At 41.1% G+C, this 72,089-nt stretch overlaps 2 protein-coding genes across 2 annotated transcripts in view; both read left to right on the top strand.

Moving 5' to 3' along the window:
- The first annotated feature begins 13,329 nt into the window (after positions 1-13,329).
- On the top strand, positions 13,330-50,526 carry TDRD1 (tudor domain containing 1). The gene is made up of 22 exons (XM_007469614.1): positions 13,330-13,591; positions 15,716-15,774; positions 21,215-21,359; positions 24,013-24,118; positions 24,599-24,659; positions 25,806-25,910; positions 26,135-26,317; positions 26,831-26,974; positions 27,528-27,699; positions 29,180-29,266; positions 30,032-30,199; positions 30,319-30,426; positions 34,536-34,778; positions 35,138-35,275; positions 38,010-38,120; positions 41,593-41,868; positions 42,590-42,709; positions 45,450-45,566; positions 48,062-48,229; positions 49,432-49,659; positions 50,307-50,353; positions 50,434-50,526. The coding sequence occupies exons 1-22, from the start codon at positions 13,330-13,332 to the stop codon at positions 50,524-50,526; spliced, it is 3,141 nt and encodes a 1,046-aa protein (XP_007469676.1).
- Positions 50,527-69,445: 18,919 nt separating this feature from the next.
- The window catches only part of VWA2 (von Willebrand factor A domain containing 2), a 47,155-nt gene continuing 44,511 nt past the window's right edge, over positions 69,446-72,089 (top strand). The window contains 1 exon segment of the mRNA XM_007469643.1: positions 69,446-69,497. Coding sequence (XP_007469705.1) covers positions 69,446-69,497 — 52 coding nt within the window.

Below are 72,089 nucleotides of genomic sequence, written 5' to 3'. Positions count from 1 at the left end.
CCAATCATCACTGTTTTCTATTTGTGTAATGATGGATAAAGAATTGGAAAGTAGCTGCACAGAGACGAGCAGACTTTATACACAAGCAGATAGTTCAGTTTTACTATCAATATCTCTTGAACCTTAACCTTTCCCACACACTGCAAATATGACAGTGTAGTTAGTAGTTGGGAAGGCTGCACCCACAACTACCATACCTAAACACTTAATAGATTTTTCTTTTTGAGTGACTACCAACACACCTCTTGAAACACTTCCACTAATTTGCCGCACAATTTCCTTAGAAAAACTCCCAACCTATCATTTCGGAAAAAATAACAAAGCTAGGCATCAAAGGTACGTTACACGAGCATACACGGAGAAAACTGCCAAACGCCTGGGGCTGCATGGCCTTCTAAACAACGCTCCTAGGTAACAAGATTATCATGTCAAAGGTAATCCAAATGTTCCAAATCCAGGCCTCTTTCCTCTAAACAATATCAAAATGTAAATATTAGCTCAAGTTATTAAACTGTTAACAGCCAAGCAATAATTACACCTGTTCCCCCAAGACTGCTACTAGGGAACATGTAGAAGGGGTTTTACCATTTTACAAGTTTGATAGAGGCTTAAATTTGAAACATGATCCTTACCAACCAAGGTTTATCAAATGCCTTGATGTCCTTGGGAAAAAGGCAACATAAACACCAAGAACGATTTCTCTCATACCCACAATCCCAAAGAATCGTCTCTAAATTACTTAAAATCACAGTAATGGAAGTGTTTGGAAGAGAGTTTAAAAAGTCGCTAACAGTCAACATAAAACACATACACAGTGAACCTGGAGAGGAAAGGAGAAATAGGCGACTGAGTCTATGAGGGATGGCCGAGCAGGTAGGGCTTAGCTACAGTTCGCATTAGGAGACGGGGCAAGCGGCCCAAGTTCCGGCGCTCTCTAGGCACCGCTCTGGAGGCGCGGCCCACACGGCCCCCGGAGACCCCTCGGCCGCCTCCTGCCCCGGCGCCCGGGCCTGAGGGAGGGAGGCAGGGAGAGGAGGGGATTCCGAACTTCTTCCCCCAGCGCTCGCCTCGCCCCCTCGAGAAGCCAGGCAGGGAGCCGCCCCGGGACCTGCAGGACGGCGCGGAAGGTGGGCAGGACGGCGGGGAAGGTGAGCAGCCCGCCGCGCCGCCACCGCGACTCCCCGGCCCGCCCCTGGCATCCCTCAGGCACTTACCCCACTTCTTCTAGCCTTAGGCCACACCCCTAAAGAGGCCATTGGAATTCCCGCGTAGGGGCCAACTTCTCCATAACGGGGTCCAGAAGAACAGGAAGTGCGGGGGGGTGGCAGCGGTGAGGAACAGGGCCGACACCAAGCTCCCGCCGCCGCGGCTTCCCCAAGCCCCCGCGGAGCTGACACATCAACAAAGATGGCGGCGACGCTGAAGCCGGCCCCACTACAGCTGAGGGGGCGGGGCTCCCTGGAGGAGCCAATCAGCGATGCGCGGGCGGCGTGACGCGACGGCCCTTGGTGCCTGGGTAACCTGTCTGCAGCGGGAGGGGCCGGCGCAGCGCTGTCTCCTACACCGGGAGGGCCTGGCACGAGAGTTAGACTTGCTTGGCACCCCCCCCCGCGCCTCGCATCCCCGGTCGACCCGGCGAACCGGTTCTCCCGCCTCTAGTTCCGTCCTATCTCTCACGCCCCTCCCCGGCCCAAGCAGGTTATTGCTTCCTGTAGAACGCGCTCCTTGGAGATAATCCCTCTGAACCCTTTGGCCCTTACTCATCATAGTCAGGGACTTAAAGTTATAAAAATGAGAATTCAAAATTGTGACTTACAAGCTTTGATGCGTAAGTCTTGCACCTGACGTGGGCGGCGTCAGCAGGAGCAGCCTACCTGCCCGTCAGACAGTTCATCTCTGGGAGAGGTTCTGGGGGTTTCCAGAACACGGCGTTCGAGTCCACCACGCGGCCCCTACTGCCATTGTTTAATAATAAACTGTTGGTGCGTTCGTCTCCTGTACTGCACTGCGAGCCTTGAGCGCTGGAAGTGTCCTCATCCCCGCACGCAGCGTGGGGGTGGACATGCTGGAGCAGCTCAATAATTAGAAAAAAACTTTAAAAAGTGTAACTGGGGGCGGGGGTGGGTGGGTGGGTGGAGGATGCGTATTCAACATAGTTGCCTAATCGCGTCCTGAGAAGTAAGGTGAGAGCAGTTTCAGTCTGGAGGGTTTGCAAACCTACTCTGTCCAGTTAAGTGCTGTTCTTTAAGATATCTTACATACAACTCCTGAGTGAATATACTTGATTCTGACAAGTCAATTCAAGAGTTTATAAAGCAAAACTTCTTTTTCGGTTAAACTTCTTTGATACTAACTGCCGGCAAAACACACACACACACACACACACACACACACACACACACACACACACCAAAACCAAAAAGAAAAACCTAAAAAACAAAACCAAAAAACAAACCCCACTTTAAAAAATTCAACCTTTTGTAACTCTGTTCCTCTTTCCTTTCAACAGGAAATGGCACCTCCCTCCTTAAATGAAGATACTGATTAAAGCACATTATGCAGTGAGTGTGTGACAGTAAAATTATTTGGCTTTTTTTGTTGTTGTTGGCTGTGTTGGGTCTTCGCTGCTGTGCGTGGGCTTTCTCTAGTTGCTGAGAGCGGGGGCTACTCTTCCTTGCCATGCGTGGACTTCTCATTACGGTGGCTTCTCGTTGTGGAGAACAGTCTCTAGGCGTGCAGGCTTCAGTAGTTGTGGCTCGCGGGCTCTAGAGCACAGGCTCAGTGGTTGCAGCACACGGGCTATGTGGGATCTTCCTGGAGCAGGGCTCGAACCCGTGTCCCCTGCATTGGCAGGGGAATTCGTAACCACTGAGCCGCCAGGGAAGTCCCAAGAAATGATTTGACTTTTAAACAATAAATTGACCAAATATTCCTACTGAGATGTTATTCCAAGGGGAAAAATTTAAAAAGAAACTTTAAGCTTTTTCAGTGTGCACATTGTCAGTAATAACATTCATACTGTTATTTCTGAAATATATTGGTATAAAGCGTATATGTAATCCTTGGGAACCAAGATTTTCAGTATTGGAGAAAGGAAATACACATATAAAAATCAAAGAAATTAAGTAAAAACACTACAACCCTAAATTTGAATTTAGAAATATCAGTATGAACTCATGGCACATTTCATTTCCATTAAAAAAAAGGCTGTCCACTGGAAAGGCCTAGAACAATGATCAACCCAATGCACACCCCTATTCTCCTATCATCTCTAAATATAATTTACCACTAAAAGTCACCTGGGATCTTCGGAGCTCAAGGGCTAAATCTACATCTGGGGCAAGAGATGTACAAGAAAGCCTAGGACATTTTGGTTGTATCAGAAAGCAAAGAAGAAAGCAAAGATCATAGGAGTTGTGTCAAAAAGATTCAGGAGTCAATTCAAAGGTGTTCCCACTGGTCAAAGATAGGACAATTTTAGCATTCAAAAATAACAGCAATACAGATACATCTACCAGGTTAAAAATCGATGAGGATTGATTTTTTTTAAATGTCATTGGTCACCTTTGGAGGATGCCAAAGAATCATCACATTCTGAAAACTGATAAAAGAATAAAGCATCCTACCTTTTCTGTTACAAACTGAATCTCAGTCAAGTAGTTGATGTGAGAAAGTTCTTTATAGAATTTCAGGTAATAAATGCAGAGGAAAAGATAGACTATCACCATTTTGGAAACCCTAGTGAAATAATGTATCCAGGTAATGATCATCAGTGAATCCAGAATCATTAGATGAAAAGCTGACTGGAAACTTTACAGTGCATGGATAGGTCTGACAACATTAGAACCTGCTAAGTTAATTTTAATATCCCCCAAAGAGAAAGGACTAGATATTAAGTGTCTTCTGATGTGGAGCAATAGAGGAACACACCACCTGTGAAGTATTCTTGCTAGAGAGGATGTAATCAACAAAATTGTGAGAAAAACTGCAGTTACTTCAATACATAAGCTGCAAGAAATCTCTTTTTAAAACACATCACTGAATGCAAATGTAGGATCTGATTTGACCATACCAACTGTTAAAAATCATTTGAGACTATCTGGAAATTTTCAATACTAATTTGATGACATTAGGAAATTATTTTTAAAGGTGGGATAAATTTTGGTGATGTTTTTTAACAGTCATAATCTTTTAAAAATACATCCTTAAATATATATGGATGTAAAGATACAATATCCCAGAAAGTAAGAACGTGCTCAAAAAAATAAAAACAACCCCATATTGATGGGAGTATGTCAAAGGAGAACAAAAAAGAACTGAAGGGACTTCCCTGCTGGCGCCGTGGTTAAGAATCCACCTGCCAACACAGGGGACAAGGGTTCGATCCCTGGTCTAGGAAGATCCCACATGCCACGGAGTAACTAAGCCCATGGGCCACAACTCCTGAGCCTGCTCTCTAGAGCCTACGAGCCACAACTACTGAGCCCGTGTACCACAACTACTGAAGCCCGAGCGCCTAGAGCCCGTGCTCCGCAACAAGAGAAGCCACCACCACAATGAGAAGCCCGCGCACCACAACAAAGTTGCCCCTGCTCGCCGCAACTAGAGAAAGCCCGCGCGCAGCAACACAGACCCAATGCAGCCAAAAATAAATTTATATTAAAAAAATTCTAAATAATTTCTGTAAGTACTCTGCCCTTAAGGAAGTGAAGCATAACCCCCTTTCCTTAGGGGTAGACTGCACATAATGACTTCTTCCAAAGTGTATAGTATGTAAAGGGAGGGGAAAAAAGTAACTTCATAGTAGGGAAACCTGACAAGTACTAGCCAGGTGATCATGGAAAATATCAACTGTCATAAATCATGCTCATAGAATGTACCCTTCATATGATGCAATAGGAATGCCACTACCTCTGTAGTCTTCCTTCTAATAACCCATAACTACTCTCTTAACATGAGAAAAACATCAGACAAATTCCATCAATGGGGCATCGTACAAAAATGCCTCACCATTACTCCTGGAAGCCGGGAAGGCCATCAAAACACGGATAGTCTGAAAAAGTGCCACAGCCAAGAGCCTAAGGAGACATGACAACTAAATAAGTGTGTTATCCTGAATGGGATTCTGGCTCAGAAGAAGGATAATAGGTAAACACTACGAAAATCTAAATAAAATATGGACTTCAGTAATAATGTATCAATATTGGTTCCTTAATTGTAAGAAACATATCCTACTAATATAATGTTACTAATAAGGGAAACTGGGTGTGGCTTACGTGGGAATTCTCCATATTGTCTTCTCAATCTATTTGTATTTCTAAAACTGTTCTAAAAATAAAATCTATTAAAAAGAAAACAATATACAAGTCGGAATTTGCCTCAAAACAATGGATGGAAAGTATGTGGGGTACAGATGCACACAAGATTGACCATAAATTGATAATATTGAACTGGGTGATGGTTACATAAGGGTACCCTTTTTCTTCTGAATTTTTTTAAAGGTTATAGTTCAAAATATAGTTAAAAATATTTTTTCTTTGAGCAACATCAACCTATAATTACGTGTTCTCAGGGCAAACTGTGATCACGTGTAGCTGGTTTCCGCGTGCAGGCAGAAGCAGTGGATTGATTTGCGAAAACTTTTTAAGACTTTAAGTGATTAATATAACTCATGTGACCCTTGCGGAGACAAGGTCTGCATTTTTGCCCTTGGAGCTTCCAGGGACTCCTTTCTAGAAGAAACAAAAACGACTATCTTAAGTTCCCGCAGTGGACCTCCCTCCGACCCTGCAGCTTTTGTACCGACGCTAGAGCACAAAAATGGCGCCCCCAGGCCCAGGGCGTAGCTCTCAACGCAGAGAGAGCTCACGTGGGCGCAGCGGCGGCACGTCGGCGCAGCGGCAGCACGTGGATCCGGACTGCGCAGGCGCGCGCTGCCACGGGAGAGCGGGGTGGGCGTCAGGAGCGAGGTAAGCGCGGGGAATGCGTCCGGCGGCCGGGCTCCGGGATACGGGCAGGTGACACCACCGCCAGGCTTCAGAGACTGGTCGGGGTCAGCGGCCCTTTTTCCTCTTTCCAGGTCAGGATTCACAGGCGCATGGGGAAGCGAAAGGGACTGCGTGAGGGTTACAGAGCTTCAGTCGTTGGGGGCCGGACGTTGGGCGCTGGACGTTGAGGTCGTACGTTGAGCAGGTACCAGGGGCCTGGAAGTGGAGAGAGTATGGAAGGTTGGAGAAGCCCCGGGAGCTTTGGCTGGGAAGGCAGGTCTGGGGTGGGAGGTTTTGGTGGGGAGGATCCTGTATTGGGAGGAGGGGCGAGAGACGTGGGAGTTGAGCTTTGGGCAAATGGGGGCCTTGCAGCAGATTTGGAAAATAGTTAATACTTCCAGGCATGACTCTCCTAAGTGTGAACATCCACTTGCATCCCATTGGAGGGCCTCTTTCCCCTTCACTCTAAAACAATTTGGTTCGTGGATTCAATGTCTTCATTTAACTCAAAGCTACGGTGCAGACAATACTTTTTAGACTTTCTCCCCCTACTTATCTACTGTAGAAAGGAAGATACGTCGCAGCATTCGCTTACATATAGGTGAGGCAACACTGGTTCATTTAACACGTATTTATAGCATGTCTGCTGTGTACGAGTCGCTTTTCTTGGCACTCAGGCCCTGCTATAAATATGCTTGCCTGTTGGCCTCTGGTTCCCTTCTTGAGCCGTCCGGTAATTGAATGTGCAATTGCACGGCCTAGGAATGGGACCTGAGTTTTCATCTTAGCTGTGTAAGGGCGCTGGTCCTCGTGGTTTTGGCGAGTTACTAAACCTTCTCAGGTCTCCCTTCCTTGTCTGTAGGAATAAAAAAATAGGAATACTGTAATCCTCAAATTATTTTCGTCTTCAGTGTGCAAACTAATTCCACCTGAGTGGAAGAAATTCTTTGTGTGTGGGAGTGGTATAGAAGTAAAATAAAAATAACGGCTGCCTTTTAAGGATTTAGTAAGGACCTGCCACTGTGTTGGGTAGTTTACATGCAGTGTCACATTTAATCCTCATGATTAGGTGTTGTGAGGAAGTCACTACTGCCGGCCACACTTCACAGCCACTGAATCCTAGAAAGATGAAGTGATTTGCCTGAGGTAGCATAGCTAAACGAGGAAGATGAGACTGCTCAGACTTGGGTCTGACCGACTTTAAAGCTCATGTTCTGTGGAACCATTGAGTTTCATAGCTTTAAAACTGATTGTTTCCTTTGAATAGCCATTCTCTCTGAATGCAGGGGGTTACCAGGAGGACAAAAGCAAACAGAGAAGAAAAAGTATTAAGTATCTGCTGCATGCACTTTTGGTATTAAAGGAATTAACTCACTGTGGGTTTACTCTAGCCTCTAGATTGTGGTCTCTTGGAAAGACAGGAGAGGCCTTATGTCACTGTTTACAGTGTATCCTGGGATGCTCTGGGCTTCATAGGGGAAGGGTAGCTGGATTTCAGGGGAGTAAAAGAAAGGTTTTGCCCCTTGGGGAGCGTCAAGTCTTACTGGGATCAATTCATGAAGTACAGAACAAAAGGACAACACAAAACCAAGGCCTTATTTTTGCCTGTAGAACTGCAGAAGTTAGTTACTTTCATTCCACTGCTCTTTTATTACATCAGTGATTCCTTAAAGAAATTTGGGAACCCTTCTAATTAATCTCTAGTGTTGGCTAAGGAAACACAAAGCTAATTACTGTAGATTTGAGGATGATCATAAATATATTTTATTCGTCACTAGTAGCATGTTAAAAATAGTGGATTGTATATGGGGGAACTGCTTATTTTAAAACTGTGTGAGGTAAGCCTGTCCTTAAGGTATGACCTCCAAAGCAATATCTGTCACACCTCTGTATCTGTATATTCCAGAAGTTTGCAACCCAAGGTTGGGAAACACAGAACTATGGTATAAGGCCTGCCCTCTCCAGATTCAAATATGCCCCAGTGATTGACACACGATGAAGCCAAGTAAGGATAAATGCACATTCTTAGTTTTTTTTAATGTTCAAATTTAGCTTTAAAAGTGTATTTTGTATTCCAGTTGTGGTGGTTACATAAGTCTATATATGTGTTAAAATTCACAGAACTGTAAATCAAAAGAAAAAAGACAATTGCATGGTATGATAATTACACATTTAAAAAAAATCAAATTCCAAAAGATTTTAGATGAGTGCAAGTTTTATGGGTACTCCCAATAGTCCAGGCTTCCCTCCAAAAGCTAGTGCATAGGCAGAAGTAACTTTCAGAGTCAGGGATAGTGTGATTCTCCTGTTGACCCTTTGTCGGCCCACATCTAGAATCCTGTGCTGTTAGGAGAGTCCTGTCTATATGAGGGTTTCGGATGAACTAGAGAAAGTGCTGAATTATGAGAAGTCTAGAAGATTAAGGATCTGGAGGAAAGTGGACATGGTGCTCATTTCAGATGTTTGAACGGTTGGGGTCACGGGGCAGCAACAGGAGTCACTTGGGAAGAGAACCATTTTATAAAGAAGCATGCAGTACAGTTGGCTGTCCAAAATGAAAGGAAGTTAGAAGCTTCTAGTTACAGGACAGGCCTAGATGTCTATTTGCCCTGGGTGTTGGTTGTAATGAAAATTCATAAATTGGGTGAGGCAAGTGAGATAGCCTAAATTCTAACCTAAATATTCCACCATAGGTGGAGCTTCTTTTAAGCTTAAATCCTTTTCGTTTGCTGCTTACACTTTACATTGGGTCTAAAACTGATTTTTATCCTTCCTAAAGTTTAAATAACTTTATTAATTTTTGGACTTTGGAAGAGTTGAGATAAGACATGAAGTATTGCTATTAAATTTCAGTAACCCTCATAGCATGGTGTAATTCTCCCTTTAAGATGGCTAGATGAAATTTCAGACCGTGAATTTAACTTTCCCTGTCCAGGTTGTCAGGAAAATAGTGCAATAGTGCATTTTAGATAGTTTTATCATATGAGTATCTTTTTTTTTTTTTTTTTTTTGTGGTAAGTGGGCCTCACTGTTGTGGCCTCTCCCGTTGCGGAGCACAGGCTCCGGACGCGCAGGCTCAGCGGCCATGGCTCACGGGCCCAGCCGCTCTGTGACATGTGGGATCTTCCCGGACGGGGGCACAAACCCATGTCCCCTGCATCGGCAGGCAGACTCTTCAACTACTGCGCCACCAGGGAAGCCCCTACGAGTATGTTTTTAATGCCACATTGTACCAGACGCGGTGGTAGGCACTGTGGGAAATCAGAGGGTTTTTTGTAAATTGTTTTAGTAAGACATGGTTCCTGCACTCAAGCAACTTAAAATAATTGTCTATAGGTAACTCTACAGGGTCGTAAGGAGTTGAGGATTGACTGTCAGCCTTGTTAATAAGGACAAAGTTAGAAAAGCTATTTCAGGAGTTAAAGGCTGTGTATTGAGGGTCCCAATGGTGTCTTGTGGCAGTGTCTGTACCCTGGTTTTGTGGTTTAAATATTACTGTGATCTTTTACTTGGTTTAAAATTAACCACAGTTTATGAAAAAAAGTTTGAACATGCAATGATATTTTAATCTTTAACATGCTTTTTTATATAAAAGTAATTCATCCTAAAATATAATTTGGAAAATGAAAAAGACAGTGAAAAAGATTTCCTCAACTTACCTACCCCAGAACACTGTTATTTAAAATTTAATGTATCTCAGTCATCTCTTTTTACTTGGAGTTTTGTCCTTTTTTATTTTGCAGTTATTATACTGAATATACAGTGTTTTTCTGATTTTTCATTTGCCATTCTAACAGACAGTTTACAATGTTTTTGAAAACTGTGATTTTAAATGGTAGTGTAATCTCTGTAGTAGAAGCATCACTGTTAACTTTTTTCCTTTTTTTTCTATTTTAAATGGATATTTATACATGCCGTATTTTTTTATATTTAAGATTATTTCAGTGGGATGATTTCTAGAATAGACTTGTCAGGTGAGTGGCTATGGATATTTTTAAGAATATATATTATATGTTATATATGTATAATATGCACATATATATTATATAACTATATTATGTATAATACACATGTACATATATAAATCTCCAACTTATTTCTCAGGCAGAACATATTAATTTATATTCCCTTCAGTAATTAGTGTTTTACTTGCACCTATGCTGTATAGAAAATAATACATAGTTATTTCAATTTGAATTTTTTTGTTACAAATGAGGTTGAATGTTTTCCCCCTTATGTTTATCAATGAATCTTCATCCTCTATGTATCCTTTCATGCCTTTTGCTCATTTTTTTTTATTGGTATCTATGTCCATTGGGCTTCAAATAGCAGAAAACCCAAAGGTGTATTTTTCTGATGCCACAGCAAGTCTGTGCCTAGGCAGATCAGGGCTGGAGTCAGGGCTTCTGCCAGGGACACCAGACTCTGCCTTCTCCTCTCCGCTGTCCTGAGGGTGTGCTGCTTTCTCATGCTTATTGCTTTCTCATTGCATTGTGGGTGATATATCTTCAGGCCTCAAGTCCGTGTTGCCGGAAGAAAGAAGTGAAAGACCCTGCTAGCCAAATCTGTCCCTGTCCATCAGGAAAGGAGAGAGCTTTCTGAGAAGCTCCAGTCAGAACTCTGATTATGGCCAGTATTGTCTTTAACTCAAGCTGGCAAATCAGAAGTAGAAGGTGATGTTTGGGTTGGTTACCCACAGTGTCTGCTACAGTGTCTGGATGTTTTTACTATTTATCCCACTTTTTAAAAGGTATCAAATTTGTCATCTTTGTGTTAGTACTTATTTTCCTACCTCTTTGCTGTTTTTTGTAAGTTTTTAATTCATTTAATCATGTTTGCTGTCATTTCGTTTATGGTATTTTGCCACTTTAATAAAACAGGGACTTCCCTGGTGGTCCAGTGGTTAAGGCTCAGAGCTCCCAATGCAAGGGGCACGGGTTTGATCCCTGGTCGGGGAACTAAGATCCCAAAAATAAATAAATAAATAAAACCCAAACTCCTCATCCTCCAGTGTGGGTGTTGCACACTGATTCTCTGGGAAGCAAAATCTGAGATGGAGGTTTGTGTAGTGTGATGAGTGAACATGGCCCGTTTGGTACTAGTTTCTTTTGGAGTTAGTTGAAGTGGACTTTGTAGTCCATTATGTCTCAGTGTTCGAAAAATGAATGTTCTTGGTTGTATTGGTCTCTATTAGATCAAGTTTATTGTGTTAGTAAAATATATATCACTGCTTGTTTTCTATCTGTCGACTATTATGTGTCTAAAGCAGGTGTGTCCTTATTGTGACTGCATTTCTCTTCTAATCAGTTTTTACTTTATACATCTCAAGGCAATGTCATTGTGAGTCAGAGATTTCTGGCCGCTCTCTCTCCTGGGAGGGTTTCTTTTACCAATGTAAAATATCTCTCTTTATCTCAATATTTTCTACCTTGAGTTCTTTTTTTTTTTTTTGTGGTACGCGGGCCTCTCACTCTTGTGGCCTCTCCCCTTGCGGAGCACAGGCTCCGGATGCGCAAGCTCAGCGGCCATGGCTCACGGGCCCAGCCGCTCCGCGGCATGTGGGATCTTCCCGGACCGGGGCACGAACCCGTGTCCCCTGCATCGGCAGGCGGACTCGCAACCACTGCGCCACCAGGGAAGCACGGGGGCCACTCTTCATTGTGCGTGGATCTCTCACTGCGGTGGCCTCTCGTTGCAGAGCACGGGCTCTAGGCTTGCGGGCTTCAGCAGTTGGGGCACGTGGGCTGTAGAGCACAGGCTCAGTAGGTGTGGCACACGGGCTTAGTTGCTCCATGGCATGTGGGATCCTCCCGGACCAGGGATCGAACCCGTGTCTCCTGCATTGGCAGGTGGATTCTCAACCACTGTGCCACCAGGGAAGCCTGCCCTAATACTTTAAATGCATGTTCTTTATATTTCTTGTACAGAGTCTAGCATTACTCAATATTCACATCGCCACCCAGCATCCCCTGGAAGTTATTTTCCTTTTGTAATTTCACAGTATTTCTGTCTTACTGCATCCTTCATAGTAGTTCTCAATCTGATCCTTCAGTTTAGGTATACCTGAACATACCTGCTACAGGTATGCTTTCCCTGACAGCTACAGTATCTCCCGCCACAGCTGCCCATCTGCTGGCCTTCTATTAGGGATCTTCCCACCTGTAAGTCTGCTTGCGTATTTCTTTTCTTTCTTTTTGTAAATTTCATTATCTTTTCTGTACTGTCATTGAATTAGGCTGGGCCTGATTTAGAGCAGAGATAGAAGTTTTAGGACACCACGAGGGAGGATTTTTCTGCTCTTTCTTTATCTTCTATTTAAAATAAGTTCAAATAATATTTAGCTATTACTCAAACCAGTTTCAGCTATCTGTTGCCTTTTTTTTTCCTGAGCAGTTTGGGGAAGATAGGCAGAAGTTTTGTCTTCAGGCTAAAGACAAAGCGATAGGTCACTACTGAAAAATAAGAGTTGTTTGTCTACTTATATTACTTCCCCTGCGCAAGCACTTAGTATTTTGAAGGAGTAATAGGAAAACAACAAGCCCACATAATGTCTGATTAGAGGTTTCTCAGAGGCGCTTTACAACAGTATGTGTACCTTATTTTCAGTGAAGGGCACACACAGATAAGTCCTTAAAAGCAGTAGATCCAAGTTACAATTTATGGAAGCCCAGCTGGAGATTATGAAACAGAGCACTTGGGAAAAACAGACCAAACCGGAATCAGCTGAGGCAAATTGTGAAGGATGACTAGGAAGGAAAGGGTTGACCAGGTAGATGAGAGAGTGAGGGCATTCTGAGGACCTGGTTCAGCATAGTCAAAGACATAGCAGAGAAAAAAGTAGGGGAGGATAGAGGGACTCTGAGAGGCTAGACAGGTAGGGTATGACCTGATCTAAACACTACCCTCTATTGTATTTCACCATTAAGTTGTAGGCTTTAGGTCAGAAATACTTTGTTTAAAACTTGATGGTCCTTTTCTATTCATGTTGTTTCCAGAAGCTTTTTAAAGTAAGGAATGGTGTCGAATCCAGAGATAACTCTTTTGATGTCTCTTGATTTGCCCGTTGTCGAATTCTGTTAAGCTTGGAGTTTGTACTTAAAGAATCGTTCTTTTCATGTGCCTGTAGAGCAGGCTTTGATATCATGGTTACAGTTACATCTGCTTTGGAATCATTGATGAGAAAGAGCTGTTACATAAAGAGAAATCACCTGGCCCTGCAGTGCTTCTACTTTTGGAATTAAAAGTTGCCTTTTAAATACATTTCTTCCCTTAGACTTCTGTGAATGTTAAACTGCCGCTTAATATGACGTCAAGAAATAATTTGGAGGCATCTAGCTGTAAAATGACAGAGCCATTTAATTTTGAGGAAAATGAAAGCAAGCTTCCACCGCATGAGTCTTTAAGAAGTCCCGGAGGACCTCCTAACCATCCTAATTTCCGGTTGAAAAGCCCAGAGAATGGAAATAAAAAGAAACATTTTTTGCTTTGTGAGCAAACCAAACAGTATCTGGCTAGTCAGGAAGACAATTCAGTATCTTCAAACTCTAATGGCATCAGTGGAGAAGAGGCTGGATCCAAAGGAGACAGGACAATGCTGCCAACAGGTGAGTAAAACCTGTAGGCTTAATACTACTTGATTCTGATGGTTTCTTCGACTTACCGAAAGTGTGTGTAACTATACACCAGTGTGCTATTAACAGAACAGCCAAATGGCTAACTCACAGGATTTGCATATACATATTAATTTAGAAGGAAAAACCAGATGCCAAGTAGCTACCTTTGGCTACATTAATCACAGAAGGATTCCTGAGGAGAAAGTGTCTACAGACAAGCCTCCCTCCTCCCCACCTGCCCCAATCCAGAGACATACTGGGAATGTAGAAAGGAAACACTCTGGCTTTTTATGGATGTTCTAAAGATTGGCCATATTCTAAAACTACTATGCAGATTTTATGCATGTAATAGCTCACAAAGGTATGTCTAAGACATGTTTCATTTGATTTTTTAAATCATTCCTTTAGTCTTAATTCTAAAAATCTGCTTTTTAAGGAGCCTGGGGCCTGGTGGAATTAGCCTCTGAATGTGTATGAGATGTGATCCTTTAATATTATGGTGATGTAGTTCTCAGAGTATGGCCCTTGGGCCTCTGGAGTCACAAATAATTTCCTAATAATATTAAAACATTATTTGCTCTTTTTCACTGTGCTGACTTTATGCTGGTGGTGCAAAAGCAAGGGTGAGTAGACTCTGGCACCTTGTTAACTTGCCTTTAGCAGGGGTACCAGCCTGGGCTAGTGGTCATTGTTTTTCATTTTCATGCCCTTGCAGTTAAGACAAAACAACCCAGAAGTGTCAGTTTTACTTAAGAATGCCCTTGATAAAGCAGTACAAATTTATTCATAAGTCTTGAGCCTTGTGTACAGGTATTTTTAGCGTTTTGTTTAACAAAATGGGAATTACTCCTAACTTTTGCTGCTTACTGAAGTATGAAAAGCATGTGTGTGATTGAGTGGTGAGCTGAATAGAAACTTTTTTTCTTGGAACATCATTTTTAATTGAAATGAATGACACACTGTGGTCATTCGGGCTTAGATATCTGGCAGTCATTTTCTCAAAAATGGACAAAGTGAGCCTGTCATGTCAAAGAAAACAAGCTGACAGTATTTTGTTGCTAATGATAAAGTGCAAGCTTTCAAGCAAAAATGAGAATTTCAGGAAATGTGTATCTGCCACTCTGAGCTTGACAGCTTCCCAATTCTTAAAAGACTTTTCTGGTGAGATGCATGGTGATATTAACACATAAAGATTTTTCGGTACTGTCTTATGAAATGTGTCAACATTTGGAAGATATGCATAACTCAGGAGTTTCTCAATCTTTTCCTGAAGACCAATGCATGATGCTCTGTAGTCCTGCATGGGTAAAAATCCATTTAAAGTGCAAAATAAATCAATGGATTCTAATATAACAGTATGAAAAGTTTATTGATAACGGTTTTAGATTCCACATTGCAGCTAACCCTTAAACTACCACTTGAGTTTTGGTGTGAATTAAAGGAGAATATCCAGTTACCTGAGAAGGCCATAAAATACTACTCCTATTTGCAACCACGTATGTATGTGAGGCCAGATTTACTTCACAGTTAAAGCAACATATCATAACAAATTGGATTCAAAAGCAGATATGAGAATCCAACTATCATTGGTTAAGCCAAACATTAAAGAGATGTGCAAAATGTAAAACAGTGCCATTCTTCACACATTTTTTTTTTTTTTGCTTTGGAAAACAGTTTTTAAAAAACCATGTCAACATGTAATGCATTTATTTAAGTAAATATATTTAAATGTTTAGTTTTAATTTCAAATACTAGTATTTGAAATTTCTAATACTTAGTTTTAATTTCTAATAATGCTAAATAAATATTGATAGTTACAAGCCATGTAAACAAAAGCTCTTTGAGGTCCTCAGTAATTTCTAAGGGTGTAGAGTCTGGAGTTCAAAAAGCTTGGTAACTGTTGCCTTCGTGAATGGAGGTATGTAGTAGTCAAGGAAATTTCAAACAAATCCCTTTTTTTCATTAGGAAAAGTAGGATGTTACTTATTTATAGTGTAGCTTTAAGGTTATTATGGTATAGCTTTATTATCTGAATGTTACCTAATTGTGTTACTGTACATTTTCAGGAATAAAGTAATATTTGACTTTTATTAGGCATTATGTTTTACATCCCAGGTAACTCTGTGTCACCATTAAATGTTGGAAATAATTCACCACCCAAAGAAGTAAATAGTGTAAGTTATTTATTTTTTCTCTATTTTGTGTTTTTGGATAAAAAATTCTAAACATGTTTTTATATTATGTTAATGTTATGTTATATTATGTTAATGAATTACTCAATTTGCAGGTATTGTTCAAGGTCAGACTGTCTTATCTCTAGCCTAGTATCTTTTTAAAAATAAAATTCAACTTTTTCTATTTAGGTAATTATGGATTGACATACAGTTGGAAGAAATAATAGAGATTCTTTGTAGCTTTTACCCAGTTGTTTCCTGTGGTAATAAGCTGAAGAGCTATAGTGTAATATTACAGTCAGGCTATTGACATAATACAGGCAAGATACAGAACATTTCCATCACTCGAAGGATCCCTTCTGCACCTTTTTATGGTCGCATCCACTTCCCTCCTGCCCCTACCCCCTTCTTAACCCCTGGCAACCATTAATCTAATCCATATTTCCAAAATGGAAATAGGCCCAGCCTATTTCCAAAATGTTGTCATTTCAAGGATGTTATATAAATGAAATCATAGAGTATGTGCCTTTGGGGATTGGATTTTTTTCATTCAGTGTAATTCTCTGGAGATTCACCTAGATTGCTGTATGTATCAATAGTTCAATGCTTTTTATTGCTGAGTAGTATTCTGTGGCTTATTTAAACATTCTCCTATTGAAATACATCTGGATTGTTCCCAGTTTCTGGCTATTATAACTAAAACTGCTGTAAACATTCATGTGTAAGGTTTTATGTGAACATGAGTTTTTTATTTTTGTTTTTGCTCTAGGATAAATGCCCAGGAGTGCATTTTTGGGTCATATAGTAGTTGCATATTTAGTTTTTTAAGAAGCTGCCAAAGTGTTTTCCAGAGTGGCTATACCATTTTACATTCCCATCGAGAATGTTTGAGTGATCCAGATTCTCTGCACCCAGCATCCTCACCAGCATTTGGTGGTGTTAGTATTTTTATTTTTTTCAGTTATTAATGGAATTTATTTATTAAAGAAAATTTGTATTTTATTTTCTCTAACAAGAAATAGTTGTAAACACCCAAGAATTCTCTTTTCCAATTACCAATAGTTTTTTTGTTTTTAACATCTTTATTGGGGTATAATTGCTTTAGAATGGTGTGTTAGTTTCTGCTTTATAACAAAGTGAATCAGTTATACATATGTTCCCATATCTCTTCCCTCTTGCGTCTCCCACCCTCCCTATCCCACCCCTCCAGGCGGTCACAAAGCACCAAGCAGATATCCCTGTGCCATGCGGCTGCTTCCCACTAGCTACTACCTTACGTTTGTTAGTGTATATATGTCCATGCCTCTCTCTCGCCCTGTCACAGCTCACCCTTCCCCCTCCCCATATCCTCAAGTCCGTTCTCCAGTAGGTCTGTGTCTTTATTCCTGTCTTACCCCTAGGTTCTTCATGACATTTTTTTTTCTTAAATTCCATATATATGTGTTAGCATACGGTATTTGTCTTTCTCTTTCTGACTTACTTCACTCTGTATGACAGACTCTAGGTCTATCCACCTCATTACAAATAGCTCAATTTTGTTTCTTTTTATGGCTGAGTAATATTCCATTGTATATATGTGCCACATCTTCTTTATCCATTCATCCGATGATGGGCACTTAGGTTGTTTCCATCTCTGGGCTATTGTAGATAGAGCTGCAATGAACATTTTGGTACATGACTCTTTTTTGAATTTTGGTTTTCTCAGGGTATATGCCCAGTAGTGGGATTGCTGGGTTATATGGTAGTTCTATTTGTAGTTTTATAAGGAACCTCCATACTGTTCTCCATAGTGGCTGAACCAATTCACATTCCCACCAGCAGTGCAAGAGTGTTCCCTTTTGTCCACATCCTCTCCAGCATTTATTGTTTCTAGATATTTTGATGATGGCCATTCTGAATGGTGTGAGATGATATCTCATTGTAGTTTTGATTTGCATTTCTCTAATGATTAATGATGTTGAGCAGTCACATTTGTGTAGTGATAGCTCATTGTGGTTTTGTTTGACTAATGGCTAATGATAAACATCTTTTCATGTGCTTATTTGCCATCTGTGTATCCTTTTTGGTGAAATGTTCTCCATGTCTTTGTCCATTTTCTAATTTGGATTGTTTATTTTTTTACTGCCAAGTTTTGAAAGTTCTTTATATATTACAGATTCTAGTGCTTTGTCAAATATGTGATTTACAAATATTTTCTCCCAGTTTCTGGCTTGTCTTTTTATTCTCTTAACAAGATGTTTAGCAGAGCAAAAGTTTTTAGCTAGGTCCTGGTCAATTTTTCCTTTTGTGGATTATACTTTTGGTGTCAAGTCTAAGAACTTTTTGCTGCTATAGATGCAGAACGTTCTGGGGTTTTTTCCCCCAAAAGTTTATAGTTTTATATTTAAATTTGTGGTTCATTTTGAGTTAATTATAAGTTCTGAGACTTAGGTTGAGGTTAATTTTTTTTTGGCTAGGGATGTCCAATTGCTGCAGCACCATTTGTTGAAAATGTTATCTTTTCTCCACTGAATTGCTTTTGCACTTTTGTCAGAAATTAGGTGGGCTAATTTGTGTGGGTCTATTCTGGATTCTCTTTTCTTTTCCACTGACCTATGGGGTCTTTCCCTCCACCAATACCACACAGTACTGGAGCTATGATGGTCAGTCTTGAAGTTGGGTACAGTGATTCCTCCCACTTTCTGTTTCTTTTTTCAAAATCATTTAATCTAGTTTCCTTCCTTTCCAGTATATATTTTAGAACAATCTTGTTTGTATCTACAAAAAAATCTTGCTGGAATTTTGATAGGAATTGTATTAAGCCTGTATATCAATTTGAAAATTGTTGACATCTTTGCTGTGATGAATCTTCCAATTAACACAATCTGTCTCCCAATTTATTTAGATATTCTTTTATTTCTTTCACTTTGTGGTTTGCAGCTTACCAGCTGTGTACGTTTTGTTAGATTTACACCTAAGTATTGTTTTTTGAGTGATTGTAAATGCTGTCATATATTTTATTTCCATGTGTCCTCAATGTTCATTGCTAATATATAAAAATATGGTTGATTTCACATGTTTATCTTGTATCCTGTGACCTTCCAGGAGTCACTTATTCTAGGAATTTTTTTGTAGACTGCTTGCAATTTTCTACATAGACAATTATATCATCTGCCAGTAAAAGACAGTTTTATTTCTTCCTTTTTAAAATATATGGTTTTAATTTCCCTTTCTTGCTTTATTGCACTGACTAGAACTTCTAGCATTATGTTAAGAGTGGTGACAGTGGATATATTTGTTTCCAAACCTAGGGGGAAAGCACTGAGTCTTTTCACTGTTGAGTATAATGTCAGCTATAGAATTTTTGCAGATGATCTTTATCAAGTTGATGAAGTTTTCTCTATTCCTACTTTTCTGAGAGTTTATATCATGAATAGGTATTGAAATTTTTAAGATGCTTTTTCTTCATCCATTGATATTGTTGTGATTTCTTTCCTCCTTTAGCCTGTTAGTTTGGTGGATTGCATTGATATATATTTTTTTAATTTAACCAGTCCTGCATCCTTGGAATAAGCCCCACTTGGTCATGGTGTATAATTATTTTTTATATGTTGCTGAATTATATCTGATATTGTTTCAATGAGGATTTTTTACATCCATTTTCACAACAGAGCTTGGTCTGTGATTTTCTCTTTTTTATTGTCTTTGTATAGTTTGGGTATCAAGGTAATATTAGTTTTCTGGAATAGAGATTGTATAGAGTTGGTGTTAAATAATTCTTCTTTAAACATTTGGTAGTATTCTCTGGTGGTAAAAACCATATGGGCTTGGGGATTTATTTTTTGGGAGTTTTAAAATTATGATTCAGTTTCCTTAATATTTATAAGGCTATTCAAATTATCTATTTCATATTGTGATAATTTGTGATTTTTCAGGAATTGGTCCATTTTGCTTACATTGTGAAGTCTACATAGAGTTGTTCGAAGTATTCCATTATCATTTTTATATCTTCATGGTCTGTAATAATATATCCCTTATTTCATTCCTGATATTGGTAATTTCTGCCTCTGATTTCTTCATTGTTACTCTTGCTAGAGATTTATCAATTTTGTTCATCTTTTCAAAGGACCAGGTCTTGTTTCACTGATTTTTTTCCTCCAAGTTTTTTTTTTTTAATTTCGTTGATGTCTGCTTTTATCTTTATGGTTTCCTTCCTCTGCTTGCTTTGGGCATGTTTTGTTCTTATTGTTTAGGTTCTTGAGATGAGAACTTACATTATTAATTTGAGACTTTATCTCTTTTCTAGTATGTGACTTTAGAGCTATAAATTTCTGTCTTGGCGATACTTTGTGTCCCACAAATTTGATATGTTTTATTTTTATTTTCTTTTAGTTCAGCGTATTTTTAAAACATTTCCCTGAGACATCCTCTTTGACTCATGCGTTATTTAGAAGTGTATTGTCTAGTTTCCAAATGTTTAGAGATTATCTGTTCTCATTCTGTTACTGATTTCTAGTGTAAGTCCATTGTGGTTGAATAACACCGTCTGTATGATTTAAATTCTTTTAAATTGGTTGAAGTTTGTTCTGTGGCCCAGGATGTTCTTGGCTGGACAAGGGTGGGAGTTCAGCTTCCCAGCATCCTTACTGCTCCCCCCCATATCCTCTGTACTTAACACGAGGTGGAGGGAGGATTGGAGGTGGAAGGGTTTGGAGACACTCCACTCATTACTATTGAATGGTGGTGGAAAATCCTGACTGTCCACTAGGTTTCCTCTTAACACCACCCCAGTGGTGCTGGTAGTTGGGGGGCATGGGGGACACTCTTTACTGCCAGGCAGAAGTCCGTGCTCCCCATGCAGTCTCCACAGGGAGACCCCACGAGGATGAAGTGCTGGCTCCCTACTCTGTTGGCCTTCTCTGATACCACCCAAGTGGGAGAGAGGGGCACCTCACTGTAGCCTGGTGAAGGTGGAGGTGTAGGCTCCCCAGTCTACCTTTGCCCGTGGGATGGGGCCACAGGTTGTTCTGAGGCAACTGTCTGGAGTAGAGCAGTTACTGATAAAGTTTTTATCTCTGGCTGGGCCATCCCTTTCCTGGTCTTTTGGCTAGAGAGAGCAAGCGAGCAGGCTTTTTGTTGGGGCTTTTATCGTCTGTGCCTTTGGGTGTTTCTGACTTCTCCAGCACCGCATCTGGGAAATATGAGGCAGAATAAAAACTCTGGGGACTCACTGCCATGTCCTTCTCTGGGTGCCAAGTTTCTAGCCTGTCTGCTGCCGTCCTTCAGTGTCCCTGTATGTTTATTTTATATATAAGTCCAAGGTTTTTAGTTGTACTTAATCGTAGGAGTAAGGGAAAGTACATCTATCTTATCTCCTCGGCAGAGGAAATCCCAAATCTAATATTTAACAAACAAAACATTATTACCAAGTTTTAATACTGCTATTCTCTTTTCTTAATAGAAGACTAGCAATAATGTGTCTCCTGCAAAATCAAAAAAAGTACACAAGTTGGTTGAGAGTTCCTTGTCCATAAATGATCCAGCACTCTTCAGCTCATTAGGACCTCCTCTTCGATCGACAACTTGCCATCGCTGTGGTCTGTTTGGTAAGCATGTTGCTCTCAGATGCCTGTTAGATTATTCCTTTACACATTTGAAAAATATTTTTATTATGTAAAACATAAAATATAAACAGAAGAGTATATATAAATAATATACCCATTTCCCAGCTTCAACAGCTGCCAACATCCTACCATTCTTGTTCATCCATGCTTTTTTTTTTTTTTTTTTTTTTTTTGTTGGTCCGCGGGCCTCTCACTGTTGTGGCCTCTCCCGTTGCGGAGCACAGGCTCTGGACGCGCAGGCTCACTGGCCATGGTTCATGGGCCTAGCCGCTCCACGGCATGTGGGATCTTCCCGGACCAGGGCACGAACCCGTGTCCCCTGCATCAGCAGGCGGACTCTCAACCACTGAGCCACCAGGGAAGCCCCATGCTTCTTTACTTGATTATTTTTTATACTTTTTTTGAGATAAAACATACTTGCACTGAAAGGCACAAACTCATAGCCCAATCAAGATGAAGAATACTTCCATCTTCTCAGAAGGTTCTCTCATGTCCCTTCCCAGTCACTATACCCCCCAGAGGCAACCACTATTGTTGTTTCACCGTAAATTAATTTTACCAGTTACAGAATTTCTTGTAAATGGAATCATACAATATAGACTCGGTGCGAAGCTTTTCCTGTTCAGAAAATATTTCTGAGTTTAATCCATGTTTTTGCATGTACATTAATTTTTTTGTTCGTTGCTGAGTAGCATTTCATTGCACGATATCACAATGTGTATATCTGTTCTGTTGAACATTTCGCTTGTGTCCAGCTTTTGGCTATTATGAATAGAGCTCTCTACACATTTTTGCATAAGTCTTTGTGTGTACATATGTTCCCGTTTCTTTTGGGTACAAACCTAGGGGTAGGATTGCTGAGTCAAAAGGTAAGTGTATGCTTAACTTTATAAGAAAAAGCCAAACCGTTTTCCAAAGTAGTTGTCCCATTTTGTATTCCCACTGGGAGTGAGTTCTGGTTGCTCTACATCTTTGTCAACATTTGGTGTTTTCAGTCCTTTTAATTTTAGCCCTTCTCATGGATGTGTAGTGGTATCTCCCTGTGGTTTTTTTGTTTTGTTTTGTTTTGTTTTTTGTGATACGCGGGCCTCTCACTGTTGTGGCCTCTCCCGTTGCAGAGCACAGGCTCCAGATGCACAGGCTCAGCGGCCATGGCTCACGGGCCCAGCTGCGCCGCGGCATGTGGGATCTTCCTGGACCAGGGCACGAACGCGTGTCCCCTGCATCGGCAGGCAGACTCTCAACCACTGCGCCACCAGGGAAGCCCCTCCCTGTGGTTTTAATTTGCATGTCCCTCATGATCAGTGATCTTGAGCAGTTTTCCTGTGCTCAGTGGCTATTTGGATACTTCGGTTCTTTTTTCCAATTTCTTTTAGAGTGGAGGCATTTGAGGCCAGCCGGACTTCATTGTTTCTTTATGTATTTTTTGTTTTGTTTTTCAGATAACTTGTTTTCCTCTGCCTGGAAACTGATAGGTTTTTTTTTTAAACTTCATTTCAAAAACTTCCTGGGTTTTTCTAGGTGTGATTCTCCTTGTTGGTTTTTGTCTTGTTATTTTTAAATGGCATGAGGTGAACCTCATCAGACTGTGCTTGCACATGCCTCTTTTCACCACTGTGGATTTTCTGTTCCCTTTGATTGTTCCTTTTATATCATGTGTTCTGGGTTCTGCTTTAGGAAAGTCAGTTGTGTTTCCAGTCTGTCTGATAACAACCAGGGTTCTTGGCCTTCCCCAGTCAATAGAAATTGATCAGAGGACAGGCAAGAAATTCAGGCAAGGCTTTATTGGGGCAGCAGGGGGAGTGAGAACAAACAGCAGGTTCTCTTGCTTGCTCACTCCCTGAGTGGGGGGTGAGCTTGTTGCTTATATGGGGTGAGGGTAGGAGTGTGTCCAGGGGTCAGGCCGGCGGGGTGACTTTAGGCGGTTTGCCCACCTAAGATGATATCGTGTGCAGGGGGCATGTGCAGTACGCTGCTTTTCCTCCCGACCTCCTGGTTTTGCTCCTGGCTCGTTAAAAGTGGCAGTTGGGTTTTTCTGGCCTCTTGGTATCTTCTGTCCAGAATTTGCCCCAACTGCACATGCACGCAGTTATCTTTAGTCCCGTACGGTTTCTTTGTATTTTGTGGCTCGAGGAGAGGTGTGTCCAGGTGCAAGCACTGGGGCAAAGGGGCCCAGGTCCCAGCCTGTCTCATGTCCTCCTTCTCTTTTTCATCTTGGCACTCCCCTTTCTCTACAGTTCAAGGGAGCTTTATAAATTCAGTTTTTTTGTTTGTTTGTTTATTTTTGCGGTACGCAGGCCTCTCACTGTTGCGGCCTCTCCCGTTGCGGAGCACAGGCTCTGGTCGCACAGGCTCAGCGGCCATGGCTCACGGGCCCAGCCGCTCCACGGCATGTGGGATCCTCCCGGACCGGGGCATGAACCCGTGTCCCCTGCGTTGGCAGGCAGACTCTCAACCACTGTGCCACCAGGGAAGCCTTATAAATTCAGTTTTAACACCTAATCATAAACAGCATAATCCTCTTCACATATTCTCCTTGATATGATTAATAGAATGACGTCTTTGAAACGGTCTTGTTCCTGCCAACAAATATTTGCAATAAGACACTGGTGGTGTCATGGGCTGTGTTCTGTAGGGCCGCTGAGGTGCTCACAGTGCAAGCAGACGTACTACTGCTCTGTCGCATGCCAGAGAAGGGACTGGGCAGCCCACAGCATCGTGTGCAAACCCGTTCAGCAGAAGTAAGTGTGATTTTTTTTTTTTACATTCATTAGAGAATATTTTAAAATACGGGTTTTTTTTTTGGTAGTATAAGGATCAAATCAGGTAAGCAGGCCATAACTATGTAAAAGTTGCTGCTTTTTACTTTTTTATTTAAGTATAACATAAAATCTGAAGTGAACAGGTCTACAATTTTTGATCCCCAGAACTCTGTTTTAAGTAATGTAGGTAGTATCTCCATTTTGCAGATAGGGAAACTGAGGCTTGGAGATTGTGGCTATCTCCCTTTCATTAGGTGACTTTTGGAAGAAGCACACCTGCGCACAGGGCAGACCCTTGCATAGCCAGCATGGGGTTGTTTTACTTTGTTACTACTGTGATTCTTTCTGGAAGAAGCTGTTTTGCTCTTTCTGGATTTTGTTGAGAATTTAACATTATTGTGGCCCTTACTCTTAATTGGTTCTGTGCTGTAAGCATTATAATTGGTTGCTTTATTACAGTTTCCACAAACTTGAAGATAATAAATCACCTTTTGAAACAAAGAACGAAGTGAAAAAAGAGGTATGATATACTTCTCTTTGCCTTTAGAGTGAATTTTTAATGACTCCCTTTATTTTGAAATGAGGACTTAAGCTAAATAAAATATTTATGACTTATTTCTCCATTTCACCAGTGTTTGTTTATTCCTGTTGAATAAATCTGTACACCCTAATGATAGATTTGGGGAGCATTGGGGGTCTATGAGAACTGTTTATGCCCAGCTTTTTTCCAAAAAGGACTTGAGATGGCCGTGTCTCGCTGTAGGTGGACTACTGAGAAAGTCCTCTCTTTGTAGTCCCTGCATGCACATGCTCTCTAGCTTTATGTATTGGATTCTAATAGGGTCCTGTTATCTAAGGAGCACTTTTTCCTGTTAATACTTTTCTTCCATGTAGGTAACTGTATGGGGTAAATCATTTGCAATCTGGAAAATATCAGTGATGTCCAACTCATATTTTATAGGTAAATTTTAGCTTTCTCTAGCTGGTCCTAGCTTCTACTTAAAAAAAAAAAAATCCATTCCTATAAAAATGTTAACAAGTGAAAACTTAAAATACTACCCTCCCCACCCCGTTTTAAAAAATAACCTCAGCATTGCCATCACCATCATGGCCTGATTCTCGGGTGATCCCAGTGCTATGCACACTGCCTATGGACGGTGTTTTAGTGACTCTAGAAGACGTATGTTATTTCTCTACACCCTCATTCAAACCTGGGAGTCAGGCTGTTTTGACCTCGGTTCTAGCAAATAGTGGCCATGGTATCATTTATTTTATTTTACGTTATTTTTTTATTTTTTATTTATTTATTTTTGACTGCATTGGCTTTTCGTTGCTACACGTGGGCTTTCTCTAGTTGCGGTGATTGTGGGCTACTCTTGGTTGTGGTGCACGGGCTTCTCATTGCAGTGGCTTCTCTTGTTGTAGAGCATGGGCTCTAGATGCACGGGCTCAGTAATTGTGGCTCACAACTGTGTAGCAGTCTCAGTAGTTGTGGCCCACGGGCTTAGTTGCTCTGCAGCAGGTGGGATCTTCCCGGACCAGGGATCAAACCTGTGTCCCCTGCATTGGCAGGCGGATTCTTAACCACTGTGCCACCAGGGAAGTCCGGCCATGGTATCATTTAAACATGTGCTTGTAACCCACTCAATGTGTTTTTTCAAACCAGAGTGACTGTCCTCTTGGAGTTACTAAAGAAATAGCCATTTGTGCTGATAAAATAATGTTTTCTGATTTGAGAAGCCTACAACTCAGGAAAACCATGGAAATAAAGGTATTTGTTGTTTAATTTCCATAGACAGAGATCCAAAGAACTATAGATTTTTATTTCCTTGTTTCCTGTGTTTGAGTTTATAAGACAGCTCCAAAATACAACTGAAATTGATAAAGATTGCAAAAACTTGTCTACAGTACTTTTTGTATCTTGTTATAAAGCTTTACAAAATTAACATTTGCTCTGTTCTCAGTGAGTTATTGCAACTTTTTTGTCTTTGAAAGGGTATAGTTACTGAATTCAAACACCCAGGTGACTTTTATGTGCAGTTACATTCTTCAGAAGTTTTAGAATACATGAACCAGCTGTCTGCGAGCTTAAAGGAAACATATGCAAATAAGGCACGTGAAGAAGATTATATTCCTGTAAAGGGGGAAGTTTGTGTTGCCAAGTACACTGTCGATCAGGTAACCCCTAATGAAATATTTAACAAGACATTTTAATTTACTTTGGTCCTATCAGCTTGACACCAGAGCTTTTAATGATGCATTAGATGGCTGGAGGTGAGACTCTGGTCACCCTGCTGTTTTTGTTCCTCAGTCAGGACTCCACATCTGTTTGCTTACTTCCTCCCTGCCTGAGGCCTCTCCAGCTCTGCATGTAGGCTCCTCAGTTGCTGGGTACAGAATGATTGCTAGTCCTAGAGCTTGTGTTTATTTGTGTAACTGAGGCATTAGTGTGTCACAGAGTCCGCTGGGCTAGAATAGCCCGGGTATTGTTGTGTATATTAAAGCATCTAAAATGGACAAATTTGGGGATTTCTGAGCCAGATTCTTAGGAAATTAAGGTAACTTGTTAATAGAGTAATCTCAGAACAGAACAGTAACTTTTCCTTTGCATGTCCTGTAGATTGAGAGTTTTTAAACCTAAGATGGTGAAATGCTGTTTAGAAGCAGAATACCGTTATATTTCACTTTCAGACCTGGAACAGAGTAATAATACAAGATGTTGATGTGCTGCAGAAGAAGGCACAAGTCTTACATATTGATTATGGAAATGAAGAAATAATTCCAGTAAACAGAATTCACCAACTAAGTAGAAAAATTGACTTGTTTCCTCCTTGTGTAAGTCTCTTTTACTTTTTGAATTCCTAGTAGCATCCCAAAGGAGCTGTTTTTAATGTTTTGATGGACACAATATTTGTGTGTTTGTTGCCATGGTTATTATGAGAAAGGACCTATTGGTGTATCTTTTACTATGTAGAGAAACAATCATGGACTTTCTTGGCTCCATTTTATTAGGCATTACTTAGTTAAGTACTGCCTCAGGTAGGAAACTTAGCATTTTTAGGGACATCTTATCAATCTACTCTTTAAAAACAATCATTTTTATATTTATTACATTATTTGGAAGAGACTTGAATTTATGTGTAATTGAGGGATAATAACCATCCTTTGATTAACTTCTCAAACTTCAAGTCCCAAAAGGAAAAGCATTGTGGATAGAATATCAAGAGAGACAAATAATTATTCATAAAATTGTTTATCGGATTAGTACTTGAAGATTTTTGATGAATATTCAGCATGAAATTTGTCTTTAAAAAAATCTTGGCATAATTAATTAGAAAAAAGTCACTTTCAAATACTAATTTTTAGTAACTTGTGTAAAATCTTTCAGGCCATAAAATGCTTTGTAGCCAATGTTATCCCAGCAGAGGGGAATTGGAGCAATGATTGTATCAAAAGTATTAAATCACTGTTAATGGAGCAGTACTGCTCTCTAAAGATTGTGGACATCTTAAAAGAAGAAGTGATTTCCTTTGCTGTGGATGTTATGCTGACAAGTTCAGGTAAGATCTGAATCTTTCTTTTTAAATGGAGTGCTTAATATGTTATTTAGTGCCCACCTGTTACTCAGAGAAGAAATAGAAGCATGAAGTGAGACCAAGTAAGCCCCACTCTGGAATCATTCAGATTGTGATGGGGAATATGGCCTTGGCTCTGCTCTTGCAGTTGGCAGTTTATCAAAGACAAGGCACAAGTTTATGGAATTGGGTACATTAAAAGGCTAGATCTAGACTTATGGGAAAACTCTAGTATCTTTTTAATACAGCCATTATAATACCCCTGATTTCTACTCATTTACTGGGAATATTCAGGAATTTTTCTGTGAATTTGTCCATCCTTACCATCAGTGCTTTTTCTTTGAACAACCTTCACAGAACTGCATTTGGTTAGCATTAAGCCCATAAGCACATAGTATTTAAGCTGCGGAAATGGAAGCAGTTTGGAATCCTGTTCTTCCTATACGGCTTTGTACATATTTAAAAAGTGACTTCTGACAGTGCGCTTATAAGTGCCTCTTGTTTTCCAAGGTATTATTATGACTCTTCTATTGCTTGAGACCCATCATTGGTTGATTACTTGGTAGAAAATTCAGTCAATCCTGTTGTGAAATTAAGTAAAAAATCTGTGTTTTGTTTCCTTGTTGTGTATATTCCATGTTATGACTTGAGCTTTTGGATACTATTTGAGGGAACTTGAAGTTTATGTGGCTGCTGGTTGACACTTGTTTCAGCCATGCTTTATGTCTGAGATGAAGTAGTCTTATGTCTTAAATTTATTTTTTCTTATAAATGGTGGTCATTCTAAGCATGCCAGTGAGGTGGTGACTAAATCTTCCATGTTACTCATAATTTTTAAGTGAAATATTTTGATTAAATTTTTTGTTAAGTGATGGTGGGGATTTTGGCTCAATTTTTTCTAATAAATTTATTTATTTTTGGCTGCATTGGGTCTTTGTTGCTGCAGGCAGGCTTCCTCTAGTTGCAGCGAGTGGGGGCTACTCTTTGTTGCAGTGCATGGGCTCCTCATTGCGGTGGCTTCTCGTTGCAGAGCACAGGCTCTAGGTGTGCGGGCTTCAGTAGTTGTGGCACACGGGCTCAGTAGTTGAGGCTCGTGGGCTCTAGAGTGCATGCTCAGTAGTTGTGGTGCACAGGCTTAGTTGCTCCGCGGCATGTGGGATATTCCTGGACCAGGGCACGAACCCGAGTCCCCTGCACTGGTAGGCAGATTCTTAACCACTGCACCACCAGGGAAGCCCCTTGACTCAATTTTTAAAGCTGAAAATTAATAAACTATATTTTGCACATAGAACTAGTAAAAAATATGAACTAGTAAAAAAATATGAACTAGTAAAAAAATATGCCGGTGTGCCAATAGCTATAATTTTTAAATCATGTGATTGACTCATTTCTTTTGTATTTATTCTTTTCCTCTAATACTTAGTATAATATCTCAACGGAAATATGTTCTCTTAATCACTTTTAGGAAAATTCTTAGACCATGTGCTCATAGAAATGGGATATGGCTTGAAACCCAAGGGACAAAATTCTAAGAAGCAAAGTGCAGATTCAAGTGAGTATACAGATTAATATTGAATGGTGTAGCGATTTTAGTTGTTGAAGAAGTTATTGTCTCTTGTCTGTACTCCTAGCGTACTGCCTATATGAAATCCCTGAAACATCAATCTTGGGTGAGACAGCTCTGCTGAACAGTTCTCAGGAGTTTTTTTTGCCATCTGGAGGAGAAAACTCAATACTTACTGGTCTAAAAGTTACCACGGTTGAAATTGTAAATGATGGTGGTGTCCTAGGGAGAGTGTAAAGTGAGAGAAGTGAACCTGAGCTTACAATACCAAGGGAGAAGCTGTGATGGGAGAGGTGGAAAGAGAATGGGGAAAATGTTGCCAGGATAACAGAAGAGTAAATGTTCTGGGAAGGAGTCATCAGCAATAATAAATGCTGCAAAGGGGTCCAGTGGAAGGAACAAAATCCCCCCAGCAGTATCTGCTTCACTAAGGCACTGTGGAGGTGCCTTCAGGGAACGTATTCTGTAGGCAGTATACTCCCACATAGAGAAGAGATTATAAAACGGTGGCAGAATCGCAGAGTGCAGTGGGGGCCCTGGGAAGGGCACCTGACCCAGATTTGGAGGAAAGCCTTTCACAGTGACATCATACTGAGCAGGAAATACTCAAGTTGCTGGGAGATTTGGGAGTATGTTCTGGGAAAAAAGACCAGAATTAAAGCCTAGAAGTGTGAAAGAGCACAGTTAGGTCTGAGAAACTGGAAAATTGGATTAATGAAACCAAAAAGGCTTATATTTCTGCTTTTTGATAAGGTGATCTTGAAGATGTCAGGAAAATCACAGCTGAAAACAAAATTGTTGTAGACAGAAGTGGCCTAATTCCCAAAGTGTTGACTTTGAATGTAGGTGATGAGTTTTGCGGTGTGGTCGCCCACATTCAGACTCCAGAAGACTTCTTTTGTCAACGACTACAAAGTGGGCGTAAGTAAATCTTGATTTGTGTTATCAATATAACATACATCAAGAGACTCAGCTTGCAGATATGCAGATAATGTGTAAACTTGTATTTCTTTAGTTTAAGATGTGATCTGTATCCACAGATAAGCTCGCTGAACTTCAGGCATCACTTAACGCGTACTGCAGTCAAGTGTCTCCACGCTCTGATTTTTATCCAACCATTGGTGATATCTGCTGTGCTCAGTTCTCTGGTGAGGAAAAGAGAGTATTATTGAATTTTTTACTTACAATTAAGTACCAAGAAATGAAACAATCTTCGTTTTGCATTGGATGGCTGCATTTGAAGTTTGAGTAGTGCACCAAATATGTTTTTAATATCCATTTTTAATATCCAATTTTAAAGTTTTAATATCTAATTAAACTGAATCAAAGTGTGTAAGGGAGGAGGAGGACCTGTAAATGCTGCAGGGGGGGCGGTGATGGAGGTTTTTATTTTATCAGCCCTTTAGTTCTGGAGACTGATACAGACATTTGTTTATATCAGCGTGGGAATGTGGAACCTCCCAGGGTCATGTCTTGGCCAGTTTTCTTTGGAACAGCAAGAGTGTCTGGAGGCACATAGCTGTTGTGGCCCGGCCTCTGTAGCTGCACAGATGATGACCCTGTGATGACCGGGTTCAGTTCTCTGCTGAAGGGAGGACCAGTGGCCTCCAGTAAATCTATGGCTTGGTTAGTGGAGTCTGGTTGACTCATACTGCCAGGTATTCTAAAATTGATCAAGACCTAATGGATTCACTCACATGACCAGGACATGTTCCCTTGTCCTAATGAGTTAACTGTCCACTAGAGGGATTAAGCATTTAAATAAATAATGACAAGCATACAACATGAGTTACCTAGAAAGGGGTGAATAAAGGTGACATTTCAGGAGTTGAAAGCTTCTGATAAGGAAAAGTAGGAATGGTGAATAAGCATGCATAGTTCAGTAAAGCTTGATGTTACATGAAAATAGAATCTACAAATGACCATCTAAATTGAGGAGGAAAAATTTTTGTTTATATCTATATTGGAAAATCATTTCAGATTGAGTCTCTCCTGTTTTTAGAGGATGACCAGTGGTACCGTGCCTCTGTTTTGGCTTATGCTTCTGAGGAATCTGTACTGGTTGGATATGTAGACTATGGAAACTTTGAAATCCTTAGTTTGACAAGACTTTGCCCCATAACTCCGAAGTTGTTGGAATTGCCAATGCAAGCTATTAAGTGTGTGCTGGCAGGTATGTAATTTTTATAGTTCCTGTATTCTTAAAATATTGAAACTTAAAGTTAAGAGCACTAGAATTGAAATTAAACTAGTGAGTAGATCAGGGAATGTGTTTAGCTATAACTTAGCTCAGTACAAAAACAATCCTTAATGGAACATTTAGGAAATACAGATGACTATTTTGCTATCTGTAATAGAATGAAGTTGAATGTACCTGTGTTTATGAAATTGAGTATTCTTTTTTGTTATTTATAGATCCTGCATTATCAATCCGTATCACAGAAGCCTGTCAATTGCATGAATTAGGGGGAAACTGCTTTTAAAAGCAAGAACATCAACGATTATATGCTTAGAAATAACTGTATATGTAACATGTTTCGCTAGGAGCAGGAGCTTCTTTCCAGCATAAAAGATTAGCTTCTACAACTTTTCATTCACATGCACTATAATTTAACTAGTATCCAGTTATCAGAGGATATTTCCAAGTTTCTGCTACTAGCAGTGTTCTTTTAACTAAATTTTTCAGCCTATCCAAGATCATTTCCTTAGGAAGAGGTACAAACTACTGTGTATAAAATAAGTAAGCTATAGGGATGTTATAGTACAGCACAGGGAATATAACCAATATTTTATAATAACTTTAAGTGGACTATAATCTATAATCTATAAAAATACTGAATCACTGCGTTGTACATCTGAAACTAATACAGTATTGTAAATCAAATATACTTCAATTAAAAATTAATGATCTTTTTTAAAAAACTAATTTTTAAAAAAAGATCATTTCCTTGGGATAGGTTGCAAAATGTACTTGCATTTACAAAAATACCGCCTTAGGTGGAGTGGAGGTGTCAGTGGGTGTGCTTTTCATGTTTGTGATACGTATTATGATTGTCCCCTGGAAGAGGTAGAACTAGTTTACACACCTACCGGAAACGTAGTAGGGCGTCAGCTCCCTGACACGTTGGCGCACCAGATACCGGGTGGGCCAAAAGGTTCGTTTGTTTTTTTCCGTAAGATGGCTCTAGTAGCACTTAGTTGTCTTCAACTTCACTCGAAACAGTTTTGTTAGATTGTATGTGACAGCTGTCATATCAGCGTGCGTTTAAAAAAACATCAAAATTGGTGAATTTTTGTGTAGCCGTTTTAATGTTGAAGGTGGAAGAAAAAAAGCAACATTTTTGGCATGTTATGCTTTATTCTTTCAAGAAAGGTAAAAATGCAACTGAAATGCACAAAAAGATTTGTGGAGAAGGTGCTGTGACTGATCGAACGTGTCAAAAGTGGTTAGTGAAGTGTCGTGCTGGAGATTTCTCTCTGGACGATGCTCCACGGTCGGGTAGGCAAGTTGAAGTTGATAGCAGTCAAATCAAAAAACAATAATTGAGAACAGTCAACGTTATACCACGCGGGAGAGAGCTGACATACTCAAAATACCCAGATTGAGTGCTGCAAATCATTTGCACCAGCTTGGTTATGTGAATCGCTTTGATGTTTGGGTTCCACATAAGTTAAGCGAGAAAAACCTTCTTGATCATATTTCTGCATGCGATTCTTCACTGAAACGTAATGAAAACGTTCCGTTTTTGAAACAAATTGTGACGGGTGATGAAAGTGGATAGTGTACAATAATGTAGAATGGAAGAGATCATGGGGCAAGCGAAATGAACCACCACCGACCACACCAAAGGCCAGTCTTCATCCAAAGAAGGTGATGTTGTGTACGTGGTGGGATTGGAAGGGAGTCCTCTATCAGGAGCTCCTTGCAGAAAACCAAAGGATTAATTCCAACAAGTACTGCTGCCAGTTAGACCAACTGAAAGCAGCACTCGACGAAAAGCATCCAGAATTACTCAACGGAAAATGCATAATCTTCCATCAGGATAACGCAAGACCACATGTTTCTCTGATGACCAGTTAAAAACTGTTACAGCTTGCCTGGGAAGTTCTGATTCATCTGCTGTATTCACCAGACACTGCACCTTCAGATTTCCATTTATTTCGGTCTTTACAAAATTCTCTTAATGGAAAAAATGTCAATTCCCTGGAAGACTGTAAAAGGTACCTGGAACAGTTCTTTGCTCAAAAAGATAAAAAGTTTTGGGAAGATGGAATTATGAAGTTGCCTGAAAAATGACAGAAGGTGTGGAACAAAAGGGTGAATATGTTGTTCAATAAAGGTCTTAACTGAAAATGAAAAATGTCTTTTATTTAAAAAATTGAAGGTACTTTGGTCCTGCCCAATAGATATTTCTGTATTATTTCATCTTGGCCAATTTTGATAAGCTAAAAACTAAATCATTTTAATTTGCTCCATTACCAGTGAGACTGGATGTTTTTTCATAAGTTACTTGGTTCTTAATTTTATGAAATGACTTGGTATAACTTTGGGGTTGTTGATTTGTAAGTGCCCTTTCAGTAAATGCTACAGATGTTTCAGATGTCAGTATTAGTGACTGGTGTTTCTTCCTGGATTGTTTTATACTTTTGTTTGTGATTTTCTTAACCTTATTGACATATAATTTATATACCATAAAAATCACTGTTTTAGGGAATTCTCTGGCAGTCCAGTGGTTAAGACTCCACTCTTTCACTGCCAAGGACGTGGGTTTGATCCCTGGTCAGGGAACTAAGATCCTGCAAGCCGCACAGCACAGCCAAAAAACAAAAAAATCAGTGTTCTAGGTATACAATTCAGTGATTTTTGGTAATTTACCGAGTTGTACAGCCATCACCATAATCTAGTTTTGGAATATTTCCATCACCCCACGGAGATCTCTTGTGCCCATTTATATATAGTTAATCCTAGCTTCCTAGGCAACCATTAATCTACTTTCGGTCTTCTAGATTTGCCTCTTTGGACATTTCGTATCAATGGATTTATGATGGTTTGTTTACATAGAAATACAGAAGTGTTTTACAGACCTTTTCTTTATAATTTTGCCTTCATTTTCGTGTTTAGAAAATCCTTCTCAGATGGGACTTTCTGGTTCCAGTGTCTGTCATAGAGTCCTTAAGTTTGTGGAAATTAGGAGCTAAATTTGTAAAGGCTTACAATAAGAAATATTTTAACATTCTTTTAAAAATTCTTTGTTAGGAGTAAAGCCATCATTAGGAATTTGGACTCCAGAAGCTATTTATCTGATGAGAAAAGTTGTACAGAACAAAATGATCACAGTGAAAGTGGTGGACAAGTTGGAAAACAGTTCCCTGGTGGAACTTATGGATAGGTCTGTGAGGCCCCACATCAGTGTCACCAAAGTCCTCATCGATGCAGGCTTTGCCGTGGGGGACAAGGGGGTAGTGACAGATAAGCCCAGTGACGTGAAAGAAGCCAGTGGTAAGTAAATTGTCCACCAGATAATGTCCGTGCTGGAATTCAGGTGGCTTTGTGAATGTATGGGTTCTCATACTTTAAACAAGAATTGATGTTGAGCACCTTTTGTCCTTTTAAATCAAGCATTCATCTAAAGAGTGTGTTTGGGTCACTGGCAGCTGAAGGTCGATCAGAAATGTGAATTTGAAATTTGGAATTCAGTGAGGTAGCAGTGGTTAATTCTCATACTAATTAACTTCCCTGCAAAGTCACTAAGAAAGTCATTGGACATTCAGTTCTTCAAAAGCAGACTCTTTAGCAGCCCTGCCTCCAACTCCCTGCTCTGGCCGTTTGTTTTGCAAATCGTCCATTTATTTTCACAGTTCCCTCGGGTGTAGAAGCAGAAATCAGTCTGTTGAAGTGGACGTGGGTTGAACTTGCTGTTGATCAGACAGTAGATGTTGTGGTCTGTGTGATGTATAGTCCTGGAGAATTTTACTGCCATGTGCTTAAAGAGGATGGTAAGTTGACTCTTACTTATTTCTTTTTACAGTACACTGGCATAGATAATAGGTCAAGATGAGTTTGTTATTGGGTGGTGAAACTGTTCTCTTTCCAGTAAAGACCAAGTGGGTATTTGTACTTTCAAGAAAGATTTGGTTTTACTTGGTTGCCTTTTATTCCATTGTAAGACATTATTTTCTGTTTTCAATAGTCTCTGTTTAAACCAGCTTAGATTTCACAGAACGTCTCCTAAATTCATTTTTGAAAAATTTTAATTGTTGATCTCATTGACGTACGACATACATACAGATAAGTGCACAAATATGAGTGCAGCATAACAAATTATCACAAAGTCAAAACCTTGTATAACCAACCTCTGGTTACCAGTAACCCGGAAGTTTCCTTCGTGTCTGCTGACAATCACTGCCACTTCTTTCTTTCAGAAGTAAATATGATCGTGCCTTCTAATAATAGCATAGATTAGTTTTTCCCATTTATGAACTTTATATAAATGGAATCATACAACATGTACTCTTCTGTGCCTTGTTGCTTTTTTTTTTCACATTTGTGAGTTTGGACCATCATTTTCACGTGTGACTGTAGCTCGTTTTTTGTTGCTGCATAGTGATCCGTTGTATGAATGTACTGCAGTTTACTGTTTCTTCCTACTCTTGGACATACGGGTTATTTCTAGTTCTGAGCTATAAAATGTTGGTAAGAATATTCTCATACAAATTTAGCGCACATTCATTTCCATTGAACATGTACCTAGGAATGAAATTACTGGCCAAATCTTAAAGGGTATGTGTGTTTTCAGCTCTGATCAGTGAATGCTAAAAAGTTTCCAAAGTGATCATGGCAGTTGTTGGTTTGAGAATTCTAGTTGCTCCACATCCTCACAAACACTTTGTATTTTCCGTCTTTTTCCCTTGAGCCATTCTGGTGAGCATCATTGATTTTAACCTCTCTAAGTTTTGGGTTTTCTCTCTGTCAAATAAGGATGTTACCCTAGATAACTAAGTTCCTGACTGGCTCCCAACTTGTGAGATTTGTCATCCCTTCATACAGAATCATCTGGTAGATAGGCTACTATTTTAAAATATTTGCCACTTATTTTCATAAGTGATTGTACAAGCATATGGTACAAATTTTAAAGTTACAAAAGAGAATATAGTGAAAAGTTAAGTTTCCCAGTTCCTCTTCTCAGATTTCTAAATATCCTTCCAGTTCCTTTTCTCAGTGTTCTTAATATCTTTCCAAAGTTGCTCTATACATAGGCTTGTATGAATACATATATTCCTTTTTATGTAGGCATAAATGGTAAAATAAATAATATTTGCACTTTGCCTTTTTCTCCCACTCTGTCTTGGATATCAGTTCACATAGTGTTTCCTCCGTTCTTTTAAAAATATACTTTTAATTTTGGAATAATTTTAGATTTACAGAAAAGTTGCCAAGATAGTACAGAGAGTTCCTGTATACCCCTAGTTTTCTCTATAGTACCACAATTATGTAAGATGTTAACATTTGTTACAACTTAAGAGACCCACATCGGTAAATGTCTATGAACTAACCTCCAGACTTTATCTGGGTTTCGCTAGATGTCTTTTCCATTTCTGGTAATGGCCTTTTTCTGTTCCAGGGTACCACATCACTGTACGTCCTCATTCCTTTTCATGGTTACGTGGTATTCCTCTGGGTGGGTTTACCCTAATTTAGTTAACCTAGGTACAGCTAGCTAAAGGATTCCTGTGTACAAGCATTTATTACTGAAAACAATTCTTGTAATTGGTGATTTTATTCTGAGACTATATCCTTGAGACACATACCTAAAATTGTACAATAGTTGTTAAGTCAAAGGATATGTGTGCTTGTGCTCTTGAGAGAGTGCCCACAAGAGGTCATCCAGGCTGATTTCCACTGTCAGTGTATGAAAGTGCCCTCTCCCACACCCTTTCCTGCAGTGTGTCCTTAAACTTTCTTATTTTGACTAATCTGAAAGGTGACAGTTCTAACTCGATACAACTTAATTTCCGTTTCTGTGACTGGGTCTTTGCCACATATTTAAAAGATATTTTTCTTTTACTTCTATAGTGTTCAGATCCCTTTACTTGGCATTTTAAAGCTCTCCATGGTCTGTATCTTTCCAAGCACATCTCTGGTGTTTTTCTTCAGTGATTCACCTTTCCATTCCTCTTCTCTGCCAGACTGCTCCCAGCACGTGTTTTTTGGCTGCTTAATTTGGTACTTTGCCTCAGAGCCGTTTCTTTTTCTGGAATTACCCTCTCCTTTTCTAGCAAACAAGTCATACTTTAGATTTCTCTATGCAACCTTTAGTGCACAGAGCTCACCTCTCTGAAAGTCCTCAGCAGACACTATCTGTGCCAACCATTTAGTAATTACATATACTCCTTCAGGACAGCTTATATGTAACTTCCTTTCTGTGCAGGCTTGTGCACTGTTTCCTGGTCCACATGCAAAGCTCATGCTCTAGCACACTGACAACAATGCCGTCATCATGGCTCTGTGCCCAGTAAATTGTTGGTATGGGGTTTACTGAGAGTATCAACTAAATAATGACTTATTTGCCCAATTTCTTAATAAGGAGAAGGGAGAGGTATTTGGTGTACTTTATAGTTGCTTGGGGTTGTGCCTGGGTTTTTATGATCAAAACACTTTCCAACTTTAAATGAAAATCTGTTACTCTGCATGTTTTTTAAATACTAAACACTATGTGTATTGTATTTTCAGCTCTAAAGAAACTCAGTGACTTGAACAAATTGGTAGCAGAATATTGCCAGCAGAAGTTGCCTAATAATTTTAAGGCAGAAGTAGGGCAACCTTGTTGTGCTTTTTATGTAGGTAAGTTGCAGTTGGCACAATATTGACTATATTAGAATCTTTTATTTCTTGACATTCAAACCTCATTTTTAGTGTATTTGCTTCAAGCAGATATTTTTCATAATCAAAATTAAATGAAAGCTTAAAATACCGTGGTTTTTTTTGTTCTTCTCTCTTTGTAACAAGGAGCCTCCAAATGATACATTCTTACCTAACTTTGTCAAGTGCTTTTCTTTCCAGAATTTCTGATAATATTAAAAGTTAGAGAATGGGAAACCTGTTCACTGCAGATTCATTGTTTCTTCTGGTCACCCTGTGCATGTTTATTTTGAAAATACGTTTGATGAAACACCTTAATTTCATTGCATGTTTTTCTGTTTATTTTTTCTATTATTTACCAAGTAACAAGTGCAACAATCTCATTAGCGGTGAGAATATTATAAGTCCTCCAGTTTGACAAATATCAAGTTTATTAAGTCTTTACTTCACTTAATATTCTGCTTATTGGTTAAGTTATGAATGAAGTCTTTATAGTAGATATAAAAGTGTGATGCTATAAAAACTGGTGACATTCTCAGAATGAATTTTGAGAATTCTCCTTCTAGGGATTTCTGAATTAAAAACTAAAGGTGTTGTCTGGGAAGAGAAATATATTAGCTACTTTAGACAAAGAATGGTCTTTTTCAAGATAAAAATTTCAAACCTTAATAGAAGGGAAATATTCCATGTTACAAATTTTGTGTTAAATCTAGGTGATGGTAATTGGTATCGTGCTTTAGTCAAGGAAATCTTACCAAATGGAAACGTTAAAGTACAGTTTGTGGATTATGGAAACATTGAAGAAGTTACTGCAGATGAAGTCCAAATGATCCTATCCAAATTTTTAAAACTTCCATTTCAGGGGATACAGTGCTGGCTAGTAGGTATGGTGCAGAGTAAGAAATTTTCTCAACTGTCTTCTAATACTTAGAGTACATAAATTTCTCAGTATTAATATATTTATAATTTTAATATTTTGTGTAAGTTATTTTCTCTTTCATATTATAAAATTTAGAAACATATATTTAAAGATACTGGCCAAAATGTTCAGTGTTGATGTCAAAGTAAGGAAGCAGCTGCTTTTCTATACTTACGATAGGAGTGAAAACCGATGCTTTCTTTTGAAGACATTTTTCAGGATTCCTGAAGAGCCTCAAATATTCTTACCTTTTGTCTTCGCAAGTTTACTTCTAATAATTCATCCTAAAGAAATAATCATGTGATTTCACAAAGTTCACCTACATGGAAATTCATTACACCGCTGTTAATAATAGCAAAACAACCTAAATAGCCAATAGTAGAGGCTTGGTTAAATGAGGATCCGTATAATGGGTAGTGGTAGTACCTATTTCATAGGTTTGTTGTGAAGATTATTAAATTAATGTTTAGATCAGGGTCTGTCCGGCACTCAAAGTTCTATTAAGTGTTCGTTCTTATTACACAGTCATTAAAATGTTAAATATGTGTTGATGTGAAGACTAGTTCATGATTTAAGTGAAGGAAGCAAGTTATGAAAGAGATGGCAGGATGGCATTGTGATTAAGAGGACAGATTAGAAGCAGCTCTGCTGCCTACTAGCTGTGAGACCTTAGGTAAACTGTTTAAACTCTGTGCTTCCTTTTCCTCATCTGGAAAATAACGGTACCTTCCTCAAAAAGGCATTAAGGATAAAAGAGATACAAGGCATAAAATACTGAATAGTGCCTAACATTATAACTATTTTTATTATTATAATAATTTCTTTATAAGAGAATTATGTGTATATATGTGCATGTGTGTATTTCCATATGCACATAAAGATTATGAAAGTTTGGATACCAAAATGTTAATAGTGGTCTTGTCTAGAAGCATTAGATGCTTTTTATTTTTCTTTTGCCTGTTTTCTTTCTACCTATTTTACACTAAGTATGTTTTGGATTATTGTTTTTTTAATCACCATGTTTTATGTCAGTGTTTCTTAAAATATGACCCCTCCACCCCACAGCCAGTAGTATCAACATGAGAACTTGTTAAAAATGCAGATTCTTAGTCCCCACCCAAGACCTACTACTAAATTGGAAACTGTAGGGTGGGGCCCCAAAATCTGTTTTCACAAGCCCTCTACATAATACAGATGCACACTCACATTTGAGAACCACTGTTATGAAAATAAGGGTATAAGCCAAAGTTATCCCAGAAAGATAATTTTTGGTTAAATAATTAAAAATGATATTTTGAAATTATTGTTGGAAGACTGTTCACAAAGGTGCAAGTGTATGTTTAACATCTTTTACCAGAATAGTTGATAACTCATCATTGTGTATGTAACCGTAGTGGCTTCTAAAAGAAATAATAATTCTATTTTTGCCTATTGGGAAAAATGCCAGGTGAAGCTAAGTTAGTGAGGAAGGTAAAGACGGATCCTGAGCCTCCTAAAACAGTAGTATATTTGTAGATGCATTATCTGCAACTCAGGCACTGAGGATGTAGATATATAATTGATTATTGAGAAAAGATATTCAAAATCACTGACCTGAATGGTAAACTTGGGAAGGGTCCAGTCCTGGATATTATTGAGGCAAAAAATGCAGCTTTGGGGCACAGAATTCTTGTTTTTTTTTTTTAATACTCCACATCTATTTATTTTTATTATACTCTACATCTTTATTGGAGTATAATTGCTTTACAATGGTGTGCCAGCTTCTGCTTTATAACAGAGTGAATCAGTTATACATATACACATATGTTCCCATATCTCTTGCCTCTTGCGTCTCCCTCCCTCCCACCCACACTATTCCACCCCTCTAGGTGGTCACAAACCACCAAGCTGATCTCCCTGTGCTATGCGGCTGCTTCCCACTAGGTATCTGTTTTATGTTTGGTAGTGTATATATGTCCATGCCACTCTCTCACTTTGTCACAGCTTACCCTTCCCCCTCCCCATATCCTCAAGTGCATTCTCTAGTAGGTCTGTGTCTTTATTGCCATCTTACCCTTAAGTTCTTCATGACCTTTTTTTTTTCTTAGATTCCATATATATGTGTTAGCATACGGTGTTTGTTTTTCTCTTTCTGACTTACTTCACTCTGTATGACAGACTCTAGGTCCATCCACCTCACTACAAATAACTCAATTTCATTTCTTTTTATGGCTGAGTAATATTCCATTGTATATATGTGCCACATCTTCTTTATCGATTCATCTGTTGATGGATACTTAGGTTGCTTCCATGTCCTGGCTATTGTAAATAGAGCTGCAGTGTACATTTTGGTACATGACTCTTTTTGAATTATGGTTGAAAACTTTCCCTAATGTGGGAAAGGAAATAGTTAAGTCCAGGAAGCACAGAGAGTCCCATACAGGATAAATCCAAGGAGAAACATGCCAAGGTGCATATTAATCAAACTATCAAAAATTAAATACAAAGAAAACATATTAAGGACAGAATTCTTCTTAATGCTGTTTTATTTGTTAGATATACAGCCTAGAAACAAACACTGGACCAGAGAAGCCATAGCAAGATTTCAGACGTGTGTCACAGGGATAAAACTCCAAGCCCGAGTGGTAGAAATCACTGAAAATGGAGTGGGAGTTGAACTCACCGATCTTTCCACTTCTTATCCCAGGATAATTACTGATGTTCTGATTGAAGAACATCTGGTTTTAAAAGCTAGTTCACCATGTAAAGACTTAGTGAAAAACAGTCCTGTTAATAAACGTGGTCTTCAAATTGATGCCCCATGGCTTCAAGGTAACATTTTTAAACTGCTATTTAAATTTACATTATCCTTTGCTTTTATAGGCTGTGAAAATTTTTCTGTTCCAAGTGACATGATTTTCCTGTAGAAATATGCTTTGTGGAAATAGATTAGTAATAAGTAAAGTTAGCTTAATATTTATTGAAACATGTTTTTTTTGTTAAACACTGTACTCATTTTTTTTTTTTTTTTTTTTTTTTTGCGTTACGCGGCCTCTCACTGTTGTGGCCTCTCCCGTTGCGGAGCACAGGCTCCGGACGCGCAGGCTCAGTGGCCATGGCTCACGGGCCTAGCCGCTCTGCAGCACGTGGGATCTTCCCGGACCGGGGCATGGACCCATGTCCCCTGCATCAGCAGGCGGACTCTCAACCACTGCGCCACCAGGGAAACCCTGTACTCATTTTTAATGTAATTACTTGTCAGGCAGACGTGTATCATACAGCTATGTATCCTTTAAAGTTTGAGGAAATTTTAAGAATTAAATATACTACAGAAATGGAACTATACTACTGAAATATACTATAGGAGCATAATAGTTTAAGGATTCTTATTATAGATTGAACTTTTTTGTAATGCACACCAAAATCCCTCAAATTAAACAGATTGTTTTATGAAAATACAGATTTTCGTTTTGGGAATTTGGGAATGTTGGTATTCAGTAGAATACTAAATTTTATCTTTTTCACGAGAGACCTGTATTTCGTATGTTTTCAGCCACCTCTTCAGCTGAGCAGTGGAGGACAATAGAATTGCCAGTTAATAAAACTGTACAGGCAAGCATATTAGAAATCGTAAACCCAAACTTGTTTTATGCTCTACCAAATGAAATGCCAGGTAAGAAACCAAACAAAGTTTGAGACACATTTATGCTGGTCTTTTAAACTGTAGAATGAACTTACCTGAATTCCTTAGGAAGTGATGGGGAGAAGACGGTGATGATTTCTGTTTCACTCACTGTTTTAATTGATCATAATAACACTTAAGGAAAATTTAATTATAAAAACATGAATGTGAACATGCCGTGCATTCAGCACCTACTCCACCTGGTCTTGATCATCTACAGCTTTTTATAACAAAGCAACGTCCTTAATTACTGTATAATTTCTTGTTTAAAAATAGGTACTGTCTGTATTGAATTGTACTTATTACTAAGCTAACCTTCTGCAAGCATTACGAGAATTTGAACCAAAACAGTTTAGATACGTTGGAAAAGTACTTCCTAATCAGTCTATAATTACAGTGTTACTGTATCTTAGAAACTTGGAGAAATGTTTTACACTGGCCCTAATCATGAAGAAAAGTAGCGTGTAAATGTTGACTTTCCTTTTCCTTTTTTATTTCGTGAAAGATTACAATTAAGGCATCTCTTCAGTGTATTTTAGTTTTGTTTTTTTTTTTGCGATATCCCTGTACTCATTTTTAATGTAATTACTTGTCAGGCAGACGTGTATCATACAGCTATGTATCCTTTAAAGTTTGAGGAAATTTTAAGAATTAAATATACTACAGAAATGGAACTATACTACTGAAATATACTATAGGAGCATAATAGTTTAAGGATTCTTATTATAGATTGAACTTTTTTGTAATGCACACCAAAATCCCTCAAATTAAACAGATTGTTTTATGAAAATACAGATTTTCGTTTTGGGAATTTGGGAATGTTGGTATTCAGTAGAATACTAAATTTTATCTTTTTCACGAGAGACCTGTATTTCGTATGTTTTCAGCCACCTCTTCAGCTGAGCAGTGGAGGACAATAGAATTGCCAGTTAATAAAACTGTACAGGCAAGCATATTAGAAATCGTAAACCCAAACTTGTTTTATGCTCTACCAAATGAAATGCCAGGTAAGAAACCAAACAAAGTTTGAGACACATTTATGCTGGTCTTTTAAACTGTAGAATGAACTTACCTGAATTCCTTAGGAAGTGATGGGGAGAAGACGGTGATGATTTCTGTTTCACTCACTGTTTTAATTGATCATAATAACACTTAAGGAAAATTTAATTATAAAAACATGAATGTGAACATGCCGTGCATTCAGCACCTACTCCACCTGGTCTTGATCATCTACAGCTTTTTATAACAAAGCAACGTCCTTAATTACTGTATAATTTCTTGTTTAAAAATAGGTACTGTCTGTATTGAATTGTACTTATTACTAAGCTAACCTTCTGCAAGCATTACGAGAATTTGAACCAAAACAGTTTAGATACGTTGGAAAAGTACTTCCTAATCAGTCTATAATTACAGTGTTACTGTATCTTAGAAACTTGGAGAAATGTTTTACACTGGCCCTAATCATGAAGAAAAGTAGCGTGTAAATGTTGACTTTCCTTTTCCTTTTTTATTTCGTGAAAGATTACAATTAAGGCATCTCTTCAGTGTATTTTAGTTTTGTTTTTTTTTTTGCGATATGTGGGCCTCTCACTGTTGTGGCCTCTCCCGTAGCGGAGCACAGGCTCCGGACGCGCAGGCTCAGCGGCCATGGCTCACGAGCCCAGCTGCTCCGCGGCACGTGGGATCCTCCCGGACCGGGGCACGAACCCGTGTCCCCTGCATCGGCAGGCAGACTCTCAACCACTGCGCCACCAGGGAAGCCCTTGTTTCTTTTAATTCATTTATTTTATTTACTTATTTTTTGCTGCATTGGCTGTTCGTTGCTGTGTGCGGGCTTTCTCTAGTTGCGGTGAGCGGGGGCTACTCTTCGTTCCGGTGCGCAGGCTTCTCGTTGCGGTGGCTTCTCTTGTTGCGGAGCACGGGCTCTAGGCCTGCGGGCTTCAGTAGTTGTGGCTCGCGGGCTGTAGAGTGCAGGCTCTAGTTGTGGTGCACGGGCTTTGTTGCTCCGTGGCATGTGGGATCTTCCTGGACCAGGGCTCGAACCCATGTCCCCTGCATTGGCAGGTGGATTCTTAACCACTGTGCCACCAAGGAAGCCCCAGCGTATTTAAGTTTATTCTTGCAGTATCAGAGGCTGAGTTAGTGCAAGTTTGCTATTCAAAATAATCTGCAGGTATTTGAAAGCTGAAAAAAATGAAAAAAAATTTTTTTCAAGTGGTCAAACCAAGATTTGTGGTGATAACAATAACTGCTCTTAAATATATCCTCCAGTATTAGGAATAATCAACTTTAAACTGTATAGTGGAAAGCAGCGTTTTAGGATTATTGCATCCTGACCATAACATATGGTATGATGAATTGGAAGTACTTTGTTTCATTTAATTAACTATAACACACTTACTGAAAAGTATACTGAACAGTCGTAAAACTGCAACTTAATAGAACAAGTTTTTGTAGAATGAACACACTAGAATAGCCACCCTGATCAAGAAATTTGCCCCCCAGTGGCTTCCTTCTTGCCCCCTCCCAGTCTTGCATCCCTTCCCCACAAGGGAACCAGTAGTGGTTTTATCTTTTTTTGGCTTTATCTATTTTAAAAATATAAATGTATATTTTAATATATATGGGTTCTTTTTTGAGTGATTAGATTTGACTTCCCTTTTTATATAAATACTTTATTATAAATAGCATTGAAAATTTCTTCACAAAACATTTTCTATATATATTTTAGAAGATCAGGAAAAACTGTGTGTATTGACAGCCAAATTGTTAGAATATTGCAGTGCTCAGAAAAGTCGATCGGCCTATAGACCAAAAATTGGAGATGCGTGCTGTGCCAGATACACAGGTAAGATTCTTTTCTGTTCCCCAGTGTTCACTTTAAAATTTAGATTTACGGTTTAAAAATGTATTTCGTTTCCCTCTTCTTTTGTATGACAACTAGATCTGCAGTTTCCCTCTCTTTCTTCCCCGTAGAAATGTGTCATAATTTTTGTTTAGATAAGTATTCTGTATTACGTTATTAGTTTTGCATAAACAGTCTTCACAGCCTACCCACGTAGTTACTATAATTACATTTTTCTTTTGCAGCCTTTTTTGTTACTAGTGTCCTATATACTTTCACTAATGATCTCCAGTTCTCTGCATTGGTATAAATTCTCTCCATGAATACTGCCTGTACTTTATCAACTTTTATCATATTGTAGGCAGCTCAAGCCTTCTGACACACTCCTATCCAGACTGCTTGTCCTCCAGACCTGAGCTGTCATCCTGAAATTTTCCTTTCACCATCATGCTGGAGATTGTTTCAGCACGAACCCATGTTACTTGGATTTCTCTCCCACCCCACCTTGTTGGCTAGATTTCTCCCTCCCTTGTCTCAGCTTGTTTTCTGGATCCTTTACTTTTGATTTAATATTTTGGTATATCTATCTCATCCTCTAGAAGCTGAGAAAAGGTACATGTAAGATAAATTTTGTTATCTTTCATGTTTGAAAGAGTCTTTATTCTACCCTAATAGTTACTTGGTAGCTTACCTATAGATAAAAATTCTAGGTTGGAAATCATCTTTCTCTTAAAATTTTGAAGGCATTGTGGGTGTTGCTGGTGGAGAGGTAGATGTCATTCAGGTTCTCCAAACTTTGTACGTATATTTTTCCTCTTTTCTGGAACTTTTGGTAATATTTTCATCCCAAGTTTTGAGTTTTATTTTTTATTTTATTATTATTATTATTTTTTTGCGGTACGTGGGCCTCTCACTGTTGTGGCCTCTCCCGCTGCGGAGCACAGGCTCCGGATGTGCAGGCTCAGCGGCCATGGCTCACGGGCCCAGCCGCTCCGCGGCATGTGGGATCTTCCCGGACCGGGGCATGAACCTGTGTCCCCTGCATCGGCAGGCGGACTCTCAACCACTGTGCCACCAGGGAAGCCCCTGAATTTTATGATGTGACTCAGCACTGGTTTTCTTTTCACCATTGTACTGAGCACCCAGTGAGTGGGCCCTTTAGAAATTCATGAGCTTCAGTTTTGAAAATTTTTCCTGAATTTTTTTATTCCTTTCTTTTATTTTCTGCTCCTTTATGAACTCCAGATATTCTCATGTTGGACTTAAACTCTACTGCTAGTTTCCTTTGCCGTTTTTTTTCTTTTTCTTTTTTCAAGAGATTTCCTCAGTTTTCTCTTCCAGCCTTCCGTATTTCATTTTTAATATCACATTTTTGGTTTCAGTAGCTTTTTTTGTTTCTCAAGTGTGTGGTTTTTAATAACTGTCTTGTACTTGCTTCAAGGATGGAAGGTCATTTCTCCAAGGATGTTAATATCATTCTTTAATTTTCATGGTCTTCTCCGTCTTTGGGTCTCTGTTTCTTTGAGGTCCTGTTGGTTTTAGTCTTCTCTTTCATGTCAGAGACTTTATTCTACTATCTGGTTATCTTTCACTGTTCGTTTATGTAAGGTGAAGCACTAAGAAGCTAATTGGAAGTTGCTTTGTGCACAGGCAGAGCTTGTCTGCTTAGTGGCCTTTCCTTTAGGGTGATCTGGCTCTGCAGTTTCACTGGGAACTCCTGATGCCACTGGGTGTCTTGAAGTGTTTTTGCTTGAGACGGTCGTCTCCTCCCTGGAGTGCATAGCTTGCCTGACAGGGGTCTTGTAAACTCCCTCCTATGCTCTGCCTCACGTTCCCCAGTCTGTAGTCTTTCTGGTTGGTCCTCTCTGGAGAGGAAACTCGTCTTCTGCCCATGGGTAGGAGCAGTTACCTGAAAAGGGGGAATTTTCTAAGTGTTATTAAAACACGTAAACATAAAACTGATCATTCTTTTTAGCAACTTTAAAAATAGATATTACGTGTAAATGTGTTTATAAACTAAAGTTTATTCACATGCCTTGGGGAACCAACTCTGCTTCCGTTATTCAATCTCCATTTCATCTCCATCTTTGCTCCAACTTTTGAATGAGTAGCATCAATTATTGAGCCTTGATTGCTTGGGGATTTGAGATGCAAACTGAGATGCTTCTTGGCTTCTTTACACCCAGCTTTAGTTGAGCTCTGCTAAATCATTTCCACTTACATATTTGCTTTCCACCTTCCACTATTACATTGTCTTCCCTCTTGTTCTCTATCCTTGTGGTTTTAGACCTTTTTCTATTTAGTCCTGTAACTGTCTTTTGAGTAGAATCTGCAAGGAGTATATGTGATGCTCGTATTTAATCTAAACTCCTTGGCGTGAAGTCAGAAATCTTGGTGTGAATTTCTAAGTGATGTAAATGTAACTGTGAATAACCATCTTAAAGGAGGAGGGCATCATTGAATGTAACTTCTCACTTGAGATTCCTCTGTATTTTCAGGTGATGATTTCTGGTACCGTGCCATTGTTCTGGGGACGTCAGCTGCTGATGTGAAAGTGCTCTATGCAGACTATGGAAACATTGAAACTCTGCCTCTTTGCAGAGTGCAGCCAATCTCTGCCAGCCACCTGGAGCTTCCTTTCCAAATTATTAAATGTTCCCTTGAAGGTACACAATTAAGTCACTTTCCAATTTGGATGTCTGTGGGATTTTTTTCTTTCTTTTATAGCACCGAGTCTGAAACAAATGGGTATTTTAGGACTTCCCTGGTGGCGCGGTGGTTAAGAATCCGCCTGCCAGTGCAGGGGACACGGGTTCGAGCCCTGGTCCGGGAAGATCCCACATGCCGCGGAGCAGCTAAGCCCGTGCGCCACAACTACAGAGCCTGCGCTCTAGAGCCCGTGAGCCACAACTACTGAACCCACGTGCTACAACTACTGAAGCCCGCATGCCTAGAGCCTCTGCTCCACAGCAAGAGAAGCCACCGCAGTGAGAAGCCCACACACCACAACAAAGAGTAGCCCCCGCTCACTGCAACTAGAGAAAGCCCGCGTGCAGCAGTGAAGACCCAATGCAGCCAAAAATAAAATTAAAAATTTTTAAAAAAGCGTATTTTAAGCAACAGCCCAGATTTCTAAATATCAAGCAGAGTTTACCAAAAAATCTCATACCTTTTATTATTATTTTCATTCTCACAAAAATTATGTTCATTTGTTCCATCTTTGTTTTACAGATTAGTTTCAGAGAGTCAAGGCTCAGAGATTCTGGTTTGCCTCAGGTTGCAAAGCTAGTTAAGTGGCAGGGCCAGGGTGAACTGGGGTCAGTCATCTGACGTCTTGTGCGGAGGTCTTTCTGCTTTGTCACAGAGGCTAGAGACGTTCAAATGGCATCATTTTGGGCTACCTTCCTATTCATACCATATCTGCGTATTTATTCAGCCCTTCAGTTGGAATTTGAATAAACGGAACTAAAATGCTAAAGTAGCATTTTATTCTTACTCCTGGTTTCTTTACCCAGAGGTCCCAGTAGATAATAACACACTGATTTCCTCACAGTCTGCTTTGGTTTTGACTCAGAGAGTTGGAAAATTATCTTTATTATTGTTTGCTTCTACCATTAGAATGTAAGTCCACAAAGGCAGACATTTGTCTGTTTTGTGGCTTCTAGACCTAAATTAGTGCTTGACGTAGTAGGGATTGAGGAATATTAATTAAGTTTGATTTTTTTGAATGCAACAGCAGTAGTACATCAAAGCATACCTAAACCTAGCTAAAATCAGTGAGCCTTTTGCTTATTATCCTTAGATAATTTATCTAAGTATCATTTTTCAGGAACTTGAAGATTAACTCTAATATTCAATTTTTTTCCAGGACCAATGGAATTAAATGGAAGCTGTTCTCAATTAATAATAGAACTACTGAAAAATTTAATGTTGAATCAGAATGTAATGCTTTCTGTAAAAGGATTTATCAAGAATGTCCACACAGTGTCAGTTGAGAAGTGTTCTGAGAATGGTACTATGAATATAGCTGATAAGCTGGTGATGTATGGTCTGGCGAAAAACATCACATCTAAAAAGCAAAGTGCTTTAAATAAAGGTATTTTTTTCAAGTTTAATTAATAGCAGATGTAAGTATAGCCAAGAACAGATGTAATCAATTTAGTTGACCTGATCTTTCCTTATTCTCCGTGGCCTCGGTCCCTCTGTTGTCACCCTCTACAAATCCAGCGGCAGGGTGCTGACTCATGTTGTCACCTTAGAGGAGCCACCTGGAAGGAAGCAGGCCTCCCAGTCCGGATTTTCCTTAGATCAGGCTCAGCAACACTGTTGATAGAATTGATGCTGAGAGCTTTAGAAATGTCAGGCATTCAGAGTAGCTTCCAACTTCCTTTTGATCCTGATCAAAGTGAGAAGAACTCACATATTTGAGAATGGATCTTACTAGTTATTTCATAAGATGATGCTTTGGCAGGCCTGCCCTCAACCGAAAAGAGAAATCTCGTGTATGACAGGCAAAAGACGTGAAACCTCAGAGGTAAGGGCACTCATTTGGTAAAACCCAGGACAGGAGTAGATAACATAAAGCCCAAATGAAAAATTAATTGATCAAGTCCTTTTGTAGTTGGAAAGGATCTGCCCTGAGGGGCAGATCTGTATATGTTCAGACTGCAGGTTTTGTTTTGTTTTATTTTTTCTGTTATTTATAGTGCTAGTTGTCTAATGGCTTTTTGCATTTGCTTTTAGAAAAGGTGAACAGGATGAATTGCTGCTGCACAGAGCTACAGAAACAAGTGGGTAAAATTTCCTTTAAGTGAAATTATACTCCCAACATTTTTAGCAATGAAATAACACCATTTCTTCTCCCCCTCAGGTTGAAAAACATGAACAGATTCTTCTCTTCCTCTTAAACAATCCAACCAATCAAAACAAATTTACTGAAATGAAAAAATTGTTAAAAAGTTAAGTAAGTTAAATTTGATGTTTTTGCACTTGTGTAACCCCCAGCAGGACATCTCCAGTCATGTTGTCATGACAGAGCTAATGGGGTGACACCCGTTTTGAGGCTGTACTTTATTCTGCAGTCTAATGATCTGAGGTCTGGCTGTAGTGCTTCTGCTGTCTTTGTAGGTTTTGTTTGGTAAGCTCCCTTTGACGCTACTAGTGGGACTGAGTCCAGGGCTGTCCGGGTTGCAGCGTCCTTTCCTTACTGTGTTTGACATAGAGACAGCTCTTGATGATATTTGCAGGGACTTGTAAAAATTGTCGTGAGGTCAAGCTTAGCCTGAAATTCTTTGTGTCTAGAGTGAAATGAACTCTCCCTTGTACGTACTTCTATAAAAACCTATAGCACTTTTTGTGAAGAGGTTTTAAGAGGCCGAGAACAGAAAATGGGCCGTACTGATAGTATATTTCATTTCAAAACAAAACATACTCTTCCTTTTTTGGCTGTGGTGACTCTAGTGGTTAAAGACTACATTGGTGGATTTTGAATAGTGGTTCCCCTGCTTTTTTATATTGCCTGGGATCCTTTGTTCTCAGGTGGCCCTCGGAAATTGTTTTGTGATCAGTAGCCAGTTAGAACTTCTCATCAAAATGAAATTGTCCTTCTCACCACTTTGAATTGATAGAATTCTAGCTAAAAGCAAATGATCTTTGACTTACTCAGTATGTGCACTCTTGCGGACTAACCTGCAGTTCATATCTGACCATTTGCAAGTAGCTCCCGAGGTCCTCCTGCCCTCTGGGGCTCTGTAGGGGCTCTCAAGGAGGTACCTACTGGGGTCAGACGTATTCTCCACATGATAATGGACAGTTGTTTTGTTTCTGTTTCTGAGAAAGTGTGGCTAAGTTCTAAGCTAAATATCATTCATGCAAGATCAAGAGTTTTGATTCTCATGATTTATTTTGAGATGATTTATTTTACTTCACAAGTTTTGGGTTATTTTGAATAAATGCTGACTTGCAGTTACAACTTTCAGTCCTTTCTAATATATTAAGTTTTAATACTGACTGCTGTTATGTGTACCATACTTGAGTTTAAAATCTTAAGTTTCATGATACCAAATCATCATATTTCTAATCAAGTTGATTAACTGTATGTGCTTTAATCTTTATATCTGTGCAATAAGCTTTTTTTTTTCCCGTAAGAATATTGAGTGTGTTTGGGTACACAACTTCAGATGAAACCTGTATTTTCTATTGTTTCTAAATAGATTGAAGACATTACTTTAAAAAAAAACAAAACACTTGATTTAAAGTGTAGTGGTTGAACTGGCTTTACCCCTACTGCAGAAATAAATACATAGGTTGTCTACCTTTGAATACAATGTAATACCTTATATTTGAGTAGTGCATTATTTAATAGTCACATTTTTTTTTTACATCTTTATTGGAGTATAATTGCTTTACAATGGTGTAATAGTCACATATTTAATCTTCACAGTGCCCAGAAGATTAAAAGAAGGTAGGCCTCATTTTATAGATGAGGAGGTGAAGGCTCAAGGAGGTTAAATGGCTGCTCAAAAAACCACACACACACACTGGAAAGTAGGTCTTATGATGCAAGCTGAGTTCTCCGTACCGCCGTTTGCTGCTTACCTGTAGCTGTGCTACAATATCATTTTAGATTAGATCAGTTCTGGAGGGCAAGAAACTAAGGGGTTATATTACTAGAAAAAATTACATACATGGTTCCTTAAGCACACTTCCTTCATTGTGGTGAAAATATAGTTGGATAATTGTTTAAATTATTATTCTTAGAGAAGGATAAAATGTGCTTAAAGTTTCAGTGTTTCATCATCTCTGGAGAAATTTGTTTTGATTTGTTCGTAATTTTATTGTAAAATTGCTAAACTAGGAGTGATGTGATGAGAACATAAAACTATCTGTAATCTGTTACTCAAAAGTGGTAAGTATTTCAGCATACAAGTTAATAAAATATTTTTTATATTTGGAGGGAGAGCAAACAGCTGTATTTTATATCTGTGAAGGGGAGTACAGACAGCTGTATTGGACATAAAGCACTGTTACTGTGGCAGTGAATTTTTTTTAATTGGAAGATTGACTTAAAGTAATTTCAGTTGAAAGTGAATATTTGGTTTACTTTTACTTAAGATAGAAATTAAGAACCATGGTAATTGAGTTTTTATATAAGGTGTCATGATAGTTGATTTTTCTCTTGCAGAAACACTCTCAGAGATCAACACTTACGAGAAAGGAAACAGCGAAGGCTTGACTGAGGAGAGAAAGTACAGCATCTTGTGTTTTTGTTTCTTGGAAACGTTTTCTTTAATGACATTTTATGCCTTAATTTTTGTTTGTTTACCACTTTTCTGTCTAGGCGGGGTAGTTTTATTATTTTTCCCTCGAAGTTCTTCACCCCAAATAAGTCTTGCATAAAACATTCATACCAAGTGCGTGGGAATATGGGAAGGGATACATAGGGGCTGTCTAGTGTACATATAACTTTTTATTACTTAAAGGTACTGAAGAACATATGGCTCTGGGTTAGTACTAGATCAATTTAGTTGATAGACACATGAGTTTTATTTTTTGGATTTTTCTGTATGTTTGATACATTTCATAGTAAAATATGCCCTGCTCTCCCTGTCACAATCTGCCTCTTCCACATAATAAATGTTCTTTGGTTTGTTGTTGCTTGGGTCTCTGCCCTTCTTATCCTGTTCTCTCTGAGGTCATCAGCTTCTTTCTCTCCATGTTGATTCGGATGATGTTTCCTCAGCCTTTGGGCACAGTCTGCCCTTGGGTTCTCACCCACTAGGTGGGCGGAAGGCATTTCTTCTCTCTGCTCCTGCCATCCATAGGTACCTTTCCAATCTGTAGCCACTTAGATTGTTAATGTAGATAGAATTTACATTTTCTGAAGCACAAATATAGTTAACAGTTTAAGTTAAAAAGCTAAGTTAGAGTATATATTTTTCTGGAAACACATACAGTCATCTTAAACTGTAAACTCACATATACAGAATTATGGGCCAGCTGACTTTCCTGCCAGCCTGTAAGTTTCTATTTGGGAATTTTTCCATGATTTAAGTATCAGACTGTGGCAGCCTAAGAAGTTTTTGTCACCAACTCAAAGAAGAAACGACTTTTTTTTTTTTTTTTGCTTTTACTGGTAATGTCTGTCAGCTTAGATTAAGTGGAGTTTTTCCTCATGTTAAAAGTTGTTCAAACATTGATATTCTATTAGATAAAAATTTAAGCTGCCCAGTAAAATCCTTTTCCTTCACAGCCAGATTTCCCTTGTGTTCTTATTGCCAGCAGCATTTTGCTAATTTCCTTTTCTTGTTGGCACATACTAGGAGCACTGGACATTTAGTTTGTTTATACTCTGTTCAATTTCAATCACAATGAAAATGCAAATGAAAACTGGAATCGCAGAATTGTCCTTTTTATTAAGGAAAATTAGGGAAGCAAGTCATGGAACACATTAAAAAAAAACTAAGTTCATCAGATTCCAAGGTTTTATCATATGGTACATACTGGAAGTTTGAATAGAAACAGTTTAAATTAAATGGAGTTTAATAATATTTGGTGGTTGAGCTATTTGCCTTGTTCCCAAAGAGAAACTAATGTAATCTATAGTGCTAGTCTCACAAGTAGAGAGATGGGTTAAATGTCTTCTGGATTAATGCAGCATATTCTCATATTCTCGTACTGGACCACCAGATCTTATTTTTGATCTTTCACATTAATTCACATATTTACTGAGCTCCAGCTGTGTGCCTGACACTGAGGTAAGTGACGTATTTTTTGTTCAGTAGGGCCATGTGTGGTCTGTCAACACCTGCCAATCCCAGTCTTGGGGTTCCCTCTAAATACCTAGTTCAGTCATAGATAAGTACTTACACCTGAGACCATATAATCAAACAGTTACATTCCTTGGCATAGGGCATGCAAATATTGAGACAAATCAGGTCCATTGTGCAAGGGAAGAGATTCTTAACCATGGATTAAGCAGTGAACAGGGGTGGTGGGAGGCAGTGTGGGAAGAGGACATATTTGATATGCCTTTTTCTTTTGGTAGAATGTTGTTTGCTAGGGCCGCTAGAAATAGTTTCCAAATTGTGAACAAGGATGAGTGATAGTCTGAACTCGAGCTCTCTTGCTCCAGAAAACCTGAGGATCCTTCTCAGCAGGGCCTTAAACTGCCAAATTCTAGGTGAGGAATAAAGTCATTGTGATGCCCACCACTCTGAGGCTGCCAGACCAGAGCAGTAAACCAATAGAGTAACTAGTGGGCTCATCACCAACAGGACTGCTGCCTGGATTTGGCAAATCAAGCTCTTCTGGGATTAGCCAAAGAGTGACACCTGGGCTCCTCACTGCTGTGGGTGTTTCTGTAGCCAGACTTGCACCCAGGGAGTGCTTTACTTGTTAAACAGAAGAATCTCAAGGCTGCTTTTTGTTTGCTCTGTTTTTCCAGATGAATTAGAGGGCAGCCTGTGGTTCCAAACGTGCACTTAGGAGTTGTAGGATGGTTTTGTTTGCTGAAATTAAAGAGAGGTTCAGATACGCTAAGACTTCTGCCCATTTGCATGGGGCAGGAGTTGTGGAAGGCTCACCCAGGGAACTGCTAACACTTCTGTGCCTCAACATTGTTCAAGTTACCGTTCAGGCACTGAGGTCTAACTTCCCTAGGAAGGTTCTCAGATCTTGGCAGTAGCTTTCAGATAACCTAACACTGGTTTCATTTAAGGCTTTAGCTGCCCAGCCTCAGCCATTTTCCTATGCTTTCCTTTTACCTTGAGACGCTGAGGTGATGCCGTTATTTAAAGACTTGTGATAACCTTTTGATGATCAGGTGCCCACCTCCTGTTGTTACATGAGCCTTCCAGGAAATGAGACCGACTGTGAGGTTGATCATACGTCAGGCAGAGCCCAGTCTGCTGTCTCCAAGGGTGCACCCAGATTCCTCTCAAAATGCACTCAATGAATACTTACATTAAGGCATGCACATATATGTGAAAACTAAAGACACAAAATTTGGAAGTATTGACAGTTTGAAGTCGAGTGCATATGTGGTTTTGGATGTTGATTGAATGAATGATTGCCTTTGTAGACATTCCATGCTTGCTTATGTAGCCAGAAAGCATCACATTTCCTAAAAGCAAATCCAGTAAAACCTTGTGCATAATTTTTCTCACTGTTTTAAGGAGTTGAGATGCTTTAACCCTTAGAACAATTGGTGCCTGCCCCAAACCTAAGGGTCATTAGCTTCAAGATGGCAGTATTTCTGTTCCTTATGTCCCCCTGCCATGCCTTTATTCTCTCTTGCTGCTGTTAGCGCCACAGTTTTTGCTCTGGCTTAATTTGTTGCCTGTGGAGTACTTGAGAACCAGGCCCTTTGTTTCCTCTGGGGTGGTTTCTTCGATGTTAAACATGCGTTGTTTCCCGTTCTTTCGTTTTTCAACAAGAGGGTTCTGGTTAATGGCTGCCTTGTGGGTTCTGGGAAATCTCTGTGGCTCTATTATGAATCCTTCTCTGGATTTTTAAATATGTGCTTCACCTTGCTTTATCATGTGGGGGAGTGGATGCAAAGAATTTGAATTGGGCTTCCATAGGTTTGGGAACCACTGTACCCATCAACTTTTACAGTCCAGCAAACTGAACAGTCAAATATTAAGCATTTTATCTCTTGTCAGAAAGCCAGTAGGGAAGAGAGCTGGGTGGGGAACCCCAAACCACCTCATCTCCAAAGCGGTGGTCATTCCACTATGCTGGGTGTCTGCCTCTGCACATTGCTGGGAGCCAAAGTCCCCCTTTATCTCTTCGTGGAATTCAAAGTTGTCTTTATACCTTGTGTGTTTACAACTGAGACATGCTGTACAGGGCAATTCATGAATTAAGTCACATTTTAAAAGGGCACTTACTATGTAGAGTTACAGGGCATTGGGGCCACAAAGATGAATATGGCAAGTCCTTGGAAGCAAGGGGCTCACAAGCCCTTTGGGATGAAGGTCCTTCATGGTGCCTATTTTTTAAATTTCCACAAATCTTCACAGGGGAGGGGTTGCCATGGATGACAAAAGTAGTTGCCCAGCTTCTCCCTGTATTAAAATCCTTTACCGCTGCTAGCCAACCACTCAGCACACGGCATAGCCTGGGCCACCTGCTTTCCCCGCCCACGCATACATGGAAGAAAGGCACAGGTGATTAACTTTTGATGTGAGGGAGTTTGAAGCAACTGATGCTGTTACCAAAAGAAGGGGTTCATCTACTTGCCACTCTAAAGCCAATAAAGAGGCAAGGTTGGTGGAAAGGAAAGTTTGCTTTATTTTGGAGGCTGGCAACCTGGGGGGAGGGCGGATGCCTGTCCAAAGGCCAACTCCCCCGAGCTGACAGAGGGCAAGAGCTTTTATAGGCAGAGGGAGGGGGCTACATGCAGAAACAGCACAGTCAGCTCTGTCATTTTGAATTTGGTTATGCGGTGGTCTGTTCAGCATCATCTTGATTGTTTTTAAGTACAGGTAATCTTTAGTTCCAGGGTTGGTTGGTTCCCATTTCTTTGAGGCCAGCCCTCGGAATTGTGGCAGCTTATGTCATGAGTACAGTCTTGTTATCATGTAGTTCACTTCTTCCACCTGGCGGGGGTTTCAGTATAAGACAGCTCGCAGGATGTGGCTCAGAGTATTATCTATAGCCCTTGAAAGAGGATCTAGAAGTCCTTGATTTGCGTAATGACTAAACTATTATTTTGTTGGACTGTCTTCCTGTTTATGCATTTTCTCACTTCTCTGATTAAACTTATTCTTTGGCTAAGGTTTTTTCACAGACAAAAGGCAGGCTGAGGACATGGCGGGGGGGGGGCAAGGACCATATAGGGTCCTACTCCGTTTCAATATCTCCACCAGTATTTATAGTTTCAGGCTTTTTAATTCTTAATCATGGAATGAAAATGTGAAATGCCCCCAACTCCAGATGTAAAACTGTCAGGAGCATCCAGAATTGAAATGTAGCTTCTCTCAGGTAAACCTGCTTAGGCAAAGGTGTGCTTGGTTCACTGTCAACAACCAATCAGAACAGGTTGGAGAGAGGGTTATCAGCTGTGAAGTTCCCACTTTGACCAGGACTTGGTCTGCTCTTCTCAAACCCCTGCTCTATCTAGAGCAGCATGGGCAACTCGACACTTCTGGCTATTGAACACTTAAAATACAGCTAGTCCAAAAGGAGATGTGCTGTAAGTGTAAAATACAACTGAATTTCAAAGACTTAGCTTAAAATATATCACTCTGATTACATGTTGAGATAATATTTGGGATCTACTGGGTTAGTAAATTAAGTTCACCTGCTCCTTTTCACTTTAATATGGCTACTAGAGCATTTGAAATCACCTGTGTGGCATGCATTGCATTTCTATGGGACAGTGCCCATCTAGGGGCAGAGACCATGCCTCCCCCACTGAGCATTTAGACCCGCAGACAAGTTCCCCTGCACAGGTGCTCAGGCATTATTTATGCTGCTCTGGTTGACTGTTTTTACATTTGGGTGCTCAGTAAATATTGGGAGGAATGAAACGATTTGGGTGCTCAGTTAATATTGGGAGGAATGAAACGAGGTGAAAAAATGACTTTTTTTTCTCCTCTTCAGTGAAGTTTGCAACAATTGACATTACCATGGGCCACTTTCACTGGAAGTTGTCAATATTGGGAGGATTGGAAACCAACTGAGAACGACAGAGGGAAATGTGACATTTTCAGAATTTTTTTGAAAAGGAAAGATGTAAAAACAATTGTTATTAGTCTATCAGATTGCCATTTATAAGAATAATGGGGGAGGGGCTTGGAAAAAAGGAAACAGGTCAATCTTCCTGGAGGGCAACTTGATAATACACATCAAAAGCCTTAAATTGTATATATACCCTATAGCCTAGAACTTTACCATCTTGCAGTTTATTCCAAGGGAGTAACGGCAAAAGCACAAATATCTAATGATTAAAATTAAAATGGTGGACTGGTTAAGCACACTAGAACATTAAAAGTGGCTAAAAGCCACAGAAAGAAGCAGAAACTAACACCATTGTAAAGCAATTACACTCCTATAAAGATGTTAAAAAAATTTTTTAAATAAAAACATTTTTTTAATGAAAAAGTATCTCCACTTGCAGATAACATGAATGTTTATCTAGACAATAGTAAGGAATCTACCAAAATACTGCTAGAATTGTGGCAAAGTGTTTTCAAAAATAGTCACTGCAGAAGTTCTGGTACCATATCTTACAGAATCTTGTTACTCCCCCCTCAGAATCTTTTCCCCTTTCCTCGAAATTGGACAATTTTGTGACTGACTTGAAAAATAAAATGCAGTGGAAGTGAAGAAAAGAAAAGCCACAGAAAGATGTTCAAAAAGGGACATTAAAAAGCTGGTTATGATACACTATGCATGGAATGAGCTAACAATAAAATTTAATGAGTAGAATGATTCTGGAAGAAGGAACACCATAATGTTAACAGTAACTATCTCTGGGTGGTGGGGTAGGTGTGCTTTGCTTATCCTTTTTTTTTTGGTAATGAGCACACGTTATGCAATGACACTTTTTTTTGATGAAGTATGAAAACTATAGATTATGCAATAATAGCTTTTCTTTTTTTTGAGTGCTTACTACGCACAAGGCATTGTGCCAGGCATTGAGCTATTTTCGTTTTGTGGTGGTTGATTTTTTAAAAAACTCAAGGCACCTACTAGGCTTAAACGAGGATACTGGCCAAAAGGCCCGCTTACTACCGCCCAACTGCAAGAACAGGACAGACAGGTAAACAAAGGGCAATTGCCATGACAAACAGAAACGATGCCAAAGTCAACATTTTCGCAAGGGTCGAAGCAATAAATCCTGCGGAGTCGAAGGGAGATGACAGTGCTCCCTGCGGCACCGCTCGGAGGCTGGGAGACCAGAGCAGAAGTAAGTACCTTTGTTCATTTGCCAGCCTTGGCCAACGCGTTGTTTAAAAACGCGAGAGGCGCTGCGGGCCGTGTTCCCAGAAGCGCAATGCACCGCCCTTGGGAGAGCGGGCTTAGCCGCCACCGCACTCCGCGCCTCTCCTCCGTGAGGAACACAGGTGTTCCACGTGGCACCCACCCGGGCGCCCCTCCCCGGGCCGCAGCGCCCCCTGGCCCGAGCGTGTCTCGCCGCGCGCTCCTCGCCGCGCTCGCCGCGGAGAGCCCAGCCCATGTGGTCTCCACGCCGCGGTAGCCCGCGCTCCGGGGCGTGGTTAGCGGCGTCACAGAGGCGCCGCTTCCTTCCTCGCGCTCGCAGGAGCGGAGAAGCCCGGCCCCCGGGCGAATATGCCCGGCGTGCCGAGGCCACGTGGCCCCGCGCGAACGCGGCGTCGGGGAGGCGGGTTTTGTTCGGCCTTGTCTGCGCTCCACCTGAGTGCGGCCGTGGGGCCCGGGCGTCTCTCCGGGAAGTCGGCGTCCCGGGCAAAGCGCACTTGGCGCGCGCCTCCTCCGGGCTCCCCGCTGTCGGCCCCGGGCGAGCCGGCGGGGTTCTTGGGAGGCAGCGCGCGGCGGGCCCGGGAACAGCCCCTCTCATGGGTCCCCGGCAGCGGAGCACCGGGCGGAGGGGCGCGGACCGCAGGTAAGGGGATGGGGGCTCGGTGAATGTGGGTGGAGGAGGGAACCTCATAATACACCCGACAGGCTTGGCGCGGTCGTGGAGCCCCCTGACCTGGCTCGCCTTTCGAATAAAGGCTTTGGGGACAAGCCCAAGCCTCACCCGCGCTCCATTTTACAGAACAGATGCAGGTGCCCGCTTGGTTTTCCCAGGCAGCCCAGTGGCCCCAGCGAGGTCTCTGCAAGCAGAGCCTGAGAGGGGCCCGCTGCCCTGAGAGACTAGCCCTTGGCCTGTGGGGAGTCCAAAGGATTTATCCTCCACGGTGATTTCACCTGCTGGGACCCCCTCCCCGGCCCAACCCCACTCTGGCCAGCTGGACCAGCCTTGCTTCCTGCACTTCTCCAATTCAGGGCCGGCTCTTGGCCACCTTCTGGGTTGGGAAAGGGGAGGGCCTCAGAATTGCACCTTAGAAACTCGCCAGGGGGCATGAATTTAAAAACAGGGTGGACACCCAGGCGGAAGAGAAGGGAGGAGGGCACCTTGCTGCCCTTTCATTGTGGATTAGTGGCCTTCCCGCTGAGAGGGACCTTTCCATGGTGACGCTATGCAGTGTGTTTGGTGTCTTGGAACTGAATAATTAGAACCTGTACAGTTTTCAAATTATGCGGTCCATTAATTTAAAAACAAAACCCCTAGAACCTCTAAGTGTTTTATAAATTGAGGTCTAAAAATTGAAGGTCTGTTTTGCTTCCAGTGTGACATTAAGAAATGTGCAGTTTTTGAGAGAAGAGTCCGAAAAGAGAAGGAAACAGAAAACCAAGAGAGGTTTGGCTGTAGTTGGCAAAGGTCGTGGAAGTTCATTTGTAAATGCTGCTGGCTTTCGGTAGCCTGCAGTCCTTCTCTTCCTGTGGTTGATGGGGTGCAAAGCTCAACTAGATAGTCCCTTGCATGGGACATGGGGCCCTTCCTCTGCTTTGTAGAAATCCAGCTCAGAGCCACCTCTTGATGTATAAGAATTTCCCAGCCAGGGTCCCCAGGCAGATCCCGGAGGGTCATGGAGATTCCTTCGCTCATCATACCTGTGTCTTTGAAAACCATCAGTGGTGTTTTTGTTTATTTTTTTTAAAACAATTTTATTTTTTAATTTTATTATTTATTTATTGGCCGCTTTAGGTCTTTGTTGCGGTGCGCGGGCTTCTCACTGCGGTGGCTTCTCTTGTTGCATAGCGTGGGCTCTAGGCGCATGGGCTTCAGTAGTTGTGGCTCACGGGCTCTAGGTGCACAGGTTTCAGTAGTTGTGGCGCACGGGCTTAGTTGCTCCAAGGCATGTGGGATCTTCCCAGACCAGGGCTCGAACCCGTGTCCCCTGCAACCCCTGTGCCACCAGGAAGTCTGACATTTTTTTCTTTAAATCTGGTTTTTGGTCTATCGTCCAGAGCTTAGTGTAGCTCTCTCCCCACCCCCTCAATAGGCTCGAGTTCTTGGAATGAATTCTAGTCAGATGCCCGTGTTTTTACAGATAAGGAGACCGAGACCCAGAAAGGGTGGAAGACTGCCCGAGGGAGAATGGGAGAGCCTCCCAGGAACCCTGACTCCTGGGTTTTTAGTGAGCTTCTTGAGCATCACAGTCACTAATTGTCAAGTGATGACATTGAGGATAAACTACTGGTGAAAATGTTAAAATGTTAAAAACTACTGGTAGTTAAAACTACTGGTGAAAATGTTAAGAATGTTTTGTTAAGAATGTGCTCACCAGGTGCGCACCTTATAGAGCATATTCACTGGAGGGTGCTGGGCACAGGGCAGATGCTTACTAGTTCTTATTGAATAATTTAAATTTCATATAATTATGTCAATGGAAGGATCAGCACCACTATAAGGTGTTTTGGAAGCCTGGTCTTCATACTTTTGTACTTCACAGATCAGTAAAAAAAAGAAAAGAAAAGAAAAGAAAACTTAATTGAAAGGACTGTAACAGAATCGCTCATTTTAAATTTTATCCCACAAGGATATTAAAAAAAAAAAAAAAGACACATCTCTCCCATCATCTACAAAGCTATTGGTGGTCTCTTGGGAACCCTGCACAAGGGAGGGTCTATCCTGTGGGACACCCCTGCTTCAGCGTCTCCCCAAGCCAGCAACCTGGGACAGCTGAATACACTTGAAGGCCCTTCTTTTAGTTCATCCTTTTATCTTCTAAACAGCTCCAGCCTGTTTACTCTTCCTCTTCCACCCAGAAAACTACCTACTGGGTTTCCCGGAATGTGATTATGACCCTCCATCCCTCACTTCCTTTCCTGATCCTGGGTCCGTTCTCTTAACTGGATTTCCCTGATCTCCATTAGTCACCTTTGCCCTTGCCAGAGGACTTTTGCACTGTAGTCTCATGTGATGCTGGCAACAACCTTTCCAGGTAAATAGGACGGGTAATGTCACCCCCATTTTTGAAAGAAGAAAACTGAGTGACTAAAGTGAAGGAATTTACCTAAGAGGTCAGTGCTCAGGTCTCCTGATGTCAGACTGGTGCTCTTTGCACACCAACTGTGTACGGCACGCTTCTTGGCATGTCCGGGCTGCCAGCATCAGAAGACCTGGGCCTGACACCAAACTTGTGATTTACCGGCTCTTTGACCTTGGACCCCAACTTCTCCAAGACCATTTCCACAAGTATAAAAGTGGAAATGATCATGTCTACCCTATAGGGTATGAGTAGTTAAATGAAGTTAATATACTAAATGCAGTGATAATCTTTTAACATCATATGTTTAGAAAGTCTTTTAACCCTTAGGGGGACTTTCACACACTATTCCACTGGATCTTTACAACACTGTCAGTTTATGAAACAGATGAATGAACTGAGGTGGGCAGGGGTGGGGGTGTGTGAGGAGTTGTTTGCAGAGTCACCCGTCTGGTTAGAAGGAGAAATAGTCTGGAATTTCATCCCTGGACTTCCAGTCCTGTGTGTGTGTCTTTCCAGAGTCCCATGGCAGTGAATTTGGGTCCTGTACAGTTTCAATAAAGGATTTTCAAATACTACCAAAGCAAATATCAGAATCTCTTTTGGCTAAAAATGTCCCTTAGCAGGTGCAGTGAATGTGGGAAACCTGTGATTTATGCCCAATCTGCCTATTCTCCCCAACCATCCAGAGATCCAGAGGGCGCATTGTTTGATCCCTGGGGCTGATTTCTGGTTGCCAGACTGTTAGGTTCTGAAAATTGTGATAATGTTAGAGGGAGCATGGCGTGTCCAGAGCAACTTTTAAAATGCTCTTCTTGCCTTACCAGACTAGAAATGTGTCATCCACTTCCCTTGACTTTCTGGGTCTGAGCCAAGTATTTTGCCAAATGAACAAGGAAGATGTTTGTTACAGCGGAAGACCACAGGCTTCCAGGCTGGAGACTTTTGCCTCCGATTTTAAAGTCTTTCTGTTCAGGTGTGGACTGTTTTTGTAAAGGGTTCAGATTTCCATCCTACTGATGGAGAGGAAGCTGCCAAGGGCTAATCTAATATTCGGGGTTGGAATTGCATTTTGTAAGGAGGTGGAGTGCTCTCCTTTTTCACCCTGCCCTCATTTCATTTCCAGTCATAGAGGAGAAGGTGGGCATTGTCCTGCAAAACTGCCTTTAGCTATTGCTCAGTCTGGCCCTTCTTTTTCAAAAGTAGCCTTGTTTGGCCTTCCTTTCTTCCTGTCTCATGGGAAACGTATTCCCGGGGCAGCACAAAGTGTGATGTTTTGCAGCGTCCAGCAGCAACCCTCACTTACCCGCTGTCCCGAGTGCTGTGGGTGCTGCGTGGAATCAGGATTGGAAAATAAGAATCAGATAAGAAGACAGGGTGGCGGGGTGTCTAAGTCCAAGCGTGAGAACCCCAGAAGCTAGGAATAATGTGTGGGATTATCATGAGTAATGGAACAGAAAGGAACAAATGCGATGAGTCAGGCGTTTTGTAATGGAAGAGGCTTGACAGCGTGTAGCTGGGAACGAAGGATCTGTTTCTGCCCCTGGGTTGCAGACCACTCCCAACTGCTTGGTACAAGAATGCGTAGAGTTCTGGAAATCTTCTCAAGTTTTGTGCTCGAGTGTGGGAGTTGCTGGCAGGTATTAGCTCATGGAAGACTGCCAGTGGGTGGGATTCAGGGTGGCAGATTTTTAATTATGCTTCTGTTCCTCTATCCTGATCCCCCAGAAACAGGAAGGTGACAGATGGAACAGATCACTGGGAGGCCAGAAAGGAGTTCGATGCACTTACTAGCTGTCTAACCTGGGGCGAAACACTTCACTTCTCCATGTCTCAGTTTTCTCATCTGTAAAATGGGAGTAACATGCTGTCACGAGCTGGCTGGGAGGATTAGGAGAGAGAAGATACGGAAGTATGGAGCCTGGTACTGGGCACTTTAGTGAGTTAAGCGCTCACTAGGTGGGAGCTGCTGTTGGTTTTTACTGTGGAATTCATCCTTTAAAAATTTTTCAGATGTAGGGTTGCATTTAGAATGTTGAATTATTATTGCAAGAAAGTTTTGCTATATGAGTTGGGAATGAACTGAATTTTTGAGATGATTGGGTGGGAATAGTTAGTAAAGAGTGCTATTAACCCTGCACCAGCATTGAAATAACAGTTTCATTTATCTTGGTATAAAAAAGAATACAAAGATTCATCAGGAAGTATCCTTCCAGCCGACCTGCCGTGCTGAGTTCCAGTAAGCACGTGTCTCACCTACTATGTGGCAGGCACGTGCAGCTTGCTGGGGCTCCAGCAGAGACTGAGACACAATCCCTAGTCCCTGAGCCATTTGCCATCTGCCAGGCAGGACAGATATACCAGCAGGCAGGCTCAGTGTGGGCTGTGTGACAGTGGGGATTGCAGTGGGTGTGGGAAGACAGGGGAGGGAGGTGCTGCTGAGGTCCCAGAGTTAGCACCATCTCAGCCAAGCACTTAAGAGGAGGCGTTTGACTTCTTATATTGATTTCCAGATTGCCGACACAAATTTTGTTTTAATGAGCAGAACCTTAGGAGGCTCTGGCAAAACATTCATCTGGGCAAGCAGAGGCGCATGATAGAGCATGATGGATCTGCTTAGGTTAGTCACCTAGTAGAGGGAGGGGCCCATGTTCACTGAACGCCTTGCTCTGCGTCGGGAACCTTCTGCACTCTCTTTTACCTTGTCCTCACGGCAGCCTGCAGATGCTGCTAGAATCCTAGTTTTGTAAAAAAATTAACAGGCCTGAGCCTCAGAGTCCTGCGCGTGCCCAAGGTCAGAAGCTGTGATCCCAGAAAATCATCCTGAACCTCGGGACTAAACGGCGTGGAGAAGCCCTTTCCCTTTGCTCTGCACTGGCCCTTGTCTCCAGGCCTCGCCCCTGCCTGGCTTCCAGGCCCCAGGTGGGGACTTGTCCTGTGGCTGTTGTCTGAAGTAAGAGGAAAGAAAACAGGTCCTTAGGGAAAAGGAAAGTCTGTCTTGCTGGCATGAGTGGGGTAGGAGGCATGACAGCCCCTCCACCAGCCGGTATCCTCTCGGTCTACCTTTCTCCCTTTGATTGTGTCTGGGAAGCTCCTGCCTTCCTCCTGCTTGCAGTATTGCGTGTCCAGTTTTCACTTAGATTAGGTGAGGATGTGAAGCCTCTGAGTTATTTGAAGCACAGAGACCCTCAGCTGGTTAGGATATTTGATTTGGTTTGCTTCAGAAATGTTTTGGAATCCAGCAAGCTGAATAGACAGGGGAGTAAGGTCTGACCATCGTAGGTCCACGATGGAGGGGAGATCAAAAGGGGATTTTTTTTTTTTAAACCAGAAGACACCTTGGTAGCATCTGGTCCAGCCTCCTCATTTTGCAGGTGAGGAACTGTAGGCCCCTCTCAGGGTCGCACAGTATCAGATGAGAAGTAGGGCCCCTGGATCCAGTATGCAGACTCTACCACCATGGGGTGGGCATGGCTCCTGCCTGTCCGGGGGTGACTTAACGGTGTGCCAGCTCAGTGTGGATGGAGTTCAGGGCTGTGGTTCTAGGACTCTGAGCTGACTTCGGCTCCAGGAGTAGCATGGTTAGAGGAAAGCCTGTTGGATTAGGAGCCAGAGACTGGAGCTGTGTGATCACCCAGGACCCCTTCCCTTCTGAGCATCAGTGACGCCTTCCAGTCATCTCTGGGGGGTGTACAGTCATTCACTGAGTCTCCTCTTTACTTTTGACACCAGAGTGCGCCACCTGCGGGTAGGAGTGCAGGCCCAGGGGGTAAGCACGGGCCAGGAAAGCACACCCACCACCACTGGTTATTCATATTTCCTGCAATTCCAGTGAGATCTGGCAGTAGCACCTTCATGAACACGAGTTGGGTCATTTTTAACTCTTCTGCAGTTCACAAGAATATACATTTCCTGGGTGACTTTGATTTTCAAGGCAGCCATTGCTCTCAGACTGGTCGGCAGATCCTCTGAATTTAGAGTGGAGTTCTGTTGTGTTCCTGCAGCTGGCAGGTGTGTTTTCAGTGCCCAGGCGGAGGTGGATGGGGTGCAGCAGACGAGTGAGACGAAAGTCACATGGCTGAGTCACCGAAGATCACCAGGAGACTCCCGCCAGGTGTTTTGGAGAACTGGCGTCCCTAGTGGAGGTGGGGGATCCGAAGGGCCAGGATCCATAAATGAAGACTTGGGGCTTCTGCCTTGCTCTCCACGTTCTTAGATGCAGGAGAGTGGCCCTTATTGAGGATGTTAAAGGGATTTTTGGAGAGTGTTAGGTTGAAGTGAGTTTCCCTGCTGCATGTTGCACGCTTCTGTGCCCCCGCAGAGACTGACCGCTTCTCTCTCTGCCCTCGTCTCTATAGCCTGGGATTCTCCTGGCATCCTGCAGTGTTTCCCTTTCCACATCTCTGCTTAGGATTTTCTCTTTGGAATTCTCTCCTGATTGAGCATCTGTGTTATTTGTTTAGTGGAAAGAAACATGTGCATTGCCTGGCTCTTCCTAGTATGGTGGATTTACAGTGTTGTGTTAGTTTCAGGTGTACAGCAAAGTGAATTAGTTATACATATATCCACTTTTCTTTAGATTCTTTTCCCATATAGGCCATTACATAGTATTGAGTTGAGTTCCTTGTGCTATACACCAGGTTCTTATTAGTTATCTATTTCATATATAGTAGTGTGTACCTGTCAGTCCCAATCTCCCAATTGATCCCTCCCCGCTTCTCCCCTGGTGACCATAAGTTTGTTTTTTATATTTGTGGCTCCACTTCTGTTTTGTAAATAAGTTCATTTGTACCCTTTTTTTTTAGATTACACATATAAGTGATATTATATATTTGTCTTTCTTTGTCTGACTTCACTCAGTATGACAGTCTCTAGATCCATCCATGTTGCTGCAAATGGCATTACTTTGTTCTTTTTAATGGCTGAGTAATATTCCATTGTATATATGTACCACATCTTCTTTATCCATTCCTCTGTTGATGGACATTTAGGTTGCTTCCATGTCCTGGCTATTGTAAATAGTGCTGCAGTGAATGTTGGGGTGCATGTATCCTTTTGAACCATGGTTTTCTCCAGGTATATTCCCAGGAGTGGGATTGGTGGGTCATATGGTAGTACTATTTTTAGTTTTTTAAGGAACCTCCATACTGTTCTCCATAGTGGCTGTATCAATTTATATTACCACCAACAGTGCAAGAGGGTTCCCTTTTCTCCACACCCTCTCCAGCATTTATTGTTTGTAGATTTTTTGATGATGCCCATTCTGACCTGTGTGAGGTGATACCTCATTGTAGTTTTGGTTTGAATTTCTCTAATAATTAGTGGTGTTGAGCATCTTTTCTTGTGCTTTTTGGCCATCTATATGTCTTCTTTGGAGAAATGTCTATTTAGATCTTCTGCCCATTTTTTGATTGGGTTATTTGTTTTCTTGATATTGAGCTACATGGGCTGTTTGTATATTTTGGAGATTAATCCCTTGTCGGTTGCTTTGTTGGCAAATATTTTCTCCCATTCTGAGGGTTGTCTTTTTGTTTTGTTTATGGTTTCCTTTGCTGTGCAGAAGCTTTTAAGTTTAATTAGATCCCATTTGTTTGTTTTTGTCTTTATTTTCATTACTTTAGGAGGTGGGTCAAAAAAGACCTTGCTGTGATTTATGTTTAATGCAGAAAAACTGTAGGGTGAGATCTTAAATGTATTGCATCCCAAAGGACAAAAGATAGAATTTCTAGAACCTATTGTTAAGATATTTTTAGATTTTTTTCCCTGCTGAATTATGCTGGGGGGAAAAAGTCTAAATTTCATCTATATGATCCCTTTCAGTTCTTACGCTACACGTATACTTACCAAAATATAAGTCTGTCTGAATTGTGCATCATATCTTTGTGATTGAAATGATAATATTGCATTTCCAGACCTCACAGCTAAAATTAGAAGTAAACCTCAGATATGTGCCCTTATGGAATCAGAGTTATGGTCTATGGTTTCTCAAGAAAAGCTCTCACTTCCCATCCTTAATATCTCCCTCAAAAATCGATAAGTAATCAGGCTCCATGGAACTGAATTTTACCCATACTATAAGCATTAGGCAACAAAAAAACTTTACAAAAATACTTTTGTTTCTTCCTCAGCCATGTTACTGTTTTTTTCTTTTTTGTGGTACGCGGTCCTCTCACTGTCGTGGCCTCTCCCGTTGCAGAGCACAGGCTCCGGATGCGCAGGTTCAGCGGCCATGGCTCACGGGCCCAGCCGCTCCGCGGCATGTGGGATCTTCCCAGACCGGGTCATGAACCCATGTTCCCTGCATCGGCAGGCGGACTCTCAACCACTGCGCCACCAGGTAAGCCCCATGTTACTGTTTTTAAGTAATTTAGAAAGTGCGGTCTGGGAGACCTTGCTCGGTTTCAGAAAATGAAGGCTTTGAAATCAAATCTTCAATCTATCAGAATCTAACTCCTTGCGAAGAAATGGAGCTGCTAAGAGGGAGGGGCTTTCTCCAGGGTCACATGGCTGGTCGGGGCCGAGGCTGAGCAGGGCCCCGGGTCTCTTAACTCCGGACACAGGGCACCTTGCCGGAGTCTGTGAAGGAGCTGGGGGCTTTGGAGCTAGGTGTCTGGGAAAGATGTTAGGCTGTCCTTTAAAATCAGAATCACTGGAGTAGTCTTCCCCGGCTTTTTGGGATTTGAGTTTTCTCCAGGCTACTGTAGTTGTCATGGCAAGGAGCAGCCTCTAGGGTCATATCGGTGCCCTGGGAGAGGCCGAGCTCTTGTGGTCTTGTTTGGAGTTGTGACTTGAGGAGCTCACAGAGCTGATTGCTGATGCTTTATTTTCTTGTCCTGGCCCTATAGTTATATCAACATGCCCTCTTTCCTGTTGCTGGAAGCCATCTGCATTTTCCTGTTTGCCGAAGGTAAGTGTTCTTGGTTGTGGGGCGAGGGTTAAGGTGTTGAGGGGTTTGGTTTGCCTCACATCCTGTTGATTTTAACTTCTAAAGTTCTCGAGTGCATTTGTGTTTCTCCACTCCACGGCCACCTGCCTATTCTAAGCCCCATCATCTGGTGTTTGGACCACTGCAGTAGCCTCCTGCCTGGTCTCCTTGGGTTCACCTGGTTCCCGTCCATCCTGTTTTTCACACGTCAGCCATTTCAAAATGCAAAGCTAATCATGTCTGGACCGCTCTCCACTCCCATCCCCTACCTGAAACTTTTAAGTGATGTCCTGTTGCTCTTAAGAGGCCCTGCCTGGGACTTCCTGGCGGTCCAGTGGTTAAGACTTCAACTTGCAATGCAGGGGGTGCGTGTTCGATCCCTGATTGGGGAGCTAAGATCCCACATGCCCTGGGAACAAAAAAACAAAACATTAAAAAAAAAAAAAGGAATCAATATTGTAACAAATTCAATAAAGACTTCAAAAAATGGTCTACATCAAAAAAAGAAATTAAAAAAAGAGGCCCTGCCTGATCTGATCCTGTGCCACCTGGTGTCCCCTCTGGAGTCCCCTCTGTCCACCCTTTGTGTTGCAACCCACACTCCTTCCAGGCCTGCCCGGCACCCTTGCTCCCTCCCACCTTAGGGGTTCTCAGTTATGGTGGCCTCTCTGCCTGGATCATTGTCTCACCCCAACACTGCTCTTCTGGTCAACTCCTATTCATCTTCCAGCACCCAGCACAGTTCCTCCTGGACCCCCAGATCAGGTCAGATCCCCCTATTAAAACCTCCTGTAGTGTTGAGTTCCTCTGCTGTGTAGCACTTAACACAGATATGAGTTTATTTCTATGTGAATTTTTAAAAAATAATGTCCATCTTCTCCACTGGACATAAGCTCCATGAGAAAGAGACTCTGCCTATTCTCCATTCACCACTTACTGTGTGATCTTGGCTCCTAATACTGAGCTTGGCACATAGTTGGTGCTCAAGAAGCAGATTAATGAATGAATAATGGAGCAAATCAATTTTCTGTTTACTTCCCACTTTGGCCCTCCCAAGTTCTAGCCCCTTTGAAAGATGGTAGAAAGGAATAGTGTGTTTTGTGGATTGTCATCCAACGAGTAAGAACCAGTGGGCTGGGTGGCTGGCTGAGGCTAGCCCAGGGTCCTCTTGCGGTCTCTGAGGCTCTCTTCCAATTCTTCCCTGCTCTGTGTTTCTGTGAGTAGGGGTACACTCTCTGCTCGTTGGCTGCTCTCACCACCTCCCTGTTCTCTGGAGCCTCAGGGAGATAAGAGAGGCTGGAAGAAGGGTGTGCTTGCCCAGCCTGCCTATCCCCTCTCTTGAAGGTGCTGAATGTAACACAGTAGCTTCATGGCCAAGGAATTGGGGAGAGATGAGATGTGTTTGGGGACAGGACCCAAATGCGGTCCCTGGGGGCCCAGGCACAGTAAAGGTTCTGTTCTAGCTCATCGTGGAACTTTACCCTCTGTAGCCTGTCCAGTTTACAGGGCACTTGATCTGACCACCCCTAGGTTGTACAGATGAGGCAGGGGAGGCCCAGAGAGGTTCTGTGATTTGCCTGGAGCTGCACAGCTATCAGTAGCAGGGCTGAGATGAAAACCCACCACCCACTCCATCCCCTCCCCATCCAGCTTCTTAGCACCACCATTGCCCCCGCCCTCCCCAGGTAGGTGGTCCTCAGAGGTGTGGGCTGACTTGGTTGGGAGAGGAAGCAACAGTCACACGTTCATCAGCTCCCTGTTCCAAGGGGGACTTCTGCAGAGTCCTGAGGTAGTTTCACAGGGGTACAGTGGGGACATCACCCCGGTACCCACTCCCCTGAAGGAGCCCTCACCTGAAGCCTGGCACCTGCCAGGACAGCTGGGCACATGGTGCAGAGTTACATTAGCTGAGTCACATCTGTAGTGAGCGGCCTCTGGTCACAGAGCGCCTCCTCCCTCCCTTCCGGGGCAATGGCTGGTCTGTCTCCAGCTGGAGAATTTGCTGGTAAGACGGATTCCTTAGCTCCTGGACCCTTTGCCAGTAATTCATGGGCTCATTCAGGAAAGCTTAGTGCCTACTGGCTTTGACTACAGGGTCAAAGGATGTGAGCATTTTTATAGTTCTTAATTCATTTGGCCAAACTGTGTGCAGAGAGCTGGGCTGGGCTCTGTGGAGGACAGGTGGAGGTGTTCCTGCCCTCGGAGAACTTCCAGGGGTGCAGGGCTCATGGGAGCTGCACCACATTACGGGATGGGCTGCAGCAGGAACCCCCCCCAAATTGACAAGATCTTGATGATGTCGAGTACACTGACGCAGAAAGCCTCCATTTTCTGGAGGACCAATTTGCTGAATTACTGAGTGATTTTTGTGATCTTTTGTTTTTGGAGTTTGGCGGGTAAGTGTTGCCTCTGCTTCTGTCCCAGCGTCTGCCATGTGTTTTATGCAAGTGGAGGATTTTTTTTTCTTTAATTCAGTCTACTGTCTGTATTGTAGTTTATGTCTTGTTTCTGCCTCTGGTGGCAAAATGGCAGTGGCAGACTTTCTTGGACTTCATGACATCTACTTGCTTGTCT

Source organism: Lipotes vexillifer, unplaced genomic scaffold (assembly GCF_000442215.2).
Source record: "Lipotes vexillifer unplaced genomic scaffold, Lipotes_vexillifer_v1.1 scaffold240, whole genome shotgun sequence".
In the NCBI taxonomy this organism is placed as follows: domain Eukaryota; kingdom Metazoa; phylum Chordata; class Mammalia; order Artiodactyla; family Lipotidae; genus Lipotes; species Lipotes vexillifer.
The sequence above is the reverse complement of the archived record's forward strand: the minus strand, read 5'-3'. Positions and strand labels throughout refer to the sequence as shown.

Bases quoted from the DNA above. Each gene is read 5' to 3' on its own strand.
- TDRD1 (XM_007469614.1), top strand. From the start codon at position 13,330: ATGACAGAGCCATTTAATTTTGAGGAAAATGAAAGCAAGCTTCCACCG. The intron at 29,267-30,031 runs GTGAGTATACAG...CTTTTTGATAAG, and splicing joins GAAGCAAAGTGCAGATTCAA to GTGATCTTGAAGATGTCAGG. The intron at 38,121-41,592 runs GTAAGTTGCAGT...TTTATTTGTTAG, and splicing joins TTGTTGTGCTTTTTATGTAG to ATATACAGCCTAGAAACAAA.